The 69194-nt window shown below is 27.7% G+C and overlaps 12 protein-coding genes and 1 long non-coding RNA gene across 22 annotated transcripts in view; 5 read left to right on the top strand and 8 right to left on the bottom strand.

The window, feature by feature from the left end:
* LOC103573685 (putative uncharacterized protein DDB_G0271606) overlaps nucleotides 1–4239 on the top strand; it is a 12574-nt gene extending 8335 nt beyond the window's left edge. For 4 of the 6 annotated variants that reach the window (XM_053739729.1, XM_008552872.3, XM_008552879.2 and 1 more), the window contains 4 exons: nucleotides 1–171; nucleotides 1424–1868; nucleotides 2683–2784; nucleotides 3569–4238. The exon at nucleotides 1–171 is cut by the window's left edge and continues 1514 nt beyond it. In XM_053739729.1, the coding sequence (XP_053595704.1) occupies nucleotides 1–171; nucleotides 1424–1868; nucleotides 2683–2784; nucleotides 3569–3908 (1058 nt within the window). In that variant the 3' untranslated portion in view covers nucleotides 3909–4238. Of the gene's footprint in view, nucleotides 172–1423; nucleotides 1869–2682; nucleotides 2785–3568 lie in introns of all 6 variants that reach the window. The other 2 variants (XM_008552887.3, XM_008552900.3) reach the window with 2 other exon arrangements.
* Nucleotides 4240–8549: 4310 nt separating this feature from the next.
* On the top strand, nucleotides 8550–10529 carry LOC103573675 (dysbindin protein homolog). The gene is made up of 5 exons (XM_008552859.2): nucleotides 8550–8902; nucleotides 8988–9277; nucleotides 9809–9964; nucleotides 10049–10189; nucleotides 10262–10529. Exons 1-5 carry the CDS (start codon nucleotides 8847–8849, stop codon nucleotides 10348–10350), a joined length of 732 nt encoding a protein of 243 aa, XP_008551081.1. The 5' UTR covers nucleotides 8550–8846; the 3' UTR covers nucleotides 10351–10529.
* Nucleotides 10530–10948: 419 nt separating this feature from the next.
* LOC103573669 (structural maintenance of chromosomes protein 3) lies at nucleotides 10949–15278 on the bottom strand. The gene is made up of 4 exons (XM_053739801.1): nucleotides 15081–15278; nucleotides 14838–14913; nucleotides 11345–14741; nucleotides 10949–11261 (listed from the first exon to the last, which is right to left on the bottom strand). Exons 1-4 carry the CDS (start codon nucleotides 15093–15095, stop codon nucleotides 11135–11137), a joined length of 3615 nt encoding a protein of 1204 aa, XP_053595776.1. The 5' UTR covers nucleotides 15096–15278; the 3' UTR covers nucleotides 10949–11134.
* A 1316-nt stretch (nucleotides 15279–16594) lies between these two features.
* On the top strand, nucleotides 16595–19548 carry LOC103573660 (cystinosin homolog). Its single transcript, XM_008552835.2, has 9 exons — nucleotides 16595–16639; nucleotides 16958–17015; nucleotides 17077–17167; nucleotides 17236–17418; nucleotides 17986–18226; nucleotides 18286–18405; nucleotides 18485–18773; nucleotides 19047–19149; nucleotides 19333–19548. Exons 1-9 carry the CDS (start codon nucleotides 16604–16606, stop codon nucleotides 19382–19384), a joined length of 1173 nt encoding a protein of 390 aa, XP_008551057.1. The 5' UTR covers nucleotides 16595–16603; the 3' UTR covers nucleotides 19385–19548.
* Nucleotides 19549–20215: 667 nt separating this feature from the next.
* On the bottom strand, nucleotides 20216–22113 carry LOC103573652 (putative gustatory receptor 28b). Its single transcript, XM_008552822.2, has 4 exons — nucleotides 21019–22113; nucleotides 20888–20959; nucleotides 20722–20811; nucleotides 20216–20626 (listed from the first exon to the last, which is right to left on the bottom strand). The coding sequence occupies exons 1-4, from the start codon at nucleotides 22030–22032 to the stop codon at nucleotides 20570–20572; spliced, it is 1233 nt and encodes a 410-aa protein (XP_008551044.2). The 5' UTR covers nucleotides 22033–22113; the 3' UTR covers nucleotides 20216–20569.
* A 2572-nt stretch (nucleotides 22114–24685) lies between these two features.
* LOC103573631 (uncharacterized) lies at nucleotides 24686–26275 on the bottom strand. Of its 3 annotated transcripts, none has more exons than XM_008552805.1 (4): nucleotides 25604–26275; nucleotides 25462–25533; nucleotides 25298–25387; nucleotides 24686–24944 (listed from the first exon to the last, which is right to left on the bottom strand). In XM_008552805.1, exons 1-4 carry the CDS (start codon nucleotides 26060–26062, stop codon nucleotides 24888–24890), a joined length of 678 nt encoding a protein of 225 aa, XP_008551027.1. In that variant the 5' UTR covers nucleotides 26063–26275; the 3' UTR covers nucleotides 24686–24887. The 3 variants fall into 3 exon arrangements, with proteins under 3 accessions (XP_008551027.1, XP_008551035.1, XP_008551019.1); XM_008552813.1 differs by having other exon boundaries at nucleotides 25342–25387; XM_008552797.1 differs by lacking the exon at nucleotides 24686–24944 and having other exon boundaries at nucleotides 25160–25387.
* A 1372-nt stretch (nucleotides 26276–27647) lies between these two features.
* On the top strand, nucleotides 27648–29619 carry LOC106693552 (uncharacterized). Its single transcript, XR_001345170.1, has 3 exons — nucleotides 27648–27765; nucleotides 27830–27916; nucleotides 29358–29619. It is a non-coding gene; the product is annotated as an uncharacterized LOC106693552 (long non-coding RNA).
* A 2281-nt stretch (nucleotides 29620–31900) lies between these two features.
* On the bottom strand, nucleotides 31901–33197 carry LOC103574128 (uncharacterized). The gene is made up of 4 exons (XM_008553504.2): nucleotides 32761–33197; nucleotides 32624–32695; nucleotides 32470–32559; nucleotides 31901–32099 (listed from the first exon to the last, which is right to left on the bottom strand). The coding sequence occupies exons 1-4, from the start codon at nucleotides 33115–33117 to the stop codon at nucleotides 32049–32051; spliced, it is 570 nt and encodes a 189-aa protein (XP_008551726.1). The 5' UTR covers nucleotides 33118–33197; the 3' UTR covers nucleotides 31901–32048.
* Nucleotides 33198–35104: 1907 nt separating this feature from the next.
* LOC103573613 (gustatory and pheromone receptor 32a) lies at nucleotides 35105–38243 on the bottom strand. Its single transcript, XM_008552772.2, has 4 exons — nucleotides 37265–38243; nucleotides 36694–36765; nucleotides 36525–36614; nucleotides 35105–36172 (listed from the first exon to the last, which is right to left on the bottom strand). The coding sequence occupies exons 1-4, from the start codon at nucleotides 38201–38203 to the stop codon at nucleotides 36119–36121; spliced, it is 1155 nt and encodes a 384-aa protein (XP_008550994.2). The 5' UTR covers nucleotides 38204–38243; the 3' UTR covers nucleotides 35105–36118.
* Nucleotides 38244–38719: 476 nt separating this feature from the next.
* LOC103574112 (gustatory receptor 68a) lies at nucleotides 38720–44918 on the bottom strand. Its single transcript, XM_008553477.2, has 9 exons — nucleotides 44740–44918; nucleotides 44276–44390; nucleotides 41941–42012; nucleotides 41195–41284; nucleotides 40746–41095; nucleotides 39353–40248; nucleotides 39199–39270; nucleotides 38880–38969; nucleotides 38720–38779 (listed from the first exon to the last, which is right to left on the bottom strand). Exons 6-9 carry the CDS (start codon nucleotides 40127–40129, stop codon nucleotides 38720–38722), a joined length of 999 nt encoding a protein of 332 aa, XP_008551699.1. The 5' UTR covers nucleotides 40130–40248; nucleotides 40746–41095; nucleotides 41195–41284; nucleotides 41941–42012; nucleotides 44276–44390; nucleotides 44740–44918.
* A 2219-nt stretch (nucleotides 44919–47137) lies between these two features.
* Nucleotides 47138–51005, bottom strand: LOC103573587 (RING finger and SPRY domain-containing protein 1). Its single transcript, XM_008552735.3, has 8 exons — nucleotides 50537–51005; nucleotides 50072–50455; nucleotides 49838–50003; nucleotides 49591–49773; nucleotides 48878–49085; nucleotides 48543–48802; nucleotides 47994–48472; nucleotides 47138–47657 (listed from the first exon to the last, which is right to left on the bottom strand). Exons 2-8 carry the CDS (start codon nucleotides 50266–50268, stop codon nucleotides 47564–47566), a joined length of 1587 nt encoding a protein of 528 aa, XP_008550957.1. The 5' UTR covers nucleotides 50269–50455; nucleotides 50537–51005; the 3' UTR covers nucleotides 47138–47563.
* A 1898-nt stretch (nucleotides 51006–52903) lies between these two features.
* Nucleotides 52904–56875, top strand: LOC103573577 (uncharacterized). Of its 3 annotated transcripts, none has more exons than XM_053739823.1 (6): nucleotides 52904–53021; nucleotides 53771–53908; nucleotides 54080–54227; nucleotides 54482–54712; nucleotides 55931–56097; nucleotides 56170–56875. In XM_053739823.1, the coding sequence occupies exons 2-6, from the start codon at nucleotides 53771–53773 to the stop codon at nucleotides 56662–56664; spliced, it is 1179 nt and encodes a 392-aa protein (XP_053595798.1). In that variant the 5' UTR covers nucleotides 52904–53021; the 3' UTR covers nucleotides 56665–56875. The 3 variants fall into 3 exon arrangements, with proteins under 3 accessions (XP_053595798.1, XP_008550949.1, XP_053595797.1); XM_008552727.3 differs by having other exon boundaries at nucleotides 53693–53908; XM_053739822.1 differs by lacking the exon at nucleotides 52904–53021 and having other exon boundaries at nucleotides 53404–53908.
* A 173-nt stretch (nucleotides 56876–57048) lies between these two features.
* On the bottom strand, nucleotides 57049–65570 carry LOC103573566 (arf-GAP with Rho-GAP domain, ANK repeat and PH domain-containing protein 1). Its single transcript, XM_008552717.3, has 10 exons — nucleotides 62934–65570; nucleotides 62604–62793; nucleotides 62003–62126; nucleotides 61278–61514; nucleotides 60106–60318; nucleotides 59193–59614; nucleotides 58872–59111; nucleotides 57597–57799; nucleotides 57477–57518; nucleotides 57049–57388 (listed from the first exon to the last, which is right to left on the bottom strand). Exons 1-10 carry the CDS (start codon nucleotides 64763–64765, stop codon nucleotides 57250–57252), a joined length of 3642 nt encoding a protein of 1213 aa, XP_008550939.1. The 5' UTR covers nucleotides 64766–65570; the 3' UTR covers nucleotides 57049–57249.
* Nucleotides 65571–69194: the final 3624 nt, after the last annotated feature.

Below are 69194 nucleotides of genomic sequence, written 5' to 3'. Positions count from 1 at the left end.
TATTGATACCAGATAGGAATGAAGATGCTGATTGCCATGTTATTGCGCAGCAAAAGAGAAATGATGGAGTACCTATCATACAAAATGTCCAAGGAGCCACTCAATCGGGTAGTAGAAATGACTCTACTATTCATTTAACTGACTCCATTACTCTCAGTGTTCGTCAACCTGGTGAGTCTTTTTATTTCTTGTCTTATTTTTTATGTTGGTTTTTATTTTTTATTTTATTTTTCAAAAAATTTCGTTAAAGTTTTGCCGTAAAATGAAGTGATTTAAAGTTATTCCTTCAATTTTATTATTTTAAATAAACCTTTTCATGACACCAGCATCTAAACTTAAATTTTAGTATCTCTACAGCCGAAACAAGTTAATTTAAATCCAATGCAGCGAATGACTATTAAAAAATGCGCAGAAACAAATTTGCTTCGTCTCTTGGGAAGAAACAAATAATGTTCCTGCCCGCTGACTGAAGGCTTTCGGAATTTAAATTCTAATACTTGTTATTTGTTTAATAACAAATCAAATTATTAATTTTAGTTACGTTAATAATAGTTCTGACTCTAGAAGTTGATTAAGTTTCATAAAAATTAGTGTCTAATAAATTGTACTTATAGTTTCCCCTGATAGCAAGACTTTCTAGTCAGAAAGTTGGTGTTAATTAGTTGCGACCAAGTTGAAGCCAACTTTCAACTTTTGTAACTTGACTACAAGTTGTTACCAACTTTCCTAGAAAGTTGCCTACAATCTACTGTCGCAACCTGTCGCTAACTTTCTGAGAAAATTTAAGGCAACTTCGTCAACTAATAGAACACCAACTTTCTTATAAAGTTCGCGACCAATTGCAGACAACTTATCAAAATTAAAACTTTTCCCAGCTTATCAGAGTCTGCTTAGTTATAAATTGCAAATGACAATTTACACTCACGTTAATAGTTGATTACACCATTGGTCTTAAATTAACTTGTTTCTGACTGGCTGCTGACACTGAAACTTTAATTTACAATGCAGTTAATTATGAAAATTACAGAGTAACAGGATGAAATACGATTTCAGACTGCGGGCGATGTTTACTAATAATGAAGAATAATTTAAATTTATTGCACCTGTAAAATTTTTTTTTAATTAAGTATAAAAATAATTTTTTAACGTCTATTTTTTTTGCCTCGTAAAATAAAAAAAAATTGAAGTTTTTAATTACGAACCATCATATATTAGTATAATTAATTGAAGAGTAAAAGCCGAATGAAAATTTATAATTTACCAGATATGAAACACAGTAAGAATTTTCTATAATTATTGAAAAAAAACTTCACGTTATTTTACGGTAATTAAGTAGATTGAATTATTATTTGTTGTAAAAACTTTTTCTTTACATCTGAAAAAGGAAAAAGCCAACGGAAAATATGTGTTTGCTAATCTGAAGGTTCCACTCCAGCTCAAGTGCAGAGTCCAGGGACAGCACCACCGAAAAAACCTGATGCTAAAGCTGTAGCCAATGTTCTGGCAGCGCGAGGGATTACGGTAACACCAACGGCTAATAAAAACAAGTCTGGAGAGCAGCAGAAACAACAGCCATCGACACAACAACAACAACCGCCCCAACAACGTGCCACAGCTGCAACTTCCCCTTCGGTTACCGCTTTAAATTTAAATTCTGCTATTTCTATTATTCCTACGAGTTCTCAGAGGAAACAGCAACAACAACAACAGCAGCAACAACAACAGGACCAACAATTCGCTGTACCACAAAATAAACAAAGTAAACAAACGACCCAGGATATTGAGAGACCACCTAGACCACCTACGATTGATCTTACCCAGGAATCGAGTTCATTATTGCCGCCTGCACGAAGAGGAAGACCGACTAGGTACTTTTTTTTTTATTTTTAAGTAAATCATCATAAATATTTGTCAAAAAAAAAATATTGACCATCTAGAGTAAATAATTTTAAGAAAAAAAATTATCACTTTGAAATATTTAGATTTAAATATTCTAGTGATGAATTATTTATATGAGAAAAAAAAAATATTGAGAATGAAAACTTGGAAAGTAAAATTAAAAAAGTTAAAATCGGATAAAAGTTAAAATGAATACGAGTTTCGACATTTTTAATCAACGGTCCAACAAAATTTTGTTAAAGTTTTTATGAGTTTTAAAGCTCAAAGTTTTAAATAATATATTGATTTTTGTTTTTACTCTATTGTTTTAAAAATTTGCTCCAAATTTTTTATTTTTCTTAGCTTATAAAAGTTTAACATATTTATTATAATTTATAATAAATTCTGTTTTTTTCATTAACACCCACAACCCCGCCGTCCTCCACTCGCGATAATAGTGATAACTTTTCGTCTCATTGATTTTGAAAGGATTTCGTATGCGAGGGTGGCGAAAATGTGTAACGCTATGAAATTTCTACTAAAAATGTTGGTTTTTTTCTGAAAACTTTTAGAATTTATTAAAAATTCCACAATATTCTGGGCTACTACACATTCCGTAACCTCACACATTCTCACCACCCACTTCCGCCCGTTTTAAATCCAAGATAGTACGGCTGCTCAATTTACAAACTCAGTAACTGAAAAAATTTTTGACAATCTTTATTTTTGCCGAATATGTAACTTCGGGCATTGCAGCTAGTGATATTTAAATAAAAGTAATTAACAAAATATTTTTTTCTACAGAGCTGCATTGACCTGCCAAATATGCGATAAAAGTTTTCAAAGTCAAGAAGTTTTAATTCAACATATGGCATCTCATCGCACGACAAATAAATTAGATTATAAGTAAGTAATAAATTTAAATGTAAAATGATTTTGAATTTTAAAATGAGACATTTTAAAAAAGTCGGAAATTACGTTGATCATGAATTTTTACTTTATTTGTTGAGTACGATCATATCCGCAGGATTTAGTGTAAAATGCTACTGAATTATTAGAAATTAATTTTAATTTCTCGGTTGTTTGAAAGCATCATTAATCTAACGAGTAGAGCTTTGGGTTTTAAATATTTTTTTTACGGTTTTTTAAACTAGGCGCCTCACGTAATGCGCGATTATTAAATTAATAATTTAGTAGTTTCCACTATAAAAGATAAAATCTTTGCAATTAACAAAAAAAATTCGTTTTAAAAATATCAGTAAATTTTCAAATTTGAAAAAATTCTTAACTTTGAGGATAATTTTTAGAATTTCACTTGACAAAAAATTTAAGAGCCAAAAAAAATTTTCAACCTCCAATTCTCATTCTTGAAAAATTTTGACAAGAGTAAAAAAAAATTGACATTTTTTTTTTTTTAATTGTAGTTTAAAAAATTTCAAAAAAAGTGCTCAGCTGAAAATTTTTTTTAACTCTAGAATTTTTCGAAAATTCCAAATATAGTTAACTCAAAATGAGAATCATCCGGAAGTTGTTTTTTCCAACAATTTCATTTTACCCGAAAAACCCAAAAAAATGTAACCCATTCCAGACATTTTCAATTAATTAAAATTTAAATAATAAATTACTTGCAACTGTGTCGAAGCAATTAAATGGTATCTAAATTAATATAAAATTTTATTTTTTTTATCAGGTGTAATCTCTGTTCAGCAGCGTACCCAACCTCACAAGGTTTAGTTTTGCATAAACAGAGTTATCATAAGGAATTGGATAGTGCTTTACCAAATGGTGGTACAGAATTGGCTATTCCAGTGGTCGATTTAAAATCACCGCAAACTCTATCACGATTGAATAGTTTAGGTATACAAAGTTATATACCACTATCACAATTAAGTGCACAAACTGGTGGTTATTTTGCATTACCAATTGTTACTATCGACAGTCCACGTAATCCAAATTCATGTAATTTAGGTGCACTTGGTGCTACATCGATATTAAGCTTAGGGCCTTTAAAACACCTGTCTAACAGGTAACTATAATCATTTTAAATAGACAAAAAATATATTTATATATTTATCATAATTTTAAGTGACACCTTTATTGTTGACTAATTTTTTTTTCTCATTTAAAAAAAACCCATGACATTCTCTTCGATTTTTATTTATCTACAAGTTGAAAAATGATGATAAAAAGAAAAAAATTGATAATGATAATAATAAAAAATTAATAGATATCGATAACTGTTAAATAAATTATTTGAGGCTTAGTTATTTATCTCAAGAAGATTTAGTTAAGTTATGAAATTTTTATATTTAAATAAATATAAATTTTTAATTTATTTTCATCTTATAAATAAATTTTTTTTCTACTGTAAAAATTGAGAGTAAGAATAATAAAATAAATTTTATTTACGTATAAGTAATAAATTGAAAGATTTAAAATTTTTAATTTAAAAGTTATTAAATATTTAAGGTTTATGATTAAATATTTTAAATAAGAATGAAATAATTTTTGTTAAATTATTGCAATACAAAATATAATTAAATCTTCTCCAAAAATAATGATAATAATCTTCAAAAAATAAATAATCAAATATTTTATAACTGAAAGTATCAAAAAATGTTGGATATAAATTTACGTTGACGAAAACATTGTATATAAAAAAGCAAAGGTAAAAATGGATATTGTTTTGTCATTAAAGTTAATATCAAGTATTTATTTTTACAGAAATAAAAATTAAACTATAGCTCAAAGATTAATTTCTTACTGAAATTTAATGCATCAATTACTTATATTTTTTTTTACGTACTTTAGAAATTTAAATAGAGCAGAATATTTTAGTCAGTTGGTTGATGGGAAATTAACAAAAAACTGCAATAAAAATATAAGTAGAGTTGATAATTACACGCATTAATTTAAAATAATTTTATAAAAATTTATCGATTATTAGTATGTTACGTAAATTTTTAATTTCATATTCAAAAGGCCTAAGGTATTTTTTTTTTTTATTATTCCCGTGTCAAAAAAAGTTTTAAAAATTTGTTGGTTTAGTATTTTTTGTAAACTTTTTCAAAACAAATGTCTAATAACTGCTCTAAAAATACAACTTTTCTGTGCTCGCAAGTAAAAATTTTTTTTTTTTCATAATTTTTTTGAGTGCAATGAACTGTGTTTTCACAAAGAAGATAAAATTTTCTTTCAAATGAATACCAGCAACCATATATTTATATGCAGTCATTTATCAATGGACTGACAGCGAATTAACTGCGAGTTCATCGTTAACAATCACTTGATTCAAATATATTGTTGTGGGTACTTAAATAAGAGGAAATTTTATCACAAAGTCAACTGTACTACTTTTTTTTTTTATTATTTGTTAAAAAAAAAAAAAAAAAAAACTAGAAATTTTTTAATAATGGAAATGAAAAATTATCTAGTGTATGAGAATTTTCAATACTGCAAAGTAAAAATTGTTGAAGTAATTTGAAAAAAAAATTATTGAAGGTCAAAAAAGGTTTACAGAATTTACTAAACTGACTTTGGTTTCAGCTTTAGAATTTTAAAAAATTCAAAATTGTCATTTACTTTTAATTTTCTCATACGATAAATTTTCTTAACTTTTTTTTTGACGCGAGTTATAACGCATTTGTTACAATGCATAATAATTAATAAAGATTAAAATATCGAACAATAAAATACAATACGAGTATGAAAAACAAAGTTCCGATATTGAAGTGATAAAATAAAAATTTATTAATTACATGTGATGTAAACGTTTTTTTTTTTTTTGTAGTATTTATATTTTAAGCTTGTTCAAAGGAGATTTGTCTCATTTATTGATAATAAACAATAATAACCTCTGTAATAAGAGTGATTATAGCTTAATTATATTAATTATTAAAATATATCAAATATAAATTATTTATTGTCATTAATAATAATAATATATAAGCAAGTTATTTGTAAAAGTTTAAAAAGGAATTATTTCTAAAGATTAAATTTTTTTTACAAAATAATAATAATAAAAAAAAAAAAAAAGTAACAAATGGGAAAATAGAACTTGTGTAGGCCAGAACTGATCCATAATTATACTATTACTGTATATATTTTATAATGTACATAAGTATTTTCAAGAGTAAAAAAAAATTATCCATAATAGCCGTAACGAGTTTAAAATAAATAATATGATAATAAATCAAGAATAAATATATTGTTAATTTATCGTGATTATAATTTTCTTACTAAAATTGTTCATTATTATTTATATAGTCATATTATAATAAGTTTGGTTTATATATATACATATATATATATTTCACTTGCAATAATTAAATATAATATTTTAAATAACAATTTACTATTTAATTTTTGTATACGATTATTATTATAATTATTATTACTATTATTATAAAGTTTTAGTATTTAAAAAAAATACTTGAAGTATGTTAAAAAAAACGTGCTGAAATATATAAAATTTAATTTCATAAATAATTTTATATGTCTATTGCATACTCCCACAAATAGAAAGAAAAATTATACGGAAAAAAAATAAAATTTTTATGGAAGTATATTTTTGTTGGAAGGAAATTTATAAAATAGCCGACTTCAATTCTTTTTTTTTTAATTAATATTAAAATCCATATTTTCATACATAATCACCCGCGATATTTTAAATATCGAAAACTAAATGACTTTTTTTTTTGTTTAACACCTAAACTCACTTTGGGTTCGTTGTCAGCGATATCTAAAGCTAGAGCATTTCCAAATGTACCCAAAGTAATTAATTTATTAATTATTATTATTATTATCTGCGCGGTAAATTTAAATATTTGAAAAATAAATTATTAAAAATTTGAGACAAATTAAAATTCGTATGTTAAAATAAAATGGCGGCGGAATATGATAGAGACAAATTTTAAATATTAAAAAAAAAACACACAAGTGTTTGAACAAACCTTGGCGGGGAAATAATATGCAGAAGGGTGTCCAAATACACTTGGAGTTTTGAATTAAATTCCTCCAAGTGTATTCCAGCTAAAAAAACGTCACTTAACTGCTATTTCCCACCAAACGATGCCAGATGATTGGGCTCAGGAACTTGGAAGATCAGCATCAGCAATTCGCAACACTACACTCAAACTGAACGCTTAACACTTTGCACTAGCACTGAACACTGAACACTTAACTACACCACAGATACTTTACATACTTTAAATTAACAAAAGATTACTTTTATAATCACTGCACAATTTTACAATACTTAATTGCAACACTGCGTTTCAATTCAAACGTAAAGAAAAATTTGGGCTATAACTGCCATTGTCGAAGATACTGACTGCCGCTATCGAACCGTTAGCTGGTACACAGCAATCGATTTTGCGATTTGATTCTCCCACCCCCACTTTAACAAAAATTTGAACGTTGAGTACAGCAACGCGTAGTAGCGCCACCTTGGCGCGAAATTTAAAAGTTGAAATTTAATAATTTCATTAAAATTTATATGTATCAATAATTATATTAATTAGACTACAAAATATAGTCGAAAATTTTTATTTTTCATTAATAATTTGTTAATTATTAATGAGTGTGATTGTAGCAAACATCAGATAAATTTAAAATAATTAATTAATAGAGTAAATAATTAATAAAATAAAATTTGAAAAAAATGCGCATCTAAAAGATTTTGAAATTAATAAGTGCATTTTTTATGAATATTATTTTTTAAATTATTTATTCTATTTATTTATAATTTTGAATTTGTCTGATGTCTGCTACATTAACACTCGTATTATTATTATTATTCGAGTGGTAAATTTGAATTTTCGAAAAATAAATTATTAGAAATTGAAGAAAAATTAAGAATTGTAAATCAAAATAAAATGGTGGCACAATATGTTAGAAAAAGTATTTTAAATTTAAAGAAAAAACACACACACAAGTGTTTTAACAAACCTTGGTGGAGAAATAATGTGCAGAAGGGTGTCCTAATACACTTGGAGATTTGAATTAAATTGCTCCAAGTGTATTGCAGCTAAAAAACATCACTTGACTGCTATTTCCCACCAGACGATGCCAGATGATTGGGCTCAGGAACTTGGAAGCTATCAGCATCAGCCATCAGCAACACCTTACACAAGCACTGAACACTTATCACCTTTTACTCGCACTAAACACTCAACACTTTACAACACTACAGATACGTTGCACAATTAATACGAATAAAATATAAATTTTACAATCACTGAACAATTTTACATGATGCCACTGCAATACTGTGTTTCAATTCAATTCAAACGTAAAGAACAAAGAACGATCTGGACTACTACTGAAGTTGTCGTTGGTACTGACTGCCGTTACCGAACCGTCAGTTGATACAAAGCAATCGATTAGGCGATTCATCGACTGCCCCCACTCTAGTAAAAAGTTGAATGTCGACTACAGCGACGCGTAGTGGCGTCAAGTTGGCGCGAAATTTCAAAATTAAAAATTTTATAATTTTATTAAAATTTATTTGTGGGTAATTTTGAAAATGCTCTCGCTCTAGCTCTAGCTTTTCGTGCACTCTTTTTTCAACTTTCTAGGTGTTATGAAAGAATTAACACTAAAATTAGCGGGAAATTCAAAATGTAGTAAAATTAAAAATGGCCGAATAATTAGGCGCTAGTGTACTAAAAAAAAGTATAATTATTATTATTTTATTTTTTACTTGGATTATTGTTTATTTACAATTACAAAGAAAATAAATAACTAATTACTTTGATAATTAATAAATTGCAAAACTTGTTTGTCATCAATTAAAATGAATTAATATTTTATAACAATTATTTATCACAAAAAAATAATTTTATATAAATAAAACGCATACTTAACCTTATGCATATGTTATCACATATATTAAATATATTTATCAAATTAAATTGATAAGTAATAAAAATAAATGTAAATTTGATAATAATAATTATACCGCAATAATGTTTGGTTCTTTGAAAAGTAAATTTCAAACAGTTCAAGATGGCATATCTGCAAGGTAAAATAAATATTTATATTAATTGTTATAATAACAATAATAATTGTAGTGTTAATTATTTTTATTAAGTAATTTTTGTAATTAGTTTTAAAGGTTTGACACTTGGTGAGAGTCCAAAGCCAAAAAAACCGATTACAATTGACAGAGTTAATTACAATGCGGGTGCAGATGTTTTGCATCATTACCAATTGCAGTGGAATGAATTACATGAACTTGCTGAAGAAAATTCAATGAAAGCACAAGAAGTTGATATTCTTGTTGGTACAATATACGAAAAGCTTAATAGAGAATGGAATAATATGACGATATTGAACTGTACTTTAGCATCAATACCAAAAATAAATCATGATATTCAAAATTTAATGGATCAAATCGGTAATTAGTAAATACTTGCTAATTAGTACATTTAAAATATTTCAATAGTTATTTTTATATGAATGAGAATGTATCTGACAATTGGTAATTTTTAATATCATAATAAATGAATAAAATGTAAGTAGAGTAAAAATTTAAAAATGCGTATTTAGATCAATGCAAAATCCGTGCGCGTATTTTTTTAAATTTCATTATTTTTCATTAATTTAATTATTTATTTAAAATTAATAAACTGTCTCATGTCTGATACTTTCACACTTATTTTCATGCATGTAAATTAACGCGTCACTAATTCCGTAAGAAAATATTCTTATACGTTCGTTTGGCTTTAGTTGAAAGTGAAAGGGGTGTATAAAAATCTAAGTCTTTCTTGAATTTCTTTTATTTTTATTTTATTTACCAGGATACAAAAATATGTATAGTCAAACTATATACATATGCACCTATAGAGATAAAAAATAATTTGTCCTTAGGCGATATTTTATATTTTTAATAAGACCTGATAATAAATAAATATGATTTTTATTCAAGGAACACTGGAAGAAGCATTTGAAGAAGTTGAAGCAGCGTTATTTAAATTAGAAGATTTAAATGAAACCCTTGAGCTGCAAAGTAAGCAATTGGATCATAGATTTCAATTGGCTTTGTACAAAGAAAAAAAATTATCTGAACTAGATAATTACAGAGGTATCAATTAATCATAATTTCCTATTCTTAATAATTAATTTTTATAAATAAAATTTAATTAATTTTTTGTATTCTGTACAAAAGTTGCATTAGCTAGTGAGCATTCTGAGCGGGTGCTTCAAAAAGAATTGAAGCAACAAAAAATGTTGAAAGAAAGACAGGAGACATTTGATGAAGTTTTTAGAGGCGAAATTGAAAACTACAAAGCAACGGGTGTTGTACCACGTATGTGTATTATTTTTAATTACTTTTATTCTATTTTTCACTTTCAACAATCATTAATTGGTTGACTTCCAGGTGGAGCGACCTCGCAAAAAGGACCCGCACTTGAAGAAATCGTTTTAGAAAACGACTCGACGGATTTTGATGAATTTTTACAGAGCTAAATACCATTGCGTTATTATTTATTTTTATAATTATCTATATTATATATATTTTTTTTTTCATTTCAAATCCTTTGTGGTACTCATGAGTTTATTATTTATTATTCATGTTAACATTATTAATATTTATCACATTTATAAGTTATACCACAAAAAATATATTTAATATATATTACATTAAATGTAGGAAGTCATTCGTAATTATATATATATGTTTCATTATTAATATATATTTTAATCATGATAAATATTTATTTTTTAATAAAAATATACTTATATATAATAGATTAAAGCAGCCAGTCACAAATTCCTTATCAGTTTCTAATTAAATATTTATTTTACTTATATTTTTAGACGTTAAATTTTTTTTTATAACGTTTTTATTTTTTATATTCATTTTTTTTTTATTAAAAAAATGAATCTATCAATTTTATTAAGTATCAAATTAATTTTAATTGTTCAAAAATTCAAATTTTAAATCGATCCGATTTTCCTTTAGCTTCTAAATAATTAAATTATGATAAAAACTTGAAGATGAAAAATTTTTATTCAAAAATACAAAATATAAATAATTAATAAAAAAAAAAAAGTGAACATTTTTTTTAAATATAATAAAAAAAAACCAATAATTATTTTGATATAAAAATAAAAATGTACGTTAAAAATATAAAAGTAAAAAGTTCAAAAATACAAGACAAATAATTCATACAAAGAACTAAACATTTTTTAAAAATATTAAAATAAAAAAAACATACGATAAAAATATAAAAGTAAAAAATATTTTATGTTAATTTTCACTGGGATCATTTTCAATAAAATCAGCAGCATCTTCTCGAGAGATAGGCTGCAAATATGATATTTTATTGTGTAACTTTACACCATAAAATTTATCCGCATACTGAACCTGCTCTGGCCTAAAAAAATAAAAAATAAATACCATATTAAAAAAAAAAAAAAAAAAAAAATAAATAAATTTATAAAACAAACAAAAAATTACCTAAAAGTTGTGGTGATAAATTGTGATTCAGAACTTAATTCTCGAATGAGCTTGGCAACATTTTCTCTGTGCGTCGGGTCAAGCGCATGATCAATTTCATCAAGAATATAAAGTGTCGTCGGGCTGCATTTCTGTGCGGCAAATATGAACGCTAATGCAACAAGTGATTTTTGTCCCCCAGAAAGTTGTTTCATCGTCTTAAAATCATTAATTTCTCCACTAAATGATACTCTGATACCAACTCCAGTAAATTTATCAACATCAAATGCACGTAGTGGAATACTTTCAATATCTCTATCTTCATCATTTATTCTAATAACCAACTTCACGCTACCAGTTGTTACCAATTTTTTAAAAGTTTCCTTAAAATATTTATTCATCTGTCTGAAAGTAAACTGAATTCCATCAGATTTCCATTGATTAATAGCATCAATAAGTTTCCGCGCATCTTCATTACGACGTGCTAGTCTCGTTTTAAATTCAAGTAGTTCATCTCTACGTTCGCTGAGTAGCACATATTGATCCAACGCATTTATATTTATGTGACTAAATTCCTTGAGCTTATTATTAGTCTGCTGCAATTTATCATTCAATTCTTTGCTTGAAAATTCTTTAAATTCTTTATAAGCATCGTGCCGAGGCAACGGACCGATTTTATTCAATTTTTCATTGCACTCAATTATTTTTTCTTCATATCTGTTTATTTTAATCCTCAAATGATTCAAATCATTCAATATCTTCTGTAATTCTTTTGCAGCCGTATTTTCTCTGCTCTTCCACTTCTTAATTTCATCAACTATTTGACTTTTTATTTCCATCGCGCTAATAATTTCCTCATTTTTATTAATATCATCACTGATAGCTTCCAATTCCTCTGTAATTTTACCAACTTTATTTTTTGAAAAATTCAATTCATACAAATTATCTTCAATTGTTGCCGCCAATTTTTTGATGTCAACTTCCAATTTTTCTTTACACCGCAAACTTTTCTCCAGTAAAATATCAATTTGATTTTTTTCATGACTCAAACTCCCCAGTTTGGCAACTAATTCATTTTTTTCTTCAACCAAAGCTTTAATTTCATCATTTACTTGGTCAAGTTGTTCCTGATCTTCTTCAGAAAGTTGACTCAGTAAATTTTCATTCAATTCACTTTCGAATTTTTCTCTACTAGCGCGCCTGACTTCCAAACCAGTGTTAAACTCATTCAAAATTTTCTCTTTAACTTCACATTTATTTTCAATCTCCTTAAATTTACTCTTCAGTTTCTCGATCTCAGCATTTAATTTTTCAACCAAATTTTCAGCCTTCTCTAATTTTATTTTATCTTTACAAAGTTCATTTAAATTCTTATTAATATCATTGTCTACATTCGAAATATTTTCTCTAACAGTCATCAATTTGTTGTCTATTTCATTGATTTGTTCAATAATTTTGCCGCGTATTTTTTTGACTTCAAGATGCGACTTGCGGTTTCTTCTAGTGCCGCAAGCGAGATCTCCCTTCCAAGATACTTGCTCAGCATCGATAGTAATGCAGTTTAATTTGTGCTCATGTGCGATATCGATGGCATTTTTTAGAGATCTACACAAAAGTGTTTTACCAAATATATGATGAAAAACTTTTTTAACCATTGGTTTATCAACATGCAGCTGACTAAGCAAAGGCACTGACTCATTTCCCTTTGGATATTTAACCTCTTTAGCATCAGGCAAACGATTCAAAGGTAAAAACGTTACTCCACCAGGTAACTGGAGTCTGTTCATATGGTCAAGAATTTCTATACCGAATTCATCAGTCGCAACGATATGATTAAACAATCGATTACCGGCAGTAGCTTCTACGGCGTCATTAATATCTTCGTCGCAAGTAAAGTTATCAATTACCATATTGAAATAATTGCTGTCAATTTCCTGTCTTCTGCCAGGTTCTTGCCGCAAAATATCAAGGACTTTGGCCAAACTGTCCCGTCCATCAGCAATATCTTTGCTTATCATAGAGCTCTGATCTATTTTTATCAATTTGTCGCGTAATATCATTAATTCATTTTCGTAATCACCTTTATCTCGATAAAATTCTCTACGTGATTCTTGATACTGATCTTTTAATTTTTCCAGCTCATATATTCTATGTTTATGATCACATATTAATTTATGTTGCTCCTTAATATTTCTATTGTGATTTTTAATCTCACTATCCAAATTACGTCTATTTATTTTCTCTTCTTCAAGTTCTTTTTCAAATTTAACTCTCAGGTCATCTCTTTCTTGGATGTCTTTGTCCAGTAATTCTAACTGACGTTTAATCCAGTCGTCACGTTCATGTTTGCTTGCAAATTCACGCTTGCGCTGTTTTTTAACGCACAATTCTTTGCGATATTGTTCTTTAATTATTAAATCGTGTGTTACTTTTTCTTCCCGACGTTTCACTGATTCGTACTCAGCTTTTATTGGTGATAATTTTTTCATGTATTCACTAATTGAATTTTCTAATTCCCTTAATTTTATTTTGTTATTTTCTTGGATTTTCTGATCCTTCTCAACTGTTGTTTTTAAATAATATATTGTTCCAGTTAAATTTGTTTTTGTTTCCAGAAGCTTTTGCTGCTGGATCACCAAGTCATTTGCACCTTCCCTGGCACTCGCAACATTTTGCGTGGCTTTGTCTAGACGTTTGTTGGATTCAAAAATCATTTGCTGGGCATGTTTCAGTTCCTTATCAATTTTTAATTGTTCGGTGTCTTGTTCAAAGTACAAATCTTGAGCTTTTGTTAACAAACCTTCAGTTGCTTTCAATTCTTTTTCATTGATGACGTACTCCAATATACGTCTCTCCTTGTCCCACTGGAGATATACTTTGGCTTCATTGGTCTCCATGTTTTTAAGATCCACTCTTTCCGTTAAATTATCATACACTTCATTTAAATGAACTAAATTACGCTCGGTAAGTTTCAATTCTTTTGCTGAATCTTCGCAACGAGCTTCGTAAACTCTAGTACCAGCAATTTCCTTAAGCTGTTTCAATCTTACAGCATCAGATGACAATACCAGTTTAGTTATTGTACGTTGCTGAACAATGTAATAAGGATTTGATTTAGATAATCCGGCTGATGCGAGTAAATTTTTTACGTCATTTTTTGAAACTAGTTTTTTGTTTAAAAAATAATTGTCATTTTTCAGGCTGATGCTGCGACGAAGGTGAACTCTGTCTGTATTAATCGGTAATCTTCTGTCTGTGTTATTGAAAATTATTTCAACGAATGCTGATGGACAACGTGATGACACACCTTTGTGGAATAAATCTTGACACTGTTTGCTGTTCAATTTGTGAAATTCTTCGCACAGAACGAATTGGATGGCTTTCAAAAAATTGCTTTTTCCGGAGCCATTTTTACCAACTGTAATTTTTAACAAATATATTTTTACCAATGGACTAATTTTTATTTTAATTACTGTAGTTTTAAATTAATGAATAAAAAAATAAATATCCTTACCAACTACGTTGTATTTAGGATGAAAAGGCTCAAAAGCAGTCGGTCCTTGGTAGGATTTGAAACCTTCAATAATTATCTGTAAAAAACACAATAATAAAAATTATTTATGAAAGTAATAAAAATTGGAAAAAAAAAATGATCAACGAGTTAATGAGAAGCTAAAATTTTTTAATAATTGTGGGGATTAAAAATTTATTAACCATCAAAGTAAGAAAATTTAATAAATGTAAAAAAAATTATTACTTGATGAATATACATGCTGAATCACAGCATATGATTAAATATATAAATTTAATCAGTATTTATAATTAATTATTGATGCAAAGTATTAATAATTGTTAACCCAACTCGGAAGAAAAGAAGAAGGAGGAAAAGAGACGAGTGCTTAATTATTGGCAGACATTTTGTGGATTAATGGCGCTGGGAAGTTTTTTAGCGGTGATATTTTGCAAATGGCGAATTATGATTCTGAAGTTAACAGACAATTAAAAACTTTCAGATTATTTTTTTAACAAATCAATTACAAAAAAAAATTGCACATGTAGAAAATTGAAAAGTTTATTTAATTTTTAAAACTATTTTTTATTTTAATTTATCATTATTTAAAAAATTAAAAAATGATTAGACGTCGGCTAACTTCAGAATCATGGCGAACTAGTACTTGAAGTTATCACATATTCGCGATTGGCTTATTCTTATTTATTGGGATAAAGTGCGCGAAAATTTGAATTATTCTATGAGTGTGAAGTAGCAGATATTCTACAATTATTATGATTTTGAAATGAATGAACAAAATGTATATAGAATTAGAATAAAAAAATTCATATTTATTGAATTTGAAAATCGATATATGCTTTTTTTTTCATTTCATCTTTTAAATTGTTTAGTTCGTTTATTCATAATTTAAAATTTTTTTTATGTCTGCTACATTCATACTCATCTACATTCTGAAGTTAACAGACAATTAGTAATATTCGGATTTTTTTTCCACAAGTCAATAAAAAAAGTATATATAAATATGCATATGTAGAAAATTAAAAAAATTATAAGTGCAATTATTCAAATATTTTTTTTTTAAATATCGTTTTTAAAAAAATCAAAAAATTATTAGACGTCAGCTAAATTTAGTATCATAACATTGATATTGTTTTTAGTATTTTTCAAACTTTGAGTTCTTATCATTAATTTACACGACAATGAGAGCAGCAGACATCTAAAAATTTATTTATTTTCAAACAAAAAAAAATATTAATTATACTTAAAAATTAAAAAATGAAAACTGGTTTTTCAAAATTTTAATTCAAATGTTAAATGATTTATTTAAAAAATATGTAATTAATATATATGCCATCGGACAAATTAGATTTTTAATTTGAAATTAAATGATCATTTTTTTTCTGAAGAAACATTTAACATTTCACAGCATGACAATATAATTGGAAGTCAGGAATTAATGACTTTACTAAGCTAATAAAATAATTATGAGTATAAGAGTCATTATTAATTTGTTTTATTAATGACAAATAATGTCATAAATGTTTACATAAAATATACAAGTATGCCATTAATAGATACTAATTAGCTGTGAGATTTTCGTGTGGCTCAAATCTCAAATATTAGGAGTTTCGAAAAGCGTAATAATAATATTAATCGTATTATCATTTTCATCATGTTTATTGCCCTTATCATCTTTCTTATCACCATTGTCTCTATCAATTAGATGCCATGTAGTTCATTATGCTATCGCGTGAGATTTTTTTCTGGCGATGATTATGATATTTGTCATTACAATTAAGCTACGGGTAACTTTAATTTACTTTAATTATTTGTGGATTTGTATCATCAGTAGACTTTGTTCGTAGATTAAATTAGTTTGGACAATTTTATTGTAGTAATTGAATAAAATACGGAATATAAAAATTTGGGTAACTTTGAGCATGACAGTGTAAGGTTTAATAAATGTAATAAAATAAAAATATGAGTTGGTCAAATAACGTGGAGCACATGCGCATAAAATTTTATTATTGCTAGGGATTATAAATTTATTTTATTTTTCGTAATTTTTAAAAGATAATTTTATTTTTTTATTTTTTATAAAATATTTTATTCAAATTGAATAGCCCCAGTCATTGACTATTGGAACCATGAAGTTTTTTTCATGGATATTTTTTATTCAAGGTATTATAAATAATAAATTAATTAATAAAGTACCGTTGTTATTTAGCATTTAATTTTTCAGTTTTAGAATTAGCAAACGGTAGTTTTAAAGTTGACACACAAGATTTGAGAATTCTTGTTGGTGATAATAAGTCATTTCATTTATATTTGACGTGAGTGTTTTTATTTGTATTGAGTAAAAAGTTCAGCGAGACAGTAATACATTTTTGTTTTTATGTAGACATAAACTACCAGCTCAAGTAAAGGTAACTTTGAATGTTCAACATTCATATTTACTTGAGATAGAACCTGCAGCATTCAATGTCACGACGAATGAAGAAAATTTGCATTGGAATATCAGTGTAGCAGGATTTTCACCCGGTGCTTCTGTGATCAGTACTAACGTCACACCCAATATTACAGAGTGCGTAATATTTTATTTATCAAAAGTGTATTTGATAGTTATTTCAAGTTACTAACAAATTATCGTCGGTATAAAAAAGTAAAAAAAAAATAAACGATTAACGTACTCTCTTATAATGAATCAGTAAAAGAGATATTGACACTGCTAATAGCATTTACTTTATATATTTTTCAAATTTTAAAAAATTTAAATTTTAAATAATCAAAATGGAATTATTGAAAGAAAATATTGCCTATTCTATGGACAATGACTATAATCAAATAGTTCAAAATTTTCACTAAAAGTAATAGGCGTAGATAAAAAAATATCTATGATAAAATATTTATTTAGTTCATCAAAAACTATACCTTTGTTTACCTTTACAGTGAGTTAACGTAAACTTGACTGATATCACCGACAAAGTTGCGCGATTTGCTCATGTATCGATAGACATTTCGAAAATAGTTTGGTCTCCTCTACGACATTCAATATAAACTTATTTTTTTATGAATTGCCTATATGAAAACAAATTATTAATATGATCAGTTACTAATAATCAACAATAATAAATACATTTGAATGTTCCAGTTTTTCTACAGCTTTTGTGAGAGTAACAATAGAGAGATCAAGAACTTTGTATTACTTGAGCAAGGTCGTCGGGTGGGTTTATTTTGTAGCATGGAGCTTTTGTTTTTATCCCCAAATTTACGATAATTACAGACGAAAAAGTGTAGTAGGTTTGAGTGTTGATTTGTTTGCACTCAATATTGTGGGATATCTCACGTATGCTCTATTCAACTGTGGACTTTATTGGATACCAGAAGTTGAAGTACGTAAATTTATTTGAAAAAATAAAGAGGGAAAATATAAATTTATCTTAATTTTCAGTCGGAATATTATCGCCGGTATCCGAGAGGGTTGAACCCAGTACAGAGCAATGATATATTCTTTGCAGTTCATGGTTTTTTGGCATCAGCCGTCACTCTTGTGCAATGTAGAATTTATAAAGTAATTAACATGAGATAGACACTTTGAAGTTAACCGAAAATTGACAATAATAAGAATAAATAATATAGAAATTTTTCAGGCTGGCGCGCAAAAAGTATCGATGATCGCCGGAATACTTATTGGATTATTTACGATATCTACTGTGATTTCAATTATTTTAGGGATTTTTAAAATAATTGTATGGCTAGATTTTTTTTATTTCTGCAGCTACATTAAGTTATTTATTACATTAATAAAATATATGCCACAAGCATTTACTAATTATAAAAGAAAATCCACTGTTGGCTACAGCATTGGTACTGTGATCTTGGATCTTACTGGTGGAATACTTTCGATGCTCCAAATGATCTTGGATTCTTATAATTATGGTAAAAGCTTTTAACATTGAAAATTTTTTATAGTTATCTATTCAGTATTCATATTAAATGGATCAGTTTACTGATTTCCGCATCTTTATTATTATCTTGTCAATAAATCTCAGAAAATTGTATAAATTCGTCAAAGAAATGAAACATATATACACATATATGTGCGCAAAAAATTACTATCTGTTGCGTAAATATATTATAATTCCATGCAGACATTAATGCTGATGATTTTTAATCTGAATTTTATAACTAAAGACTACAATTATTTTTTAGATGATTGGGATAGTATTTTTGGAGACTTCACGAAATTCGGACTTGGTATTTTTTCAATTGCATTTGACGTACTTTTTATTTTGCAACATTATGTATTTTACAGGTTCGTTCAATTTATACCCATTTTTGCTTTATTATATTATTATACCCATGCTTGCTTTATAGAGATAAGTATTTGCCGTGTTGTTATAGTTCTCCTTAATACCAATTTTTTAGAGGGCTACTTTTGAATACTTTGCTATTGATAATTTCAAATGAATTATAACTTGAAAATTTGTAATTACAGGCATGAGCCCGATCTGTCGAAATCAAATTCATTTATAAATGTCTTGACATAAAGATTTTTCATGGACACACCGTTAAACTATTAAAGGAAAGACAGAGGGAGAGAAAGAGAAAATCAGTGCTAATACTCATACACGGAAAAATAGTTTAAGCCTTTGTGATCTTATTTGTTCCTGATATTAAAAATTTAATTAAATTTATTATTATAAATATTGAATTGATCTAAAATGGTGTCAATCTTTTTTGAAAAAATCGCTTTTTTTATTTGTCTATTTATTATTATTTCAGTGTGGTAAAATATATTAAGGCGTCTTCTGATATGTTTGATGTCAAATTTCAAGAAATGAATGGAAGTTAATTATATTTTAGTTCATTAATTTGTGATAAAAAACAACTGTAATGATATATTTTTAGATTATCAATAAGTAGATAATGACAATTTATTTAGCTGGGAGATTTTCGCGGGTCTCAAATCTCAAATATACGATTCAATTATATTATTTCCAAAATTACTTTTGATAAAATAAAAAAACAATTATCAAATGTATTGTTAAAAACGTATATATTTTAAATAATTTTATGGGCATACCATGCATATTTCCACTGATTATCGAGGACGAAATTGTATGAGAATAATTAGATACGTTGTAATAGTTCCACAAATCTACGAAAAATAATAATAAATAATTATAGCCGGCAACAAATTATTTGTCGACTCTGCAAATATAGCAATCACAGAAAATAAATTTTGGTTCTTCTAACTAGAAGATTTAAGTACAATTTATTTTGTGGTAACCCTGATAGCTAGAATTTTTGATCAGAAAGTTGGTGTAAATGAGTTGCGACCAACTTGACAACAAATTGTCAACAACTTTCAGTTGTGTTACTGTTGACTTCAAGTTGCTCAGAAAATTGGCGAGAGTCTACTGCTATAACCTGTCACTAATTTTTGAGCAAATAAATTAATTTTAAGTGACATAATTTATTGCTTTATTAGTTTTTATAAAAGTAAATCATTAATCAAATTTAAAAATGGTTTTTTTTTAACCGAACATAAACTGCTGATGGAAAGTTTTCTAACGGAGTGAAAAATCGTGGAATTATTATTCAAAGCCCATTTATTAGTTTATATAATTCTACAATACTTCTTTTTCTGTTGATAACATAGCGGAGATAATTTTTTTTGGAAATGATAATGTATTTGAAACTTATTTTTGAGTAATTAGACATAACTTAAACTACTTAAGACGAAATTGTATAAGAATGATGAGATAAGTGGTTATAGTACCGCAAATCTGAAAATAGTTAACTTGAATTATAAAAACATCCTCCACAATCATTTTTGAACGAAAGCAGTATTTCATGGGTAAAAAATTATTCTTATAATTACTGTTTGTAAAAGAAAATCATCTAGTACAATTACTCCATATGCACTCAACTCAACATTTCTATGTAAAAGATCTCGTGAAAATTCAAGTAACTAAAAAAAATTATCTTTCATTAATTGCTTGCAATATTCATTTTGAGGTAAGATAGTAGTAATTATAATTAATTACCCATTTCTTGACTTTCAAATTTGTTGCACAGTGATCCAAAAGTAAATGAATGTAAGAAGGTGTTTTTTTTACCTGAAAATAAAAAAGATTTTTAAAAAATCATTATTGTTTACTCATTATTTCAGTATTACTTCTCTTGTAACTCTGATGGCGTTCGAAATTAAGGCAACGAAATTGAAAAATGCCATTAATATTATTGAACTACATTCAATGCGAACGATATATGAAAAATCTCCATAATTATTTGTGACAAACGACATAAATATATGGTAAGAACTAAATATAACTGTTGTCATACCATAAATAATTGCTATTAATATCGGAAGTGCATAGAAATCCGCTACTTGATTACAAATTTCACATAACTTCCTATTGGCATAATTGATGTTCATAATATCAGTGACAGCTGATTCATGAATTTTTATTTTTGAAACGAATATTGTTTCAAATTCAGTATCTAGATTTAATTTACCAAGTTTGAGAATTGTTTTATTCAAACTTCTAAATCGTTGAATTATAAAGTTCAAAATTAGTGCATATTGTATTAAAATCCAACTGCTAATCAGGTGTGGTATTGTCCACAGTAAAGACGTCTCAGAGAAATATGTAAACGCACCAAGTGAAATTAAACTGGTCCAGATGATAAAATTTCCGACAAACATGAAGTAAACACCAAAATCTTTCTCTGATAAATAATATTTATATCTTTTTAAATAATTATCCAACATGTACAACTCATTGGAAATTTCTACAATCACTTTTTGATAATAAATATAAATAAACCATATAGCAATGACCCCAACCAATCCAAATATCAATATACTTTTCCCGACTATTTGGGTTATAGTTGAATCCAGTTGTTCCACAGCCGACAAATGATATATTTGAAGTACTACTATATAAACACATAATGCAACGATTAGAAAAACATTGTAGAAAGCTCCGGTTATCGAAGTTTCATTAGGATAACCAAGATTGTTTCTATAAAGACCATTTTCAAAAATTATCGACACATTAATTTTCGATGGCGCCAATCCCAGAATTTTGAAAATATATAAATTACAGCGAAATATTATACGTTGGCATAATAAATGTAAATTATATTTTTGAGAATTAACACGTCTGTAAAAGAGCTTTTGATCCATTTTATTTATTTTGCATTGCACTGTGTGTTATCAATTATTGAAAACAGTGTAACTGGATTATAATTTTATGAAGAGTAGATCAATAAATATCTATATCTATCCACATACTTAATTTAATTAATTTTTATTTAATTGATTTAGATGTCATTCAAATAAAGTATTCTGCTGTGACATTATTAAATTGATAAACTAATATTGAAAATGTAGTATTATAAATTATTGTTAAACAATTCGATGAAGAGCCGGTAATTGGTTATAGCCGTTAAATTTATCGCACGTGAAATTGTGTAAGAATAATGAGGTATGTTACTGTGGTACCAAAAATCTAAAAATTGAATTAAATCATCCGTTGTTAAGCTTAAGACAATATTATAAGAAAATTTTAAAATTGATAGAATACTTACTGAATGCAGAAGAGAACCATCTAGTACAATAATTCCATAAGTACTGAATTCAACATTTCTGTGTAAGAGATCACGTGAAAATTCAATCAGCTATAAAAAAAACCTTATTATCAATTCGTAATTAATAAAACTACACAAACATAATATGCACTCGAGAAAAAAGGTACAGATGTACATAATTACAGTTTTTCAATTTATAGATTCAAATACATATATTTTTATAAATGTCCATTTGTAAACCATAATATATTAGACATGTAGAACTTCTTAATTTGAGATGGATTAGCACTTCAAGTTGATCTTTTTTCCTACGTTTATAATTTTAATAGCAAAAAATATGGTTTAGAAATTTAAGTACACGAATTTTGACCCTAATGAAAATGGTTTTGAAACATGATTCTTAAAACGTATTTTTACTACATTTTTATCGAGTTAAGAAAAAGTTAAGAAACCTCTAATTTTAAATTTCGATATTAGAAGGAAAAAACATAGTAAATACGAGTTTTCAGAATTATGGTTTAGGTTGTTCTCATTTGGTATTTTTTGCTATGAAAATCCAAAAAATTTAATGTGAAGTTCTAATCAGTCTCAAATTTGGAAATTCTCCATGTCGAATTTTTTTGGAATCTTTTTCGAACTAATTTTTTCTTTACACGAATTTAATAATGAACATACAGAGATGTGTTGATCTTTAAAATGAAAAATTGATCCACGTAAATCTATACTTATCTAAATTATTTTTTCTCAAGATGAATAAAAAAAATTACAGTTTGTTCAGTTTTCAAATCTGTCTTGCAATGATTCAACAGCAAATGAACGTGAAGTGGTGTTTTTTTAAACTAAAAAAAAAAAAATGTAATGAAAAATAAATTTTTTTCTTTCAAATAAATAAATCATTACTTCTTTTGTTGTTTTCGTTACATTGACAGTCAAAAATACTAAATTGGATAGCGCTATCAAAGACCACGAGCCACTGTCTGCATAAATTAATGTTGGAGGAAATCCATAACTAGTTGTCGTTAATGATATAATCATAAAACGTAGTTGGAAAATAGTCGTTGTAGTAAAATAAATAATACCCAATAAAACTGGAAACGCATAAAAATTTTCAATATCTTGAGATATGTCACATAGTTTTTTATGAACATAGTTCATGTTTATTATATCTTTGATAATTGGTTCACCAAGCGGAGTTTTAGTGTCAAACAAGGTTTTACAGTTGACATCTGTATCAATATTTCCTAGTTTAAGAATTTTTTCATTTACCCATTTAATATGTTTGTTAACAATAGTTAGTATTACTGCATATTGAATCAAAATCCAACTGTTAATAACACATGGTACACTCCAACAAGGCATTGACAGTAAAGGAGCAGTCCACCCTCCAACAACCATTACAACACAACATAATATCAAATTAATGAAGAATATAATATACAGACTGTATATATTTTCAAATTTATGTTCACTGCGTTTAAAAATATTATGGACACTGTATAGTTCATTCAAACTTTTAATAATCATATTTTGACGTAAAACGAAAAAGAACCATCTAATAATAGTAACCAAATTACTAAATATTACTAAACTTTTTCCAATTATGCGCATAAAAGATGTATGTGTGTACATTTGTGACCACAATGAAGATCTGTATAGTGATATGATGTATGCTGACATGGTTATTAATAAAAATGCACTGTACAAAAATCCGTAATTTGAAATTTCAAATGGATAAATTTGTTCATTATTTATGTAATCATCACTATCAAAAATTAATGAAATATCCACTTTCCAAGGTGCAAGCCCTGTTATTTTGAAAATAATTAAATAACAGTAAAATAAAATATATTTATGAAAAAAATGTACATGCATTATATGCTGTTGCAAATAATCTCGTATTTCAAAAAATTTTGGCGCCATAATTACAATTAAAGTTAACCCGATGTATATGAGAAACACATGGTTCAAATATGATCTATAACTGAATTATGTTTATGACCAGACAATTAGTGAAGTCGATTAAAATCTATATATGCTGACTTTATTACATTATTTTAATAGCATATTTAATATTGTTACCACTTAAGTAAATTAGTGCATTATAATATAGACATCAGAAAATGTCATAATTTTCGATCGATATATAAATAGTATAGTTCATAAATATGTAGTTATTTTAGTACTGAAAAAGTACAATATTACTAAAAAAAAAAACGCACTATAGAGTTTTTTTTGGATAGCCCATTTAGAACCCTTTTCTCTGCATCAGCTTTTTGGATTCGTGTAGGCCAATTCATATCTATTTAGATTTAAGATCCAAACTATTTTTTTTTAAATAGGCTCGATATTCCCTGACTTAAACATGATAATTAAAAGGACTAAAAAAAATTCATTGTCGATAACTTTGAATACATAAGAACTAAACTTGTAAACAATTGTGAATACTACTATTTATTTTGGACGAAATTGAATCAAGATAATGAGGTTGGTGACAATAGGACCAAAAATCTGAAAACAATAAATTTAAATTATGAAAATAATTTGAGTAACTTTTATTCATATTGTAGCATTGAGTACACGGAAAAAATTTTAGATGCTTTAGCGCAGCTGTAGTTATTATTGAGGAGGTTATTACAAGTTGGAGTAAAGAAACTCCATCTTGGACTAACCTCAACTACACATGTAGTAACATTTACTGCGGTCATCAATGTTTAGTACAATTTAGTTGTCTATATTGTTCAAGTAGTAGCATTTACTATATATATTGGAGTACCCTTTATACTACAAAAATGTTTTACTACAATATTTTGATTAAGAAAACTACAATTTTTTTTCCGTGCAATATCAACATGTGAATTTACCGATTGTAGTAGAGAACCATCGAATTCAATTATTTTGTACGTACTAAATCTAACATTTCGATGTAAGAGATCCCATGAAAATCCACTTAACTGCAAAAATTTATATTTGGAAGTTTTATTTCTCATATTATTATATAATTACTACAGTAGTTGTAATTAATTACCACTCGTTTCACTTCTAAATTTAATATGCATCGATCCATAAGTAAATGAATGTTTGTAGCGGTATTTTCAAACTGAAAATTAAAAGAAAATATAACTTAAAATATTAAAAATATTTAGTTGTCAAAACATCAAAAGTATTACTTCTCGTTTGATTCTGATGACATTTGTATTTAATGCGACGAAATTATTAAACGTCATTAAAAATGTTGCAGTACTTTCAATGGCGTCCAAAACGGTATACTCTTCAAAATTGTTTGTAACGATTGCCATGAATAAATAGTATAGATTAAACATAGCTATTGCCATAAAATAAATTATGGCTATCAACGCCGGAAGTGAATAGAAATCAGATGTTTCACTACAAATATTACATAATTTCATATCGGAATAATTGATTATTTGAATGTCGTTAACAATCAATTCACTAAGAGTGATTTTTTTACTCAATACTGTGTCAGGTTCACTCTCTGTATCCATTTTTCCAATTTTAAGAATTGTTTTATTTATACTTTTGAACCTTTGGGTTATAAAATTTAAAACCATAGCATATTGTGTAAATACCCAACTACTTATTGTGCACGGTAACATCCACAGAGGCATTTTAAGAGTGAAATACAAAGTAAGGTTAAGTAAAAATACCCCACCATAAATTAAAATATTTCCAATAAATATGTAGTAGGTATGATAATCTCTTTCTAATGAATAATATTTACAAATTTTTAAATAATTATCTACGTCGTAAAGCTCGTTAGCAATATTAACAATAGTTTTTTGATGATAAATATAAACGAACCATGTAACAATGGCACCAATAATTCCAAACAATCTTACACTTGTCAAAACTATTTTTATTAAGTTTGAATTCGAAGCCGGAACTAATACATTGAAAATATATGTTATTATTATATAAGCACAGAGTAGGAAAATTAAAAAAATATTATATAGAAATCCATATTTTGAAAATGTATATGGATAGGCTTGATTATTTTTATGATTATCATTTTTAAAAATTTTTGAGATATTTATTCCGAATGGCGCCAATCCGAGAATTTTAAAAATGAATAAATTACAGAAAAATATTAAATGTTTCAATAATAAATTGAAATTATAATTTCTAGAATTACTTTGTTGGTGACAAGGATTTAGATCCATAACAATTTTGAATATTATACTTCGTTTCGAATTTTTAAAACAATGGACAATAATTTTATTCAAAAATCGTCAATAAAATGTTAGTTTATGCGCTTAAATGCTTATACTTATTTATTTTTGATACATTAAATAATTGTTATTTGAATAAGTTATAATAATATGACGTTAAATGATCAATCATATTTATAAATTATTGATATACTAATTTATAAAATGTAGCATTATAAATTACTTTTGAACAGTACGGAAAAAGCAAAGAGTTAGAGAGTGCACTAGATAACAGATCAGCAATAAATTTCCGATTAATCAAATAAAACAAAAGTTACTTTTGAAGAATTTGATAAGAAGCATCTAATTGACTATAACTGACAAATTTATCGTACACGAAATTGGATAAGAATAATCAGGTATGTTACAATTGTACCAAAAACCTAAAAATAGAAGATGCTGTTAAATTAGTGATTTATATAATTGAAATTTAAAAAAAATCTTACTGTGTGTAAAAGAGAACCGTCTAGTACAATAATTCCATATGCACTAAATTCAACATTTCTGTGTAAGAGATCCCTCGAAAATTCAATTAGCTGCAAAAAATAATATATTTTTAGCAATAATAAATGAAACTATATACAAGTAATGAATTAAATACTGTTTGTTCTGTTGTTAAATTTGTTGTACACCGATCCAAAAGTAAATGAACGTAATGCGCTGTCTTTTTAAACTGAAAAATATAAAAATTATAAAATAGTATATTACATACCTTGGGAGAAAAGTAGAACATTTTAACTCACGTGCGTAAATGCTCACTTGAGTCGTATGCAAGGAAGTTAACCACGTGGATTGAGACGTTCTACTTTGCCACGGGAAGTTCAAATTTCGATTATATATGACTTTTTTTTCATAAGAGAAAAATTCAACTTTTTGTCTATGATCTTTTAGGTTTAAAGAAATCTACACCAGATTAATTGATCCACTCACGCATGCGCTAACAGCAGCTTCTATCTCGCTTTATTTGGGGTATGTGCGAGAGGAAACCAGGTAAAGACTGCTTGCATATACATGAGTGAATCAATTAACCTGTTGTAGATTTTTTCGAACCTAAAAGAACATGACTTTTCTCGCGAAATAGTACAAAAATTTGAACTTTCCATGTAAGTATCAAATAAAACATTTCTGTTTAGTTAAATAATTAATAGATAATAACTTCTCTTGTAGTTCTGGTGACGCTGGTAGTCAATGCAACCAAATCAAAAAGTACTATTATAATCCACGAGACACTGTCAATATACATCAAAACCCGAGGTATCGTCCCATAATTTTTGGTGGTCACTGACAAAATTAAGTAGCGTAGTTCATAAATAGTAGTTGTTGCAAAATAAATTATAGCTGATAATATAGGAATCGCATAAAAATTTGCAACATCATTAGTAATTTTACACAGTTTTTTATTAACATAATTAATATTAATTATATCCATTATAATTTCTTCACGAAGTCGAGTTTTTGTGACGAATAATTTTTCAAATTTAATATTTGTATCTATATTTCCCAGTTTAAGAATCATGTCATTCAGACATGTTATGTATTGATGAATGATTACTAGTATTAGTGTATACTGCATCAAACACCAGCTGATTAAAATGCACGGTATACTCCAAAATGTTATTGAAACAAACACATGGGTAACTATTCCTATCAGCAATATCAAACAGCACAGAATAAAGTTTCCAATAAATATAAAGTATATGAAGTACCTATTCTTCAGCTCGTAATATTTCCATCCTTTTAAATTATTATTTATTCTGTAGAGCTCATTAATGATATCAACAATAACTTGTTGACGTAAAATATAAACGAACCACACAATTATACTAACAAGCGCACCCAATATTATCAAAGCTTTTCCAATTATACCCATTGTAGAAGCATGGATGTAAATCAGTTCCCAAACAGAAGATGTGTATAGTATTATTAAGTATGCTGACATAGATATTATTAATAACACGTTGTATAAAAATTCATAATTTGATACTTGACATAGATAAATTTGTTTATTATTTTGATCATTATAACTGTCAAAAACACGTGAAACATTTACTCTCCATGGCGCCAATCCTGTTATTTTGAAAATAATCAAGTAACAGTAAAACAAAATTTTTTTACGTAATAAATGAAAATTACTTGATTTACTAAATAACTTTTGTCGCATTATTATTGTGTCGAGATAGAATGAAACGAACAAATGTTAAATGTGTTTCAACTGATGGAAAATTTGTGACTGTAATAATATCTATGAACAATCGATAAATTTGTATTTACTTGCTTATGCTTCATCTACTACATCATTTTAATAGCCCACTTAATTCTATTATCACTCAGGTAAATTGGTTTATTTTACTGTTTTTTTTTTTCAACTTATTGAAAGTGAAATTGAATAAGATACGTTGGATCGTTTGATCAACTTATAAGTTGTATAATTCATTAAAAAAAAATATAATGATTTTATAAATAATAATTAAATATAATTATATCTGAACTGTCAAGTAAAATTACGCCGTAAGAACTAAATTCAGTATTTCTATGCAAAATTACTCAGAAATAAAGAATGTAAATCTAACGATATGCAATCGAATCAATGTAGATCGAGCTTTTTTAAAATTTAAGATCTAAGTTGATCTTTATAGATATATTTAGATTCCCGTAATCGTTTGAGTTTTAAAAAATATTTTTTTTTTCCAATCAGAAGAATATTACTACCGACGTGAGTGACTGAGTGGACAGTCTAGGGTTCGAATCCTGGCTTGGGTTTCCCTCTTGATAGCAATACAATCACCGACTATACTGGCTGGGATTTTTGAAGTTTTCTCTGTCACACTACGATTGCAGCGTTGAAGGCAAATGCGGTAAAGTTTTGGAAAAAGGGTGGCAAGTCGGTCCGCACATAAGGAGACAGAAGCGAAAAGTAGGAATAAAGGTAAAAACTGAGAACCTGCAAAGATGTACTGTGTAAGCCCAATTTATTTTTTTATATTAAATTACAAGAATATTATAAGCTATATAAAATAAAAATTAAATGTTTAGTGATTAGCATAAGACTAATTTTGTTGCTCATTCACTGCTATTAGTAACAATGTAGCAAGCTAGTTTATTTAAATTGAATGAGAATAATCAGGTATGTCACTATTGTGCCAGAAACCTGAAAAAAATATAATCAATAAATAATAAATTTTTAATATACATGAATTTGTGAAGTTGATTGATTTAATTAATAGTAATTACATTTTGTAGAAAAGAACCATCGAGATTGATTATTCCATAGGTGGTGAATTCCAGATTTCTGCTCATCAGATTACGTAAAAATTCATCTAGCTACAAAAAATTTTTTAAATTCATTTTAAATAATAGTTTTGTATACGAGTATGTATATAATATATAAACAATAACTACTGCTTTTTTAGTATTAATATCATTCTTGCATTGATCCGAGAGTAAGCAAACGGACTGTGAAGTTTCTTTGAACTGAAAATTGCGAAACATATTATTTTCAAAATACTGATAAGTATGATACATATGAGTAGTTCAAAATAATTGGAAGGGAATTGTAAACTCTAAGTTGAATTAACGAATGAATTTACTTGAGAATATTAGTCTAATGACTTTTCACTGTTTGAAGAAGTTTTCCATTTCCGTGTGAAAATTGATGAGGATATGGTAACCCTATCCGAAAGATTTAATAGAATCTACTCAAATGGTCAAAACCCACATAGAAACCAAAAGACGCAATGGTTTCTATGCGGTTTTTGGATCATTTTTGATTCGATAGGCTTTTGGCTAGGAAAGAACCCAATAATTTCTAATATAAATGCACAGAAAAATTCTATTAAAATTTTTTGAGTAGTGATAAAAAAATACATTACTTCTCGTGTAAGCCTGGTGACGTTTGTAGTTAAAGCTATGAAACCGAAGAATACGGTAATAGACCATACAATACTGTCTGTGAAAGCAACGATTAAATAATTTGGGTCGTTCGAAATCGATTCATTAATCATAAAATAGATACTAGCTGTTGTTAACATAACGAAATAAACAGTGATCAATAAAGTTGGAATCGCATAACAATCGGATATGTGGTTACAAATTTTATATAATTGCATATGGGCATTGCTGATATTAGTAACATCTTTGATGATAGATTTTTCATATGGAGGTAAAGTGACAACTGATATTTCGAATTCATTTTCCGGCTTTATATTGCCAAGTTTGAGTAGTGTTTTATTCATACTCTTTAACAGTTGAATGACAATATTCAATAATAGTGTATATTGTGTTAAGATCCAGCTGCTTGTAATAAATTGTGTGTTCCATAACATTGATATGTATGTTGAACTGACAAATATCTCTAGCACAAAAGCAGCAAAACACATTATTAAATTTCCAATGCAAATAATATATAAATAAATGTCATCTTCAAATTTATATTTTTTACAATCTTTCAAATTATTATTAACTCTGTATAAGCCGTTTATGATGTTAACAATTTTTCTTTGTTGTAAAATATAAATTAACCACATTATAATAAGAGCAAGAGTTCCATATGATAGAACACATCTGTTTTTTTTGTATTCCAAAAATAAATCTTGGTGATATTGCTTCCATAAGTTCAATACGAATGTAATTATACTGTATGAAGATAAGACTATTATGAGAAAAATATTGTATAAATATCCGTACTTTGTAACTTCAACTAGATGCACTTTTTTACTGTGAAGATTGTTGCTCTCAAAAAATTTGTAGATATTCACTTTCCATGGTGACAATCCAAGTATTTTGAAAATAATTAAATTGCAGTAAAGTATGATACGCTTGCAAAATAAATAAAAAATATTTTTTTCACAAAAGCGACGTTTATAAAAAAGTTTCTGCTCCATTTACAATATTGTATTCGTTGACTCATACATACGTTCAGAAAAGAGAGCTCTGACTCACTGATATTCTCGATGTCCACACATTAGAAGATAATCGTTGATCATAATATTTATGCAACCACTTATCATAATTAAATTTCAGGTTGAAAAAAAATTAATTTAAAAATTACTTTAGCAAATTTCATCGTAATATTGTTGATTTATTATTACTTATATTACTGTCAGGATAATCGATTAAGGAACAACTGAAGTTATTAAAGAAATTCCATAATTAAGTATATCTTTACATAATTAAAATTTTCCTTCCAAAGAACCATTTAATAATGTGCCAATACATCAAATTTTAAATTAAATTTTCGTATGTAAAATTTTCATATATTTTATTTCGATAAATAATATTTTATGTGATTGAAATATATATATAAAGCTGATTCACTATTTTTATTGATGTCTACAAACACCAAATTTAATCTTAATCATAATAATTATATTTCTATAATGTGACATAGTCAATAAGTTTTTATTAAGAGAACGAGATACGTTATGATAGTTCCAAGGATCTAGAAGTAAAACATCCAATAAGTAACATAAATTAATTGATCATTAGGGTAACAACGAAGTATTAATAGTATATTACACACCACGGAAGAAAAGTTAGACATTTTAACCCAGACCCGTATGTGAAAGTTTAAAATTTTGCCTCCGTTTGAGGGAAGAATGGCGCATGCGTGTATTTTTGTCATTCGCATAATTTATCAAAGGAGAAAAGTACGACTTTCTTCCCTTTAAACTGGGCTAGAAATTAAACTTTCGGTGCACGTATGGTGAAAATAACTTTTATAATATTTTTTTGAAAAATCAAAGAAGTGGGAAGAAAAATGGGACACAGTCAAGGAGTACGAAAAGTGATTATGTCTATAAATTAATTACCAATTGCAAAAGAGATCCATCAATTGAAATAATTCCATAAGTACTGAATTCTAAATCGCAATGCAAAAGGTCACGTGAAAATTCTATAAGCTACAACAAATAAAATTTGATAAATGATAAATAAAATATAAATAAATTTATTTTCAAAAATTACCGTTTCTTCAGTTTCTTTATCAACTGCATTCTGGTCCAGTATTAAATGAACAAAATATGCCGTTTTCTTAAGCTAAACAAATAAAAATAGTGAAAAAATATAAATTTCTATTCAACACATTTTAACATACTATTTACTTCTCTTTTTATTCTTGCAGTACAAGTTATCAGAACAATAAAATTGCTAGTTATCTTGAAAAATGACATGGCAAAAAGTATATGCACTAAAATACAAGGAAATTTTTGGGCATCATTAGTCAATGATATATACAGAACATACAAATAGAATGTGCACGATGCAATAAAATAAATAATAGCTAATAATGTTGGGATTGCATAAAAGTCGGAAAGTTTGTTACAAATGTCACATAATTTCATGTTAACATGAGTGATGTTAAAAAAATCTGCAGTAATTGAATGACTAAGGTGACTTTTCGTTACAAATAATGTTTTCAATTCAATTTCGGTGTTTATATTGCCAAGTTCGATAATCATCACATTGATATTTTTGAATCGTTGATAGATGGTGTTTAATAATAATGCGTACTGTGTTAAAACCCAGGTGCATAGAGCACTCGCAGAAATCCAAATTGGAGATGTAATAGATAAATTAATAAATAACGAAAGACAGATAGAAAAATTCGAAAACAAAAAATTCACTAAAAACATAGCATTCATACTAAAATTATTTTCAAAATTATAATGTTTACATATTTTTAAAATATTATCTATTATTTTAATTTCATTTATGATTTTTGCAATTAGTTTTTCCCGTAAAATATTTATTATCCAAACTGTAATGACATTTATACATCCAAATATTATTAAACTTTTTTCGACAATTTTTGAAAATTGTAATTCTATCTCTAGAGTCCATAAATTCAATTCCAGTATAATTGTTATATACAATAATATAACAATAATATATAAGATATTAATAAGGTATCCGTAATTAGAAGCAATATTTAAAATTACTAATTTATTTTTGTAATTGTCTTGCTCAAAAATTTTGGCAATGTTCACTTTCCATGGAGCGAGCCCCATTATTTTGAAAATAAGTAAATGATAGTTAAATAAATAACGTCTCCACATAATTAATGTAATTAGTAATTTTGATTACGTCTGTAAATAATATTTTTCAAATGCACAAATATTTTTATAATAAATTTATTAACTGTACAGACGATGATTAAGTCTATATTTCGATGGAAAAAAAGTTTCTGACTGAATCATACTTTTATTAAGTGCAACGATCAATATTATTAATGAATGTTATTTTTCATGATTATATATTCCATAACGGCATAAAAACATCTGATATAATGCTACTTTTTAAAATTAATTTTCAATGTTTACAATGATAGTCGTTTAGTTTAATGATGGTAATTTCTTTAGGTTTGATAAAATCTTGATCAACTATTACTTTGTTCATTTGCTGAATGAAAACATCTATTATAATGAAAATAAATGAAAGTGATAAAGCTTATATATATATTTTTAAAAATTTATAAAAGACAGTGACAAAATTAGGAGCGTATTAATTTTTGAGATAAGGTACAACAAAATAAAAAAAATTTCTAGGTTATAACTATTAATTTTTATATTTTATTATCGTGTTCTAATCTACAGAACATATAGTATGATAAGAATAAAGGTAAAAACTGAGAACCTGCAAATGTGTACAGGCTAGTTTATTTAAATTGAATGAGAATAATGAGATACGTCACTATTGTGCCGAAAACCTGAAAAAAAATATAATCAATAAATAAATGATTTTTAATATACTCAAATTCGTAAAATTGATTGATTTAATTATTAGTCATTACATTTTGCAGAAGAGAACCATCGAGATTGATTATTCCATATGTGGTAAATTCCAGATTTCTGCTCATTAGATTACGTAAAAAATCATCTAGCTATAAAAAATTTTTCAAAATTATTTTAAATAATCGTTTTGTATATGAGTATGTATATAATATATAAACAATAGCTACTGCTGTTTTAGTATTAATATCATTCTTGCATCGATCCGAGAGTAAGCAAACGTACTGTGAAGTTTCTTTGAACTGAAAATTGCGAAACATATTATTTTTAAAATACTGATAATTATGATACATATGAGTAGTTCAAAATAATTAATTTTTATAAATATTGTTTTATAACAAATATTGTTTTTATTTTATTCTCTGTATCTATATTACCAAGTTTGAGAATTGTTTTATTAATACTTTTGAAAATTTGAATAATAATATTTATTAATAATGCGTATTGTATTAGAACAGAACTTCCAACAATAAACGGTGCAGCCCATAATAAAAATGTCAGTAATGAATCTATTAAATACTCAAGCAATAATATACTAAAGCACATAATGATGTGACCAAAACTTATAATATATATACAATAGTTTTTGTCAAATTTGTATTTTTTGCAACTCTTCAAACTATTATTTATCTGATATAATTTATTAAGAATATCCACGATTGTTTTTTGTTGTAAAATATAAATGAACCACACGATAAGCATCAAAATGGTTCCGTATAACTTGAGAGTTTTATCAATCGTTTTCACTATAATTGAGTCTATATAATCTTGGTCCAATTGTCCTGATATTATTCCAATTGACATGTATATAAACATAATAATTATCAAAAAAACATTGTACATAGCTCCGAATTTTGAGACTTCAAATGGATATATTTGATAATTATGAATTTTGTTATTAAAAATTTTAAAAACATCTGTTTTCCACGGCACCAATCCAATAACTTTGAAAAACACTAAATTACAGTAAAATATAATATTTTTTAGTGATAGATATAATAAGTCGTATTTTTGCACATTTTTACGTTCAAAAAATAGCTTTTGCTGCATGATGATATTACATGTACAGAAACCAGAACGGACATTACATTACGTGTTTACAAGTGAAAAACTGATCCTGACTGGCTTGCATGAGTAAAGAGATTCAATCAGATTATATGCATGTCATTGCTAATGTTGATTATTCAATTATTATAATTAATCACGATATTGGTTGCATTTTTAATTTTATTGATTCATTCACAAAGATATTTCTAGCTGATAATTTTCTATGTCATTATTAATAGGTTGTTATCGAAGTAAAATGTATTATTACTCTCTAATAATAGAAAACTTTAAAAAAAAAAAATGTTCAATTTTCTTAGCGGGAAGTTAAAAAACAAAAGTAACTATCAACTTATATTTTCGAAAAACTGTCAAGCTTCTTCATTTGTCAGTTTTTGAATAAACGGAAGCAATTGCTTTCCAGAACAGGCTGAGTTGAAAAAACCAAATTTGACCTTTTTTTTCTTCTTCTTTTTTCATCATATAATTAATTCTCAGATAATGAGTTATTTTGAATTATATATGCAGGGAAATATAGCGACAAGGTTTCCCAAAATTTCTTATTGATACACTACATGGGCGTTAAAGGTGAGCACTTTTGAATTTTCCAAATTTTTGTAATTTACTATTACGAACGAAATTGACTAAGGATAATGAGATAAGTTACTATTGTGCCAACAATCTGAAAAAGAAAAAAAAACAGTAATTCATCAAAATGAAACTTGAAGAAATTAATTTACTCTATATTCATTACACAATTTATGATTAATTTCAAAATACACTTATCAAAAAATTAAAGGAACGAAAAATTTTTCTAAATTTTTTAGTTTTGTTTTTTGGAACTACGGGGCCGGGGAAATTTTTTTCGAAAATTATTTGGCTGAAAGATTTTTAAACTAGATATTTCGAGCTTCAATTTGCTTTTTTTATTTTTTCGATACGATCATTTTTCACGAAAATACAGCCTTCCAAAAATCACTAAAAAATTTATAAAAATTTTTCGTTCCTTTAATTTTCTGGATAAGTGTAATTACAGTTTGTAAAAGGAAACCATTGAGGTCGATCACTCCATAAGTAGTAAATTCCAGATTAAGGTGCAATAGGCTGTTTAAAAATTCATCTAGCTACGAGAGAAAAAAATTATTAAGATTTTAATATACGAAAATAGTTTTATATTAATTAAATATGACATGTATATATTACCGCATTTTTAGTAATTGACTCCATTTTGCATTGATTAGAAAATAGAATAATGCAATGCGAAGTTTGATTAAACTGAAATTAAATTTATATGTATTTAATTTAAATAATTTTTTCAAAACACATTTACTCGAAATGTATGCCATTAAGCGCCTATAAATTTAGTTGGCAACTAAAAATATTATACACAACACAGTGAATACTAAACATACCTAATCATTCAATTTGTGACGTTAACCGTGTAAAAAATATTATTTTTTAGTTGCATGCACTATAGCTAACGTGCAAAAAATATCTAAGTAACTCATCACGCCATCTTGTGACGATAGTTTTCATCATATTTCAAGCTCCTTTTTTTACCTGCCGTTTATAGTCACTCATTGGCATACTTTTCGGGTATTTCTTACAAAAACTGATGTATATATCTAGTACAATTCCATATAAGACGCTCGTTGTGTTGACAATTTCACTTTCAGCTAGTAGTCAATCGTCACAACGCGCACGCGTCTCACACACAAGCGCACTTGATATATAATCAACTATTTATCTAGAATCGAATGATCAAATATATTACTTCACGTGTGATTCTGGTTACACTTGTAGTCAGAACTGCAAAGTCGACAAATACTGCCAAAAACCATACGCTGCAGACTGAATAAAGCGCCAACAAAACTTGATCACTGTTCGTAATTAATGATTCTATCATGAAATGTAAATTATAGGTTGCCGTTGTAATGAAATAAATTATAGTCAATAACGTTGGAAATGCATAAAAATCTGAAACGTCACTGCAAATTTCACTTAATTTTATGTGTGAATAATGAAGAATATTAATATCTCTGACAATATATTCTCCAATTAAAACCTTTGTGAAAAATAATGTTCTTATTTCATTCTCTGTTCTCACATTACCAAGTTTGAGAATTGTTTTATTAATACTTTTGAAAATTTGAAGAATAATATTTATTAATAATGTGTATTGTATTAGAACAGAACTTCCGACAATAAAAGGTGTAGCCCATAATAAAAATGTGATTATTGAATCGATAAAAAACTCAAGTAATATTACACTGAAGCACATAATGATGTTACCAAAACTTATAAAATATATATAATAATTAGTATCAAATTTGTATTTTTTGCAATTCTTCAAACCATTATTTATCTGATACAATTTATTAAGAATATCCACGATTGTTTTTTGTTGTAAAATATAAATGAACCACACGGTCAGGATCAAAATTATCCCACATAACTTAAGTATTTTGTCAATCGTCTTCACTATAACTGAGTCTATGAAATGTTGCTCCCATAGTTCTAACATTAATCCAACTGCCGTGTATGTAAACATAGTAATCATTAATAAAACATTGTAAATAAGTCCGCATTTTGAAACTTCAAATGGATAAATTTGATAATTATGAATTTTGTTACTGAAAATTTGATAAATATCTGTATTCCAAGGCACTAATCCAATAATTTTGAAGAAAAATAAATTAAAGTAAAATAGCATATTTTTCAATGTTAAATATAAATTGTATTTTTGAAAATTTTTACGTTTATAGAAAAGCTCTAGCTGCGTGATATCACACAATTACCAGAACACAATTTACAATTCGTGTTTACTAGAGACATATGTATTCTGACTGACATTGTTGAAATGATATAATCAACATATGCATGATGTTATAAATGTTGGCTTATCAATTATTGTAATTATTCACGACTCACTTAATTAATTTTTAATTTCATAAATTTCTTTATATCGCGATTTCATTGAGTGATACCTCTCTCATGTTGTTTAATGATAGTGTAAAATTGAAATAAAATACTTGCTAACTTCCCGCGAAAATAATTTAAAATTTTAAATCAAAGTCTGAAACATTTCGAAAACTTTTCAAAAATAATTGATGGATTTCTGATAAAAAAATAACAACTTGTGACAGACTAATACATCTTAACATATTACAGAACCAATTTGTAACATCCAAATGACGGCAAACTTTAAATATAATAATACTTTTATAATTTATTGGTAAGGACGAAATTGTATCAAAATAATGAGATAAGTTACTATTGTCCCAAAAATCTGAAAGTAATAATTTATCAAAATGAAAATAATAAAAATTACTTAACAATACCTTCATTAAGTTATTTATGATTAATTGATTGAATTAAATAATTATTACATTTTGTAATAGAAAACCGTCTAGATTAATCACTCCGTAAGTAGTAAATTCCAGATGATGGTGCAATAGGCTGTTTAAAAATTCACTGAGCTACGAGAACAAAAAAAAATTATCAATATATAGAAATAGTATTATATTAGTTAAATATCACATGGACACTGTAGAAAATTTGCGGAGTGAATGCGAACCAGATGATTTTTCATTGACCGGAAGCGAGTAAATTTTAACATGAAAACTCTGGATCGGAGTGAATTCGGATTTAAATAAAATCCATATTCACTGCGAATTAACTTCCGAATTTTTACAGTGTATATATTACCGTATTTTTAGTATTTGAATCCATTTTGCATCGATTAAAAAGTAAAAAAATGCAGTGTGAAGTATCATTAAACTAAAAAAACAAACATATATTTAATAAAAACAATAATTTTATTTAGAAACGAATGACTATAGTCATTCCTATAAGAAATTACTTCACGTGTGATTCTGGTGATACTTGTAGTCAGAACAGCAAATTCGGTAAGTATTGCCAAACACCATGTGCCACAGTCTATACAAAGTATTAACAAAAATTCATCACCGTTCGTAATTAATGCCAGTATCATATAATAAAAATTATATGTTGTCGTTGTAACAAAATAAATTATAGTCAATAATGTTGGAATTGCATAAAAGTTTGAAATTTCGCTGCAAATTTTACTCAATTTCATGTGTGAATAATTGAGGATATTAATATCTTCGATAATCGATTCTTCAATTAAAACTTTCGAGAAAAATAATGTTTCACTTTTATCTTCTGTATCAATATTTCCAAGCTTGAAAATTGCTTTATTGATACTCTTTAAAATTTGAATAATAACATTCAATGATAGTGCGTATTGCATTAAAACAGAGCTTCCCATAATAAACGGAATAGCCCATAATATTGCTGTATAATTTAAAGCGGTAAGTATCTCAAGTATTAATATAGTAAAGCATATTATAATGTTGCTGAAAGTTATAATATATAACCAAAAATCGATTTCTAATTTATATCTTGTACATTTCTTCAAACGATTATGTAGATTGTACAAATTATTGAGTATATTTACGATTTTGCGTTGTTGTGAAGTATATATTAACCACATGATAAGAAGAACTATGAGTCCAAATGATAAGAGACTTGTATCAATCATCGTTACAATAACTGAGCTTACATAATCTTGATCGAATAGACCTAATGCAATTCCAAATGCTATATATGTAACCATGGTAATTATCAAAAAAACATTGTATATAATCCCAAGCTTTGAAACTTCATGTGGATTTATTCGGATATAATTATAAGTTTTAGGATGAAAAATTTCATTAAAATCCACTTTCCAAGGCGCTAATCCAATAATTTTAAAAAAATAAAAATAAAATTCAAATAAAATCCTTTTCGAGGATGAATATGGACTGAGTTTTTGTAAATTTTCACGCTTATAGAATATTTTTTGCTGCATATTAATATTAAAATATCCAGAACACAGATCTAATGGCGTCTTTATACGCAAAAACTAGAATTTAACTGACCTACATCGTTCAAAAGATGTAATCAATGCATGCATATTGTTATTAATATTAATTATGCCATTAGTATAATTATTGATAACTATGCATTTAATTTTTTATTTTATAAATTTATTAACAAAGTAATTTCCATGAGTGGTATTTTATCATGTGGTTTAGCGATCTAATAAAATGTTAGTTTCGTACTTGTTTATTTTATTTAATTATTATCAATTTTATTAATTAAAGATTTTTATTACTAACGATTGTTTAGAAAACTTTTAAAATATATGTTACTAAATTTCTGTATGAAAAACTTTTATTTTCTGAACTTACTTCATGAAACTTCTAAGCAATTTTTTTTTTTCATCATAGATATCAAAAATTTTCAGATATTAAGTCCAAATAAACTTCTAGAAATTTCTAAGGAAAATAATGTTTTCTTTTATCATCTCAAAAACTTCTTCTATTTAAAAAGGCAAATCGATATGTTAAGTCTTCGAGATAGTAAACGATTTTCCGTTTCCCACATAAATAACACAGGAATAAAAAATTTATTATTGCATTTATCAATCATCGAATTGATAATGTGTTTTTGTAGAATGCTGTGCTGTTTTTAAATTCACCACTCAGTCAGAGTGAAGTTGTATAAGAATGATGAGATAAGTTACTATTGAGCCGAAAACCTGAAAATAATAATGTATTAAGATGTAATTATAGATATTAATTTACATTTTATCCATTGTACTACTTTTGATTAATTAATTAAGATAAATAATTATTACATTTTGTAAAAGAGATCCATCAAGTTTTATCACTCCGTAAGTAGTAAATTCCGGAAGTTGGTGCCTTAAGCTATGAGAAAATTCAGCAAGCTATAATAGAAGAAAAATTTCAATTTTTAATCGGACAAATGTGTTTTGCATATACACGGAGAAAAAAAAGTTGTAAATTTTTTGTATGCCAGTGTAAAAATACTCTCTATGCTGATTGAGGAGTTTTTAAAATTATCGCTGTCTGATATAGGAAATATGCTTCTAAACCACATAAAAAATTTATAATAATAGTATTTAATAAGAAAAATGACAATACAATATGTGTAAATTTCCTACATCGACACAGAGAATATTTATATGGAAATCCGGCGGCAAATATTTAATTACGGTTGGTAGAAAGGAATAGAGCAAGTTGACCAGTCTAGACAGTGTGGCCAATTTACTTTTCTTTTTTCAGGTCTTCGTTATCTAAACTATTTCACTGAAAACTGGAAAAATTAAATTTGAGGTAAAATGAGTCTGAATTAAAAACAAAAACAGTTTTCTCGAATTTTTGAAACTTTATCTATGACAACTAAAGTTCATTTCGATAACTCAATTACGCAATAAATCAACACGGCTTCAATAATGGCCCATTTTACCTCTCGTACACGAACTGTCCAGTGGTCTCATTTTGCTGCGGTTCCCTTACCAGCATGGAAACTATAAACAAAATTTTTTCTCAGTGTAAAATACAATATGCAAGTATATATTACAATTTCTTTAGAATTTGCATCTAATTGACATCGATTAAAAAATAAATCAATGTGGTACACAGTATTTTTAAACTGAAATAGAAAAATTATGAATTAAAACACACATATTTTTATGGTATAAATATTTAGATACATTACTTCGCGTGTGATTCTGGTTACATTAGTCGTTAAAGCCACACATGTAAAAATTATGAACAAAACCCATAAGACACCGTCCAAAACAATCACAAAAGAATCATTTTTTATAATTAAGTATAAAATTGTAAAGTATAAATGATAAGTAGTTGATGTAACATAGTAAATTATAATACATAATGTAGGAATTGCATAAAAATCGACAATTTTACGACAAATTTCACATAATTTCACATTAGCACAGCTAATAGTTATAATATCACTTATTACCGATTCTTGAAGTAAAACTTTTGAAAGAACCGGTGTCTCAATTGTTTTTATATTTATATTACCAAGTGTGAGGATCGTTTTATTAGCGCTTTTGAGTAATTGGATAATAATATTTAATAATAGTGTGTAGTGTATCAAAACGCAACTACTTATAGAAAGTGGTACAAACCACAATGGAACTGCAAATTTTGGAATTACAAACCACTCAACGGTAAATATAACAAAGCACATAGTAAAATTCCCAATACATATAATATAGAACCAAAAATCAGTTTCTAAATGATACACTTTACAATTTTGTAAGCTCTTATTTATATTATATAACCCATTAAAAACATCCACGGCCGTCTTTTGTTGTAAAAAGTAATTTGTCCACACAATGATAAGAACAATTATTCCAAAAGTTATTAGACAACTGTCTACAATATTCGTTACAACTAAATCAAAGTAATTTTGATTCCATTGCTGGAATATACATGTAACTGTCCCGTATATTAATGTAATAATTATTAATAAAACTCCGTATACAATTCCACACGTTGACACTTCAAACGGATATACTTTATTATTATTGTTAGAGTTAGTTTCGAAAATTAATAAATTATTTATTTTCCACGGCGCTAGTCCGAATGTTTTGAAAATAATTAAGTTTAATGTAAATAAACAACGTTTTAACAGTAAATTTATATTATGTTCCTTCTCATCTATACGTTTGCAAAAAAGCTCAGACTTCATGATGCAATTTATTGACTAGAACCCTCAATAAAGTGTTTATGTATGTTGTGACAAGTGTGGAAATAATTTTTTTATCCATGAAAGATGCTATCAATGTGAATGCGAGATAGTATACTTATATTAATTACGATATATTTTTATAAAGGATATTATCTTTTCAATTAATTATTGTGCAGGGACACTTAAGTGATAATCTTGCATAAATTAAATTCAAATTCATATGATAATTAGTTGAGTAAAATTTAAAATTCAGTATGTATATATATATATATATAAACTACATTATAAATACATTCATATATATTTATCACATATATATGACTTGTATATATTTATACATATAATATAACTTGATTACTACATAAGTACCATTTCCTGATACATGCGTAATAGCTACTTTAGCTTGAAACTGACAGTAATTTAACATTAAAACTGCCTGAAATTCGCTGTCCGAATCTGCAAACAATTTAATAGCAAAAGTTGTAAAGAAAAATTTTCGGTTAATTTTAGATCAATTTAGATGTAACTTTTTACTTGAAAAAAAAAGTCAGTAATGTTCATTCTTATCATTTCAGAAAGCAAGCTAATTTATACATAGAAATGTCTACAATTTGATGGTAAAAAATACTTAACAATTTTTCAAGTCAAATTAACAATAAATTGATGTCAAAATTTGCCTGAAAATTGATGAACAATTTTTTTTAGTCAACTTTTAAAGTAAATTTGCTTTCTAATTCGGGTAGTAAATTTACGTCAAATTGTATAGCAAGTTGTATATAAATTCAATAAAAAATTCAAGGAAACTTTTGTAAAGTAAACTTTTGCTAAAGCAAACTGTGCTATCAGAACAAATGTATCTATTGTATTATAAAAAATGTATGTAAAACATTATATATTATATAATTTAATATACGTAAATGAAATATATATATTCCCTGGTAGATCTGAAGTGTGGTAATTCACGAAAAATTACAGTATTTCACCGTAAGTTTTGGAATTTAACCGCAAATTACGAAATTTGATTGTAAAATGCGACATTTTACGGTTAGTTACTGTACTATACGGTGGGTAGTATAAATTACCTGTAACCTATAAATTTTAGTTTGATTTTAGTGTTATATAATATAAAAACATTAAAAGGCCACTATTTTTGTTGCTTATTAAATTTATCTTTAATTTTGATGGTAATGCTTACCTTTAGCTGATGTCATTTGAAAATTTCGAATATATAAGGAGGAATATTTTGATTTTCATTATTGAGGGTGAGTTTGTATTAGAATAACAAGATAAGTGATAATAGTCCCTAGGATCTGAAATAAGTACACTTCCAATTATTTCAACTGCTCATTGAGAAGAGCGAGTCGCAGCAGAATAGCCAAAAGAGTAATTCAATTCTTGTTGCATTTGGACAGTGAATACAACATTTTTATATTTTTTGATGATTGACACAACGCAATGTAAAAAGAAGAAAAAAGGACAGTGTCGCTTAAGATTCAACTGTAAATATGATAAAATTCACTCTAAAATTTGAAGTGAACATAAAATTATTTTTTAAAAATTTTTTAGGAGTACTCTGTCATGTCTCGCTTTTCCTTATATATTTAGTTACTGTGTTGAATTTAAATAATTATGAAAATTAAATAATTTAAAATTAAATACCACTTGTAGAAAAGATCCGTCCAGTGAAATCATTCCATAAATGCTAAATTCAATTTTTCTGTGCAAAAGGTCATGTGAAAGTTCAATCAGCTAAAATAAACGGATATCAAAAATTTCAAAATTACATCATGAATTAAAAATAAAAAAATAAATAATTAAAAATCATTAACACAACTAACCGCTGCTTCAGTTTTCAAGTCTACTTCTTTTTGATTTAGAAGTAAATGAATGTAGAACCCCAGTTTTTTGAACTGAATATATAAAAATTATCACAAATCGAATTATATTAAATAGTTAAAGTCACAGTACTTACTTCTCTTGTAGTTTTTACAGTATTACTAACAAGAGTAATAAAATTTATAATGACCATTGAAAACCACGAGCTACAGGATATTTGAATCAAAATGGCGCACAGGTCGATATGACTTGTGTTTATCAATGAAATCTCCAAGTACAGACTTATTATAGTTGAAAAAATGAAATAAATACTAGTTAATAGAGTTGGGATCGCATAAAAATTTTCGACATCTTCACATACTTGACAAAGCTTCATAGAGACATAATTAATGTTTGTAATATCTCTTATAATCGGTTTACTAAGTGGAGTTTTTGATTTGAATACAGTTTTTAGTTCGAATTCTGTACTTAGATTACCAAGTTTTATAATCATTGCATTAATACTTTTGAACCGATGATAAATATTATTTAGCAATAATGCATACTGTGTTAAAACCCAACTGCTTATAATACTCGGAATCACCCACAATGGAGTCGCTATTGATACATTAATAAAGATTCCAAACAACCAAAAAAGAGTACAAATTAAAGAATTTAATAAAAACGAAATGTTCATACAATAATTATTTTCGAATTTATAACAGTCACAATTTTTCAATATGTTATCAATCTTCTTCAAAGTGTTGACAATATTGACAATAATTTTTTCGTATAAAATATAAATTACCCATACGATAATAACTGTTATAACTCCCAGAAACTGATAACTTAATTCGAATATTTTTACAATTTTCGAATTTGCTGCCGAAAATAATCCCAATATTAATAGAATTGTGAAATATGTAAACAATGACACGATCAGTAAGATATTTATTAAATACCCGTAATTTGAATTTGTTTCTACGAGCACTGGATTATTATTTCTATTATTTTCGCATTCAAAAATTTTAATTATATTCACTTTCCATGAAGCTAATCCTAGTAATTTGAAAATAATTAGATGACAGCACAACAATTTACGTTTAATCAATAACGATAACTCGTATTTTTGTGAATTGTTATTGATGTAAAAAACATTTGGCTGCATAACTTTTGAAATTTGCGGACTAGATTTTAAGCGGATACTTATTAGAGTTAAGTGTACTTGTTTCGGTTACTAAAGGAACTCTAATTGTACTGTATCAACATTGAAAACAGCAACTAATGTTATTAATGAATGTTATTTTTCATGTCTGTGTATTCTGCAATGTTGACTGCCGATTGTAATAACAACTTTTTATACGGAGAGATAATTCATGTAAATGGCGATTGCCAATTTACTTAATGAAAATTTTCCCTATGATAAGATCAAACTCAAATTTTTTTTGTTGAAGACAAGTCTATTGATTAATTTAATATTGTGTGCGAAAAAAGTGTCAAAGTACCCTGGGTGGCGAGTCCGAACACACCAATAGAAATAAAACAACAAAAAATATATAATTAATGAATTATTATAAATATATATATATATATACATATGTATTTTAAATATATTTATATATGTGTGTATACGGGACGTAGTCCCGTGTCTGCAACCTGTCTCCAATTTGTCTCGAATCTGTTTCTTATCTGTCTCGTGGTAACTCCAATCTCTCTCGTAGCATGACTACAATCTGTCTCGTAGATTATCTTTCAATCACGGGCCGTCCCGTGACTTTTTTCTACTAATTAAATTTAATTATGAATTTAAATTTTCCCGGGTATATTGCAAGCGCCCCAGTACGCCGAGCGGAGAATTCGAACAGACCATTTGACGCGGTTATAATTCGTCATTTTGAATTATGAACCTTTTGGCCCTTTTGTCGGTTTGCCTGCAAGCCCTTTGAGTATAGATTTTATATTTTGAAAATCTTAAAAAAAATTATTGAGTAGAAATAAAAAAATATTTTAAGCAAGACATTAAATTGTTTATAAACTAAAAAAAAAATAGGAAAGAAAAACCCAATTATAAAACGTTATGCTTTTTTATTAATATCCAGCCAAGAAAATAGTGTATTAGATTTCTTTATCACTTAAAGTTATTATCAATTAGTTATTTAACAATAAAATCGATAGTACTTTACAGAAATTTGAAAGACTTAATAGATAAAATTTTATTAATATATATTTTGATTAATTTATAACCAACAATTTAAATCAGACGGAATTAATAGTTATTTAAAATATATATCTCTTTTATTAATTATTTAAATTTATATATATGTATATGTATATATATAATTCATAATATTAAATGCAGAGAAGTATTGTATCAGAGCTGAGTAATCGCGGCAGTCAACAAAATAATTTATTTATTTTTTTTTAAATCGACGTAATTGTTTTTTAAAAATACTGATGTGTATTTTATTAAGTTAAAACAGGAATGCACTGACGGCTCGCCCAAAAAAGTATTATTAATTTATTTCGTTGATCAGCTTATTAAAATAATCTCTTGTAAGTTTAATTATAAGTAGAGAAAAAAATCAATTAAAAGTAATGATTAATTATGGAATTAATGATTGTACAGTATTTATAATTATTTTTAATGCGAGAATATGTTTTATTGATGTCACACACTGTCCAGTTCGACGGCAACTTCTTCAATTGTTGCTCTGCACATTGGACACTCGACAAGTTGCATTGGACATGTTTGACAAAATCCTCTGAAAAATTAATTAATCAATTAATTAAGCCATTTTCAGACAGTGTCTCCTACTTTTTAAAAATTTTCAATGACTCACCCTTCTGTCATAATCGAATTAATATTTTATTTTTTAAAAAATTACTTACAGATTTTCAAAAATTTTTTTTTAACTGATTAGTATAAATGTTTTTTAAATTTTATATTTTCGAAAAATTCTATTTTTTTCAATTAAAGTTTTAATTAATTAATAAAATTTAAATACACTTGTGACAGAATGGGAAGTCATTGAAAATTTTTTAAAGGTTTTTAAACAAAAAAATTGATTGATAAATTAATAAGTAATGAAATAAATTACCGGTGTTCACAAGGCAGTAACCTGACTGATGCTTTTTGATCATAACACAAGGTACACGAGTCTTCACGAACGCTCAATTTTCTCAACTGATTAAGAAAAATATGCCGTGGGAGTACGACTTTATCTTCAGGTCTCAATGTCGCGTAATCATTGAATTTTTTAAACTCCCTGTCGGTCGGTGGATACTTGAAAGGCACATTGCCGAAGTTAAATAGACACTGTTGGAAAGACATGAAACTGGCGGCGGCAAAAAATCCTGTTCTTGCGGTTTTGAATACTTGGACGCATGGTTTCAAAGGAACACCATTGGTATAAAATATTATTTCTAGTTTATTTAAATCGAGAAGACAACCGAGGACGTCTCCAGCTTTCCAAGGCGCGCGGTCGTGGTATTTTTCACTGCGCGCGTTGTGCCAAATTAGTCGGCGGCAACCGTCACATGACAATGAGTAGGCATCGTCACCGATACCGTATCCTTCCTGTAATTTTATTTTAATTAATCGTAAATTTTAAGGGAATCAGTAAAGGAAGAGAGTAAGTAATACATACGTGATTTAAAAAACTACTATTTTTAGTAGCCCATCCTATTTGCATAACACCAGTGGTCATAATAAGAGTTTCGTAATACCAAACTCCAGAATCAACTTGAAATGTACAACGGACACTTTCAAATGAATAGACATCACAGCGCGCTTCTAAACCATTTGGTGATATCTTCAGGTACTCACTTACATCCTTTGTATTTAACATCACATTAATACCAGTCAAGTCAACAGTATCATGAGAATATTTTCTACCTTCTATCAAAACTATAAATAAATTTTATTATAAAATAATATCAATAAAAAGAAAAAAAAAAACAAATTACTAATAAAAATAATTACATAAATTATCCAAACACCACTGAGCAGAAAAACCAACTTGACGTCGTACATAATGAGTTTCATTAGCCCATTTTTCTAAAGCTAATAAGGGGTGTTCTTTTTCCTCCATAAGTCTCCTTTGAATAGTTACTTTATTTTCACTGGTCTGAGCGAATTTTTCCAGTGCTATTAATGAGTATAGTACCACATATGGTTCAACATCTTCTCTCTACAATCAAAGAATCACCTAATTATTATTATCATTATTATTTAACAATAATTTAAATTGACAGGAAATAAGGACTAATTGGTCGTATATTTTTTAATTTATTGCAAACTTTTCGTCAAACGCCTGAGTAATTTTTCAATGACATCCAGGTGTCTTATAGTGAAGCAAAAAAATTATTTAATATTGATGGACATCAACAACATGAATCGTTATTATTATTTGTTTAAATACTCAGGTCATCCCCAGTAGTCAAACTCTACCGAGTCTATTACTGCTGAAATTCTCTATCAACAAGATCATTAGCAAGCGCATCAGGTCGTTACGTTGCCTGAACAAACGAAAAGATCTGAGGATGACAGTCTTCTGCATCTACGATGTCAGAAACTCAACTTGCGATGAACCAGTTGGTATTCTAGCTGATGCAGATACAAAAGACTGTTTACCTCTCCCAAGACACCAACATTAATGACTTACTACTGATTAAATTTAAAAATAGCATACGTACAAGATTTAATACGAGGTAGTCTAAAGTTGCTTTTGATAATAAGGCTATACTACTAGGTCCTGCTAATTTTTCGGCAATACAACCGAGTACGACACAAATATTTCTCTGCTGCGTTATACTCGTTTGTACTTTTCCAGTCTTTTGTGACACTTGAAACATGTGAGACAACTTCAATACAGTTTCCTACAATAAAACATCAATTAAAAAACATATACATAAAAAATAGATGTAAATTTGTAAAAAATACCTTAGACGGCAATGGACAATCATCAAGAAGTAAAGTTATGACAGATGGACCTAACGGACTGTGCATCGGGATGACATTTACCATCGAACTGGCAACTTGAAGCCATCCTTCCTCTTTATCAGCGATCGCATGCAGCTTAAGCATAGAAGGAGGCGGCTCTTGTTCACTAAACCCAGAAAAATAATTCTTTTAGTAAATAATCAACAGGAAAATTAAAAATAATAATACGCTTACTTATCAACAAGACTACCAATGACACCCAGAGTCTCTAGGACCAGTTTGTCTATATTAGCAGAGGTCGGAAACTTAAAACCAGGCGATGAGTCACCACCAGCATGACTGTCATTGCTCGGCACCGTGGTCTCATCGTTATTTTCATTGCTCCCATTGTCTTGATCATCCGGACAGTCTTTGCACAAGCAAGCTCCCATTCCCACGGATTTACGATGGTGACACTTAGCTTACCACCTTAAATTATTTTTTTACGTCACATCTAGGTACCGCGGTGGCCAGTTCTGCTGATTAATTGTCACTGTTCTCATCTATTTATCATCAGCAACATAACAATCCACGTTAAATAAAATTTTTCCAGGTCTTAGTCCAGAAAATCCACCAATGCTGTAACAAATTTTGAATTTCATTATTTAAATAAAAAAAAAATACAAGCTTGCAGTTCCTAGAGAAATTATTTTAGGTTACCTGTAGTTTTGCAATTAAGTTCCAGTAATTTGCAATAAAAATAATTATTTAATGAGTTAATAATAAACTCATACTTATGTTTACATTAAAGACTTGGTAAAAAATTAATTCTATCTGATAAATTTAAAGAAAATATTTTTTTTTTAGTTCTTCGTAATTCTAGTTCTTATGATTCGTACTTTTGCCATTCTCATTGATTCTCATTGCATTACACATGTATGCATATATATGTATATGAATATATGAATACAGAATATTTATTTGTATTACTTTTGAGTTAAAGTAATCAATGTACACTTTAATTAAATAAATAATATATAAATAGGTGAAAAAAAAAATTGTTTACAGTAAACACAAACAATTATCCTATCATACTGATACTCTTATATTTTTTAATACTTTTTTTGAGAATATATTGGCCTTGTGTCATATTGCATATTTAGTATACATGTTTTTGTACTACAGTATGTGCTAAAACTATTTTTTATGTACAAGATAATAATGATAATAATGACAACTATTATTATGTTTATTTTTTGAATTAACTTGTGATGCTTTCACTAGGTGGCGAAGAATAAGAAAATTTTCATTTGTGGAAATAATTTAATTTTTTGATTTAGAAAATAGAGGAAATTTCGGCGGAGGCAAAATAAATTAAAAATAGTTTAATTTTTAATTTTTCTGTCCCCGGGAAATTTTGAATTCAGTTCTCGTTTTATGTAAATAAGTATTTGATATATTTGTCATAAATTGGTAAGTTTTCGAGTTGAAACAAAGAACAGATTTCGGGAAAAACAAATTTAGATCTAATATCAGATCTGATTAGGGTGTAATTTTTTGAATTTTAGATCTATATTGATGTTAGTAAATTTAGTTAGATCTATAATATACTACTATAGATCTTAGATCTACAACTTTGATGAATTGAATTTTTTATAAAGGCCGCGAAATTTGAAATTCTTGAAGTTTGATAAATAATCTAATTTAAGCTGAAGATCTATAGATTTTTATAGATTTGCTTAGATCCCTATAGATCGCAGATCTAAAATTTTGAAATAATTAATTTTTTATAAGCCCGCGAAATTTTGAATTCTTAAAGTTTGATAGTTAATTTTATTTATTCTGAAGATCTATCTACAGCCCAACAGATCTACATGTTTTTTAAGTGTTTCATTATGGACATATAAAAAAAAATAAAAATATTAAATGTCTTGAAATTTTATATTGAAATTGAGGCCAAAAATCATGAGACCGTTAAAGGACGATTATAAATTTTTCAATTAAAAAACCTTTAGCAAATTTTTTTATTGAATTTTTTGTAAAAATCATTTATTTTCTTTCTATTCAATCACAACAATAATATTTTTGTTATACAAAACTGGATCTATAATGAATAATCAACTCTGGACTTTAGATTTTCATTTAAAAAAATTTGAACAAACAAAGTAATGAATTTATTGTCTAAATAAAAAAATTTATTTATCATCTGCTATTTATAACAAATGAAATTAATTATTATGAATATAATTACAAAATAACTGTATGATAATTAATTTCTTATCAATTATTTTTCATGAAAAAAAAGCCTGTAAAAGTATACTATTTATAAATAATAAAAATTTGATTTTTTTCGCGCGTTAAAATTTATAGTTCAAATTTCGCGCTCCAAATTTAAAAAGATATCTTACCCCATTGCCACGATAGTAAAAAATAGATTATTAATAATAAATAAATTAATGATCAGTAATAGCAAAAAAGTAAAATAATTGAATGAAAGTAGCTCAAGGCATCAATAGTAAAGACGGGAATTCCATTGAAAACTTAAATATCCAATCCCCTCTAAAATGTTTTAAGTGAAAGTCAGCGGTTCTCACTCTCAAAATAAATATCTTACTTCATTGATAAATAAATTATTATTTTTCCACAAACATTTTTAAATAATTACCTATCTATATTTACTTAAGATTGCCTTATCTTAATACGCCGTTCATTAAAACATGACAGATAATTAAATAGACTTCGCACACTTATTTTTAAACCCATAAAAAACTATAACTAAAACTAAAACTGTTTAATCTCAAATTTGTTTAAAATTACCTTGAAATTTCATAAATTGCTTTCTATACTTAACCGGAATTAAAATAATAATTTCTCAAATATTTACTCAACATCCGACATTTAAGTTTTGATTATTCCCAGATATAAGTATTTATTATTACAATTATTTATTGCACATAATTTACAAACCAAGGAAGAGTTAATCATATATATTTCCGTCTGAGAATATTTAAATATTCTGGTGGGGTTTTTATAGACATTAGACTAGTCTAACGTTTTCATTCAGTTGTCATCGCGATGCCGCTTAAATGACATCGTAAATTCAAATATTATTTTTATTTACAAAAAAAAATTAATTAATTAAATGAAATTCTTATAAATTAAAACCCGACTAATAATAATAATTAACTATTTAAATAAAAAAAAGGTATTTATATTTTTTCCACAATTTAAAAATATGTAGACCCAAATTAACTCGCCGTCTATTTAAAAATATTCTGGCACATTTTTTAATGTACAAGACATTAAAAAAATAGTCAATAATTAAAATATAAATAATTAAAAAATAATTTTTTAACGCCTGTAAAAATGTGTCATTTAGAATTGCGTGTTAATGATAATTACCATTGAGTTAACGTCATTAGCGATCTATAGGAAAAATCACCTTGTAATTTTTTTTTTTTCTACAAAAATTTTATTTATATTAAATAATTAATTTTTTTTTTAATAAACAAAAAAAAAAATTATTTAAAAAAAAGTTTTACTTTCACGCTTTGGCATTTGTCGTGTTCTTGATTGTACAACAAAACTATATAGTTGTACATGTGTGTACTAACACGATTGAATTGCGTAATTTGAGTGTATGAAATGAAAATACTGACAAAGAGATAAAGAGTAAGAGAATGAGACAGTAAAAACATATTCGCACAATGCGTGACCTACCTAGACACATTAGATACCTAGAGTGGAAATAAGTAATTTATTAATTTATTTATATTTATCAAACTGTAAAATGACTCACTTTTAAATTATTTTACTGGCGGGAAATATTCAAATTTAAAAAATAAAAATTATTATTAAGGAATTTAAAATTTCTAGAACCAAGACTAGGACTTGGACTTGAATACCTTTTAATTAAAAAATAATAACAAGAAGACCGACGCCGGAATGTTTAAGATGCGCGCGCATTTGACTCGCGGTTCACCACCACCGTGCGATCATCAGGCTCAGGTGCAAAAGCAGGATGAGGAGGAGGATGACTCGGAACAGTGCAACGATAGAACTCAAACAGATTGTTCGTACGTTAATTTAGAGGTCAGTTTGTGGTCATGTGCGTCTGTTATGGTTTCGAATTACAAAACTTTTTTTACCTGAATTTGTAAAAAAAAATTTTTTAATTTTTATTTGAATTATTTGAACAGTTTTGAATTGTTTATTCAAATATTAAATAAGAATCAACAGTTGGTTTTTATATTTTTTATGCAGGACACGTCGACTATGCCACCGTGTGTTACGTCCGCGATGAGTGTCGGTAACTTTAATAAAATAACAATTCCCGCAACAGCAACTGAATCTGAATCACAGGAAAATAATGATCTGCTAAATAACACGACCGCAGCTCCTAAAATTCAAGGTAAAATTATATAAATAATATTCATATTTTAAAAATTAATAAAATGAAATCAAGTGACCGTGAATTTTAAATCCGTAACAAATTACAATTTTAAATTTAAATTTATGCCGATTTTTTTATTTCTTAAGGAAAAATTTTTAAATAAATAATTTTTTATTAGTAATCATTAGATTAAATAAATAGAATGTATGTGATATGTGGAATATATTAATGAGTAATTAAAATAAAAGATAAAAAAATATTTGTTGATTTAGGTGCGGCAACTGTTGGATGGAGCGTACCTGTCAAAGATAAAACCATGAAAAATAATAATAATAATGATGTTAATAATAAAAATAATTGTGATAGAGCACCATCGATGGCTAATTGTTTATCCACGACGGTTCCCGTTAATTTAAAAGCATCACAAATTGCCGGAAGACATACGCCTACGCGTAGTTCTTTAAGGCATAGTAGAATGATTGTTATGCATCGCACTGGCAACAGTAAGTTAATTTATTTAATATCTATTGTATTGATAAAATAGTTTTGAAAATTAGGACAGATATCCAATAATTAGTCATTACTTTTAATTACTTTTAAAATAATTACTACTTGGAATTCTGTTTGGTTGTAAATATTTTCTCTGGTATGGTAATAGAATTTGAATTAAAATTTTTTATAAGGAATTAAATGAAAAGTGTGAGGAAAATATATAAGTAGGTATATATGTATATAAGGACGGGTGTTATTATTATTCATAAAAGTTTTTCTCAGTTGTCATTTTAGTCGCGACACAATACACCTCATGGTCGAGCGAACCGGAAACGAGTTACACACTCAACTCGGAACCAGTTTCGACTACTTTATTTTTTTTTTTTTTTATTTTTATAATGAAAAGAGAGAGCGCAAATACCTGTGGGCTGATTAAATTTAAGAATGATATGAATAGTGGGAATTAAATATTTGGTAGATGGATAATTTAAGGACCTGTTCAGTAATTTGCATTTTGAACGCTTAGTGGGAAATAATTATATGAGTAACACACGTGTCAGTGATCGCTGAGGATTGCGGATAGTGGAAGTAACGCTTTATGTCTAATTTAATTATTCATAAGGATATGAAAGCTAAAATGTGACTAACTAACGTTTTTTTTTTTCACGGACAATTGAACTGAAAATAGAGTCCTTAACACTCTTTAACCCTTTAGCATCTTATTAGTCATATTTTTATTTATTTTAAATCATTGGAGGAAAATATTATTTGTAGAGATAAAATTTGTTATTGAAAAAAATCCATTTTTTTTATATTTTTGTAGAATTTTTTTTTTGAACAAGAATATCCATTGATGTCATATATTTATTATATTTTTCACGTGTGGAAATTTTATTTTTTAACGCATCGGCATCAAATTTAAAAAATTTTATCTAACCTGCAGAAAATTTAAATTTCAAAATTTTGAACTCAAACAAAAAATCCATAATTATTAAAATGAAAAAAATGTATGATCATTAATTACAAAGTCGATAAATTCAAATATTTAAATAAATTTATAATCTTTAAATCTAAATAAATTCTTACGAAATTTGAATATTTAAAATACTTATTATTAGAAATTTATCATCAGCATATATTTTAAATTCATTAATTTTACTAATTAAATACCCGATTTTTTATCACCGTAAATTAATTTTATAAAAAATATAAAATAAAAATTTTTTAAGTTCCAAGAAAATCACGACCTCCACTTCTACGTCGCCGTAAACTATCAAGTACATTAGCAGCATTACAGACAATTATCGGCATTGCTGTGACCTCTTTGTCACTCTGGTTACTTTTATGGGCACCAAATTTACCATTTTTGGATAATCCATACTGGAGCGGAATGCCGGTAATTAACATAAAATAAAATAAAACCACGTCAATGATCAATAAAAAATAACAACCATAATTATTATTGCAGTTACTCTTCTCCGGAAGTTTCGGAATATGTCTGCTCTGCTGCTTCAAAAAAGAGTACCCAGGCCTGAGTCCGGGATTCTGCTTAACGGCGACCAAAGTAATGAGCTTCTTCCTCGCAGTACTCGCAGCAATAACGTGTCTGTTAGCCTGCATCACATCCGCAATCCACCTGATAAGACTGAGCGGATTAGAATGCACACCAGCGCGTGTAATAAATGCGACATGTGCATGCAGATCACGTAGCGAGCTTGCAAGTGCCTCCGAGCCGGTTCTCAAGTACGTTGATCTCAACTGTCCTGAAGTCGAAGGTGTTCTCACTATTTTGTTAATCTTCTCCTCGATATGTAACGCCCTAGGCGCGTTTATTGCGTCATGGTATTGTTATCTCCACTGGAGCACACGCGACAAACGCGCTCAGTATTTGAAAGTCAGATCAAGCTCGCGAGCTCCTCTTGATTCGCGGCCTATTTACAATCCAAACTTGAACAGACGATGACATTCTTTATTTTAATTTAAATATCATCTACAATTACAATCACAATTATTATTAATTAATTAATTAATTAAATACCAACGCACTCACAGTTTTAAAAATCTCCGTTTTAGTCATACGTCAATTTTCAGTATTTTATTATCTTAATAATTATTATGATATATTGATATTTTATGTCATAGATTAATGATATTATTAATGACGGAGTGAAAAAATGCTCATTAGAATTTAAAATAATTTTTTTTTTAATTTATTAAAAATTTTAATCATTAAAATATTTTTATAAAATAAGTCAACGTTATAATTAATTTTTGTTTTTAATTATATTATAATAAGAATATAGATCTACGTATATATATATATATTTGTATGTATAATACTTTACGAAAATATTTTGCCAATCACAGACAATTTAATTAAAAATTTACTTAATTTATAAAATTACGTTGAGGTATAAAGTTTACGTCACGATTTTGGGTAAAAAAGAAAATGGTGAATATGAAAAATTGTTAATTAATGTACTTAATTGTCAGTGGATCGGATTTAATTAATATTTAATTAGTTTTGTAGAAATTTAGAGTTGTTGTATTAAGGATCCATTAAGTTTATTGCTGAGGGCAGGAGATTTAGCTGGTGTTCGCCAAAGAGCATCGCTGCGAGCCAGCGGTACTGATCGACCACTGATGCGCCTGCTAAAATATTACCGAAGAATGGACTGTCTTTGCATCTAGAATAATTATATATATTTAGAGCTGTAGGTTGTTTATTTATTTGGTCTATTAATTAATATATGTATAGTAGAGAGTAAAAAATACCTTGTAGGTTTTTTATTTTTAAGCAGGAAGGTAATAGACCACCTGAAATAAATGTTTATATATACTTTTAGTTGTAATAAAAAACTATTTAATTTGAATTTTAACTGCGAGTTTTCTTACCCGGACTGAGGATTCCTTTTGGATTCGTGACCTAGATACCATATCATGTCTTCTATTTTCCACTCGTTTATTTTAATTGCGCATGCTTTGTCTTTGTAGCAGCACAATTTTGCTTGGCTGAATTCGAATAAATATGTTTTGAAGCTTTTTGATTTAGTATCCGCGAATTTCAGCTCTCCTGATATCGTCATTGGAGGTTTTATCTGTGGAAATAATTATGAGGTAAATTTAAATATTTATTCTATTTGACAGAATGTAACTTTATTTTGCTTAGAAATAGCTAGCTCTATCTATAGAAAATCAAAACTTTTTACCGCCTAAAAAGATAGAAATTCAGAGCCTGTTAGATTTGTCTTTTTATCAACAGAGCACGCGTGCAATAGATCAAGGAGGATCGGTGAGAAAGTAAACGAATTTTCATAAAGAATGACGCGTAACTTTTCATTTTTTGGAAATAACTTCACATAACATAAATGTTTTTTGTTCATTACGATGTTCTTTAGTAGGAAGAACCCCGTCAAGAAAAAAATGTTCCATTTGACGACATCGTCAGCGGGAAAAATAAGGGAGGATCATGAGGTTGTCTATGAATTTTCATGAAAAGGCCCGCATTTTTTTTTCTATTGAGAATAACTCTACATAATACAAACATTTTCCGTTCTTTACTTGTGTTTCTTTATGAAAATTTTTTTTGTAATTTATCAATTTATTTTTCCTACAATTATATGTCGGTTATTGAATTCCCCGCAAGATTTTCTCAATTTTATTTAAAATTAATTTTCTCCAATTTATCTGATTAAAAAACTTTGAAGTTCCAATGACTTCGGATACAAAGAGTAAATATTTATAAATTCACAAAAACTAAAATGTAAATAAAAACAAAATAATTGAGTGTAATAAATTAATGGCGTACTCCCTCGTACATTGAGCGTCAGCGAGTTACACGGTCAAGTCCAATTAAGCTACATCCTGTTTACATCGCTCAACACTCCTTTCACTGTAACCCTTACAATCTGATCTATACTGGTTCCCAGTTGCCCGTTTTATTTTATTCATGACTCGTAACAGAATTTAAAACTCATTTACACTTCCCCGCGACCCTGAACCCACTCAGCATTCACACGGTTTACTCCATTACTCATTAAATTACCCCGTACCCATTACAAATTAAACAGGCTATATATTTACATACGTATTATTTTTTACCACCAACTACATCCTCAAAACAAATACCTAAATAAATTAATACGCAATAAAAGTGAGCTGGTTTATTACCCGAGGTACGATATCTCTATAGAGACGGTCTTTCTTCAAGATAAGAATGTTGTCCTTGCGATCTTCTGGATCCCAGTACCCCCATCTTGCAACAGCCTCCAACACTTTCTCTGCATGATGCAACGGACGTTCAAGGACACCTCCCAGTGTACACTCTTGCAGACACAATTCATGAGCTGGTACTTTAGCTTTTTCCGACAGTTCTCTGCATACGTCAGCGGCGCTCTTTTGCGGCCCAATCTATTATGCGATCCATTTAAAAATAAAAAAAAATTAACATCCCACTAAATATTTACTCCTACAAAAACCCAATAAAATTACCGTGACATTAACACACTCTCCATCTTTGGTAAACAAGTAAATCCAAATTTTCAAGTCGCCTGACGGAGCGCCTCGCAGCCCATTATTAGCAACATGTCTCTCCAAAACCTCAAGAATTTTGGCTTCCTTGGCCAAGTCATCAGCCGACAACTGGTACAATTTTGGGTACAGTCGTATCAAGTCTCCAACGACAGTAGTCTCAGCTCTGTTCCAGTCGTCGGCACTTTTGCTTCCCGCGTGCATCAACGTCGGCCCCCATACCGCGGAAATATTCTCGACTGTCATCAAATTCCGCGAGCTCTGCTGACTTAAACAGTGCAAATGTGCCAATATACGTCTCAGTGTTTTTGTTGACACTTCATTTAGCACAGGCATCAAAATTTCCCGGTATTTTTTAGCGCGTTCTTCATCATCTTCAACGCCTGCATTAAAAAGTAAAAATTATTAATTTTAATTATCATCACCATTATTTTAATTATTCTTATTAGTATTATAAAATGAATAATTGAGTACAAAGTACAAAAATAATTATTCAAATGATTTTTTTTACAGAAGGTAAAAAATATATGCGTAAGTTTCTTCTTAGAGATACAAGATGAATCATATCCAGTCGACCTCCAGCTTAACAATACGAAAAAAAATCTATAAGCTTTTACTTGTCAATATGTATACACATATACATATGTATACATATTATTTTTATTATATAAATTATAAAGAATAGACTTGGAAGCAGCTGAATGGGTTTGCATGCTTGAGTTCAACGTTCGCTCATTAAATTATTGAATTCATCAGTTAAGTAGCCAGTACAAGTAATAATAAAAAAAAAATAGGTCAGTAATATATGAAATATATGTATAGATGTATGTTTTATAAACAGTTTAATGGGTGATAAAAATTCAAATTATCCTACCAGATGCGCGGCAAAGATCATTGTGTACAGAAGGTGGAATAAGTGGCTCGGGTAAGTCGCGAAGAAATCTTCTCAATACTGTTGCGACGTCATGCTCAGAATAAGAACCCCGGGTGATTTGGGTCGCCCACGCATCTCTTCTGAACGCCTCCAATAATCTTACGACAGCGCTGCTTGATCCTCCTTTTCTGTATATTCCTTCGGACATTATTCCTACAAGTATATTTTATTACTTTATCAGTTTTCATTTTTATTTGAAAACCGACGACAAATATTACTAAATAATTTATCATGTTTTTTTATCTTATCTACAAATAAAACGGTAGATAGTCACTTTAATTTCACGTTTTACTTTTATTTAAGCGTTTAGTAAAAAATATATTTATGTTATTTATTCTATTGACTGACACGTGTAGCTGCGTGGGTATTTGATTTATCGTGCGTGCAAAATAATATCCGGGAAATGGTTTTGTCATTCGCCTTTTGTTGAAAAATATTTTATGTTAAATTGATCAACCGTAAATATGTAATTTTTGATATATAACTAGGGACTGTCTAGTATATTAAATACAATTATATATTTTATATGAATTTCATGGACGCAGTTGTATGCCGTCTTTGTGTCATAAAAATTTATATTTTTTTTAGTTATTTATACTTTAGGTCATCTGTCTAATTTGACGGAATGCCAAAGTGGTCAAGTGAGACCTAAGCCATCACTTGAAATTTTTTCGAACCTCTTCTTAAACTAAAAAAATTAAAATTTTAAACTAAAACAAAAGTTTTAAGACCTTGGTAAAAATTATTGTCAAAATTTCTCTTATTCTTTTAAATGAGAACGTCAATTATCTTCCTTTTCCTGCTAAAAATAATTTTAATAAATTTATCATAAAAATATTCCCGTAAAAGTTTCCCTCAAAAATTCTCTTGAGTAAAAATTTAAATTATTCTCTCCTATTAATAAAAGTTAATAAGATTTTTTTTTTGCTCTACAAAAAATACTTTTTCATAGTTACTCAAAATAAAAAAACTTATTTATATACTCAATATTACTCCGATCAATTAAAAAATTAAATTTAAAAATTTATACTATGACTGCACCAGAAGACAACCGAAAATTTATCAAAGAACAAAATTTTAATTCCAACAAAAATTTCATATCAATAAATTACCATGTGCATAAATAAAATTGATGCATTTATCAAGTATAACTGGAACGTCATCTTGAGTAAGTTGTTGTTCATCCAATCCAGCACCACAACTAGTAGCAGCTTGATGGAGCGCATGCCTCCAAGCTGATGCTTCACGAGTACCCGGAGCTGCTAAATGTAACGCTCCATGTCCCGCATCAATGACAACAATCTGAATATTTTCAGCCCCTTCAATCGGTCCTTCTTGTTCTCTTATCACTGCAATAATAAACTAAATAAAGCAAACAAATTTCCAACGCTTCTGTTAACTAAAAATAATAATTTTGCTTAGCTAGTAAAAAAATTCATAAAGAAAACGTGACTTGAACAATGGTAGTAAAAATAGTTGTGTCTGAGGCTGACTGTTTTGTTTGATATTCAGTATCGTAACATAAGCGCACACATAAATATATACATATATGCATATATATAAATGTTTAATATTATATATTGTAAGTTATAAGTTGAGAATATAACGACATCCGGCACCGACAAAACTGCTACGATAGTTTATGTTATTCTTATGCTGTTGCGAAAGAGTTATCATTAACTGCAGCACATCGTCCAATGATTCATTAAAACTATTACGTATTATCTACTTCTTTATCATTTTAATCAGCAGATGTTTCAGTTGATTAAAAAATAACATCCTAAATTTATTATTATTTTTCTTCACAAACTATTTGTTACAAATATGAAAAACTTACAAATGCATCGCGCTTTGCGCAGGTCCAGTTGTTCAAATTCAACAATATCCAGAGATTTTGTATAAATTAAAGTTCTCTGCTGCAATAGAACCCATGCCGAAAACCAAGAGCCAGTAACTCCTTCCTAAAAATATATTTATTTTATTAGATAACAAATTATCTTCATTTTATCTTTACACTGACAGAAAAATAACTTTTAGAAACAGTGGATTTTCTTACAAAAATTATGCGATGGGAAATTTTCAATCTGATAAATTTTTAGTCCTAAAATTTCAAAATTTCATTGAAAATAATTTTTAAGACAAGAAATCTGCTGATATTTTTTTTTTGGAGTAAATAAATTTCGATTTTCTTTAAAAAAAATTATTCTTCAACTTGAATCGAAAAGTTAATTTTTTTTCAGTGTAGTTTAAGTTTAATCTGGTCTAATCTTTATAAATTAAATTTGTAACTGGAGGCCTGTTAATCTACGGTTTGAAAAGTGTATCAAGTTACAGAGTTAATATTTTATTAACTCCGGATATAAAGATTTGAATTGGTATCATATGAATCAAGAAGAAAAAAAAATATTTATAATATAAAGATTAAAAATAAAAATAACTTTTAGATAAGCCCAGCCAGCGCGAGTTAATTCCGCAGAGTATTTAGCCGGAAAAACAGGAGTAAGTGCTTCAAGAATTCTCTGCGCCCATATTCTCCGTTCAGTTATTCCTTTTGCGTAAAAAACATGAACACTTGGTCTGCCTTTGCAGCTGACGGCGATACAGTGGACCGTTTCTCCGTCTACAGTTCTGGGTAAAAAAGAATTAAACAAATAAATGATAATGGACTATGGCCGATTGCTGAAGCTATTTGTCATGATATTTATTTGCGTTATTTACTGCCGTCAATAAAGACAATAATTAGTAATTAAGTGGGCAATTGTACGTACTTGACATCTTGGAGAAGATGAACGCTCAGCACGGCATCAAGATTGATAACTTCTTTCAGTGTGCTCATGCTTTTGTCGACATAGAAGCTTATTTTTTGGTCAGACAGCACTGCCGCACGTTGGACTAGATCTTTTGCCCGCTCAATTCCTACACCCGAGCGATAAACTATTCCCCGATGGCAAACGGGAATTATTTGAGCCTCTGAACTAGGCCGCTCCATTGTGGTGACACTGGAAACTTTTTTCACCTGGTCCCGCGTTCGAAGTAATTTCGTGTTTTTCATAAAGTTCATGACGTTGGGTCTCACGTGGGCTGTGGAATCATGTCTCAGTTGCTTCAATTTCTGCATCATTGTTTTCTTTCTCTCCTCAGCGGGCTTGGATACCTGATTATTTTCAAATTTATTTTGAGCTCCGGGTTCTTCAGCTACAGATTCATCTAAAACTTTCACGGAAGACTTTCTCGGTGGCACAGCCGGTTGTTTTCTCCTGGCAAGATGAACTAGCTTTGGCAGCAACGCTGGATTTTTACCCACCACTTTCTCCGGGGCTTCGACGAGCTCGACTTCGTCGTACTCATTTTTCGGAAGGGAGTCGTACCGTCTTGGAGGGGCTGGTGGTGAAGAAATGGGAGCTGGACTAGTGGATTCTTCAACGTCTTCTTCTCCAGTATCTTCATCTCGTTCCCGTAGATCTGTAATACTGCCAGCGCTTGTTGGAGACTCACTAGTTGCCAATAAAGCTTCCAAAAGCATCATGTCATTGTTCTCGTAATTACCGTAAGTATTTTCCTCTGGTTTAGCAAAGGGATCAAATTCAAACAACAGAGATTTATTGTGCCTCGGACAGCCTGGTTCACTTTTACTTTCATTATCAGTATCAGACTTCCACAAGCTCCAATTTTCATACAGAGAATTTCTAACAGACATGGCACTGTTTGAAGAATCAGTGACTCGTTCACGAATAGGTTCTTCTTCCTCAGCACTTGAAGCTATCGTTTCTAAACCATCAGTTTCATGCTTATCACTTTTATCCGCAGAGTCATAAAAAGTCCAAGAGTCTGAGCGTGACAGTCTCTTGGAAATATCTTGGCTCTGACTGCTAGAGTTAACGTCAGAAAAATTCAAACTTTGATTCGATTCCGAGTCACTTTTGTTTTGCGCAAACGTCAGCAAACTAATGGCATCAGGAAAGTCTCCAAGTCGATCAGAAACACTGGAGGACATTGTTCCATATCTACTACCGGAAGTGACGGATTGAAGCTCGTCATAGATGGATTCATCAGGAAGCGGAGGCGGTGGATATACTGGCGGTGGTGGACTATATCGAGTTTCAGTCAAGTCTTGTTCATTTTTCATGCTCTTCAAATTTGATCCCAGCGGACTGTAAAATGATATCGACTTGAAAATGTCATCACAAGCCGGCATTGACACACATCTATCAACATCATCTTCATTTTTTTTGCTCTCCTCGACTTCTTGGCTGGTCAATCTTCTGGTCAGCAAATTTTTAACCGACTTTTCAAGCCTTATACTCGCATTCCGTGTACTCGAGATCATCGCCTTGCCTTTTACTGTCATTTTTTCCGAAATTTCATCTTTGAGCTGCCGAGACGAGGATCCCAAATTTTTGAACAAATTTTTTTCCGTCAAACTACTCCGCGATTCGGTGCTTCTGCGGTCGTCGCTCATCTCCGACTGGCTGGATGATTCACTAGGACTCAAAGATCTCGTCGACTGATTCACCGATTTATTAAGACCGATATTTCTCGGAGCTGGTACAGGACGTTCTGGTATAATCGAACGCGGCTTAGGAACTGGTTTAACCTCCATTATTATTTTTGCTTACTCAGCCTTTCTATTACTCCAATAATAAATAATAACAATAATAACAAGTAATTAAAATAATAAACGTCATCAACAATGACAATTATTTAGCAAATTAAAACTTTATACCCAAGTTGCTTTTTTTTTTTTTTTAAATGTCCAACGTTCGTCACGTGCGTTTTCATACCATGACCTCGTGCATTTATAACATACAAAAGAACCCATAAATATCTTACATTAGTATGACTCACAGTAGTATCGTATGTCAAATATCACTATTGTACATCGCCGCACATATTTATTTACAAAATACTCCATTTTACGTAATTACTAAACATTAGTTTCGTTTTTTTCTTCGGAGTAATGGAAAATTATCTAAAGGGTTGATAAAAAAAATTCTATTATCAATTTTAATCAAAAGTTATTTAAAAATAACTTGTAATCATTTGTTGCTCCAATTACCCGAGTTTAAATGTGAGATAATGTCATTTAAAAACACACAGCTTTTATATATATTTCTTATTTAAAAATCACTAGGTATGATAACAAAATAACTTTCATGCTTTCACGTCAACTGACATTTTAAAAAAAAACTTCAAATATTCCACGCAACAGATGGTTTAGATTTTTTAAATATTTTAAAAATGGCGGCGTCATATTTAGGAAAATTAATTTTTTAAATTGGAGTTATATGATAGTGAAATTAATTTTTTAAAAATATTTATAACGGAGTGTAAAATATAACTGATGTTTTAAAGTTATGATTGAGCAGCTTCGCCCACACATATGCGACTAACTTTTCCTCTTTCTCTTTCAAATCCCCTCCTAACATTTAAACTCATCCCCACTCAGATTCTCCCGCTTCTGCAATACAACTATAGGTATATAAATATATATTTATATATATTTGTGTATAAAGATGTTTTATACTTGTAGTGAGAAAGTTGTAAGTAAATTTCAAAACAAATAAATAAATTAATTAAAAAAAAAAAAATGGCGCGTAAATAAATTTGAATTTTAAAAATAAACAAAGCTGTGGTTCTTCATAGATTTTTTATGATTCATTTATTTATGATTGTGTTAATATTTTATGATGAATGGTACGAAAGTTATGAAGTAGATTGAATGACTTTTTCATTTAGATAAAACGTATAATTTATAAAATAAAAAATAATAAATGAGTTTGAAGAAGAGTTATGAGTCATGTATGAAATGTATCTGTATGTATATGTGCGGGTAGGAATATATTTATTATATGAAATTAAATTATCGAGACAATTAAAGTCGAAGCGACGAATAAGTTATCAAATTTCCCACGATAGACAGTGGAAAAATAAAAGTTTACTTCCGGTAATGATCATTAATTATAAAGGCAAATTTATTTTTTTTTTATTTTGTTAGGTAATTTAAATTTATTAATTAATACAATTAAAATTGAATATGATTTATATTACAGACTAAGTACCCGAGATTTTTTTTGTAATTCGAATTTGAAAAGTTCTGATCAGTGACGTCTTGAAATGAAAATTCGGGGCACGGAATCGCAGGAGTACTAAAAAAAAAATTTCAGATTCAAGTAATTGCATTTATTTGATAAAAATTTTATTGAATTAAGTATAAATTTATTTAAGCTAATTGTAAATATATATCTATTTAATTATATGAATTTTTTAAAAATAATATTTACTTGCAATTGCAAATTATTTTTCTTGGTATAGAAACTGGGGGTAAAATGATAAAAAATTTCCAGTTATATATTTTTTTTTCCATTCTACGGATATTTATCGCATTTAAAAATAATCTGCATTGAAGTGAAACTAAAGCGAACTATTTTTTAAAATAATTTTTGTATTAATGGTAAGCTCAAAAACCGCGTAACCGAAAGAAAATTTGAACTCAAGAAAAAAATTAAAAAAAATATAAGCAACTGAAAATTTATTTCGTCTGACTATGCTTTAATAATTCAGGTACCAGATAATTATTTCTCTTACCTTATATAATTGACTTAGCAGGTAAATAACCTAGCTGTCTTTAAAACTCTAATTACTTCCCAGAAAATCTTCTTTACCTCAATTACATTCAATTTTCGTAGCATGTTAAACAATCGAAAAATAACGGATCAATCACGAGAGATTTAACCCTTAGAAAGTTTACCATCTGTCGCGGCTCGCGGCTAAAAAAAGTTTCTGTCAAGTAATTTAGCATTTAATTAGTAATCTAATTACTGACACTCTGTGAAAATTTTTTAATTGGGAAAAAATTAATAAGAAACTTGTATATATTTTTGAATGGAATTTTTTATTATGCCCTTAAGTCAAATAGTGACTTTGGCTATACAAATCATCAATTACACTATCATCAATTACTCAACTTGATAAATATCATAATTAATTAAATATCAATATCATAATAAATTAATAAAAAAAAAATTTAACAATTAGAGTAATTGATATAAATCACAATTAGACAATATAATAATTATTATTATTACTTTTTTTTAAGACGGTTTTGTTCTTTTTCGTATACATATATGGAAGCATACATGCAGTCGCATATTCTGCGATAACGATTCACTGAATAATTTATAGATATATATATATCAATATATATATACTATTTAAATATAAATTTTTTATTAATAATTACAATAAATGTAATAAATAAAAATTTTATGCGCATAAACTTGTTTAATTAAATGTGCAATAAAATTTTTCAAAATTAATTATGACAATTAATTGAAGGAAGACAATTATCGTTATAATATTTGTAATAATATAGAGGAAACCAGGACATGGCGGAGCCTCAAAGCAAATTTTTATAAAATGATAGTGTAGGGGAAGGCCGTTACAAAAATTTTTTTTTATCATTTTTCGGAGGGTGTCAGTGTGCCACTAAAAAAATTTTTCTTTTCTTAAATTATGGAAAAATTATGACGAATTTGTTCGAGATAAATAACAATAACTTGTACCCGGTATTCAAAAACTTTAAAAATAATTAGTGGCTCAGGACCAGCTGCCCTGGTCTCTCTTAATACACAAAAAAAATAATTTCTTGACACAAAAAATTTTTTGTATTATGAATTGAAAAGAACAAATTTTTCGAACCAAGAAATCTTTTTTTTTCTGTATATAAATTCATATCTGATCCACATACATTTACAATTACTTCAATTTATAAGTACATATTCTTAATTAATATTCATTTAGTGAAATAAATATTTTTTATTATATATATATATATAATATATGTGAGTAGATTAGATTTAGTTTAACTATAAACTGTACGGACGAAGAATGAACAGAGCTAATTAAATAATTTATTAAATAATAAACAATAATAAAAGTAATTTTATAAATTTGTACGTCTTGTATTTTGAAAATAATTTTAAGTAAATTTATTTATTTTAAATAATAGAGGCTCTGTTCATTTATCTTATATCGTTAATTAACTGTATACTTAAATTTCTTTTAACGACTTTCAATATCTGTAATAAATGCGTTCATTAATATATATAATAATATAAGATTTTAATAGCAAATATATTATCACATTTAGATTGTATTTAATTTATAAGAAGTTTATTCGCGACTTATCGATACTTCATTTATTAAAATTTTTTCTTCTTGAGACCTCAATCGTCTGCTTTCAAAAAGTATCGAGAAGTCATTAGTCGCTCGAGTGCAGTTTTATTCAAGTATTCAAAAAAAAAAAAAAATTGGCACTGTATTTAATTTGTTTAAACACTCGAGCTTTTTTTTTTGTTTCAATTATTATCATATCTTAGTTTAAGAAACATTAATATAGAATATATCATGTATAGTGTGTTTGGTATACATCAGGACACTTATTATCTATAGCAAAAATTCAACAGTTAAAAGACATTTTTTTTTCAATAACAATTAATTTAATTAAAACTTTTGTGAAGTAATTTAGTTTTTTTTTTTTTTTTTAATACTAAAAACATTTTGAAATTTTATTTTTAAATAATTGCGCGTAAAATTGACGATATTTTTTTAGTTTATTTTATTTCATCGTAAAATTAAATTAAATTAAATATAGAATGCTATTAAGTAAATAAATACCTCCAGTAATTAAATACTAATTAAAAATTTTTAATTAGTCGGCTATTGAATAATTTTTTTATCGATTTCAGTAGAGTTTTATTTTTAAAAAGGGGGTAAGATGGACCATGAAATTTTTGTAAAACAAAATTAAAAAGGGGTAACAGAGGCAACTCAATATTTGTTAACATTTTTCCGTATCCTAATTAGAATTTTGAATTTAATTTTAATTTTACCTCAGAAATTTTTTTTTAAATCGGAATTTTTTAATGAAAAATAATTAAATGGCAGCTAATAATAATAAGTGTAACTTTATAGAATAAAATAACTTGCTTTTTAAATTTCGAATATCGACAAATGCGCAGTCGAAATTT

This window comes from Microplitis demolitor, chromosome 6, assembly GCF_026212275.2.
Source record: "Microplitis demolitor isolate Queensland-Clemson2020A chromosome 6, iyMicDemo2.1a, whole genome shotgun sequence".
NCBI classification, from domain to species: Eukaryota; Metazoa; Arthropoda; class Insecta; order Hymenoptera; family Braconidae; genus Microplitis; species Microplitis demolitor.
This window is presented reverse-complemented; position numbering and strand designations above follow the sequence as displayed.

Coding starts and splice junctions, on each gene's coding strand:
- LOC103573675 (XM_008552859.2), top strand. CDS start 8,847: ATGTTTGGTTCTTTGAAAAGTAAATTTCAAACAGTTCAAGATGGCATA. Junction 8,903..8,987: donor CAAGATGGCATATCTGCAAG/GTAAAATAAATA, acceptor TTTTGTAATTAG/TTTTAAAGGTTTGACACTTG. Junction 9,965..10,048: donor TGAACTAGATAATTACAGAG/GTATCAATTAAT, acceptor TCTGTACAAAAG/TTGCATTAGCTAGTGAGCAT.
- LOC103573669 (XM_053739801.1), bottom strand. Junction 14,742..14,837: donor TCCTAAATACAACGTAGTTG/GTAAGGATATTT, acceptor TAAAAATTACAG/TTGGTAAAAATGGCTCCGGA. Junction 11,262..11,344: donor TTTATCACCACAACTTTTAG/GTAATTTTTTGT, acceptor TTATTTTTTTAG/GCCAGAGCAGGTTCAGTATG.
- LOC103573660 (XM_008552835.2), top strand. CDS start 16,604: ATGATTATGATATTTGTCATTACAATTAAGCTACGG. Junction 18,774..19,046: donor CTTGGATTCTTATAATTATG/GTAAAAGCTTTT, acceptor ATTATTTTTTAG/ATGATTGGGATAGTATTTTT. Junction 19,150..19,332: donor CAACATTATGTATTTTACAG/GTTCGTTCAATT, acceptor TTGTAATTACAG/GCATGAGCCCGATCTGTCGA.
- LOC103573652 (XM_008552822.2), bottom strand. CDS start 22,032: ATGGATCAAAAGCTCTTTTACAGACGTGTTAATTCTCAAAAATATAAT. Junction 20,960..21,018: donor CCATCAGAGTTACAAGAGAA/GTAATACTGAAA, acceptor TTTTATTTTCAG/GTAAAAAAAACACCTTCTTA. Junction 20,812..20,887: donor ATTTGAAAGTCAAGAAATGG/GTAATTAATTAT, acceptor AATTTTTTTTAG/TTACTTGAATTTTCACGAGA.
- LOC103573631 (XM_008552797.1), bottom strand. CDS start 26,062: ATGCCTCTGTGGATGTTACCGTGCACAATAAGTAGTTGGGTATTTACA. Junction 25,534..25,603: donor TCATCAGAATCAAACGAGAA/GTAATACTTTTG, acceptor TTTAATTTTCAG/TTTGAAAATACCGCTACAAA. Junction 25,388..25,461: donor ATTTAGAAGTGAAACGAGTG/GTAATTAATTAC, acceptor AAATTTTTGCAG/TTAAGTGGATTTTCATGGGA.
- LOC103574128 (XM_008553504.2), bottom strand. CDS start 33,117: ATGATTATCGAACTTGGCAATATAAACACCGAAATTGAATTGAAAACA. Junction 32,696..32,760: donor CTGCAAGAATAAAAAGAGAA/GTAAATAGTATG, acceptor TTATTTGTTTAG/CTTAAGAAAACGGCATATTT. Junction 32,100..32,469: donor ATGGATCTCTTTTGCAATTG/GTAATTAATTTA, acceptor TTTTACTTCTAG/ATCCTTGGAACTATCATAAC.
- LOC103573613 (XM_008552772.2), bottom strand. CDS start 38,203: ATGCTATTTTACTTTAATTTATTTTTCTTCAAAATTATTGGATTAGTG. Junction 36,766..37,264: donor TAACCAGAATCACACGTGAA/GTAATATATTTG, acceptor ATTTAATTTCAG/TTTAATCAAACTTCGCATTG. Junction 36,615..36,693: donor AGTCAATTACTAAAAATGCG/GTAATATATACA, acceptor TTTCTCTCGTAG/CTAGATGAATTTTTAAACAG.
- LOC103574112 (XM_008553477.2), bottom strand. CDS start 40,129: ATGGTTACATATATAGCATTTGGAATTGCATTAGGTCTATTCGATCAA. Junction 39,271..39,352: donor TCACCAGAATCACACGTGAA/GTAATTTCTTAT, acceptor TTGTTTTTTTAG/TTTAATGATACTTCACACTG. Junction 38,970..39,198: donor ATTCAAATACTAAAAATACG/GTAATATATACA, acceptor TTGTTCTCGTAG/CTCAGTGAATTTTTAAACAG.
- LOC103573587 (XM_008552735.3), bottom strand. CDS start 50,268: ATGGGAGCTTGCTTGTGCAAAGACTGTCCGGATGATCAAGACAATGGG. Junction 50,004..50,071: donor ATTGGTAGTCTTGTTGATAA/GTAAGCGTATTA, acceptor TTCTGGGTTTAG/TGAACAAGAGCCGCCTCCTT. Junction 48,803..48,877: donor GTGGTGTTTGGATAATTTAT/GTAATTATTTTT, acceptor ATTTATTTATAG/TTTTGATAGAAGGTAGAAAA.
- LOC103573577 (XM_008552727.3), top strand. CDS start 53,762: ATGTTTAAGATGCGCGCGCATTTGACTCGCGGTTCACCACCACCGTGC. Junction 54,713..55,930: donor TATGCATCGCACTGGCAACA/GTAAGTTAATTT, acceptor AAATTTTTTAAG/TTCCAAGAAAATCACGACCT. Junction 56,098..56,169: donor CATACTGGAGCGGAATGCCG/GTAATTAACATA, acceptor TTATTATTGCAG/TTACTCTTCTCCGGAAGTTT.
- LOC103573566 (XM_008552717.3), bottom strand. CDS start 64,765: ATGGAGGTTAAACCAGTTCCTAAGCCGCGTTCGATTATACCAGAACGT. Junction 57,519..57,596: donor AAAAGGAATCCTCAGTCCGG/GTAAGAAAACTC, acceptor CATTTATTTCAG/GTGGTCTATTACCTTCCTGC. Junction 57,389..57,476: donor AAAAATAAAAAACCTACAAG/GTATTTTTTACT, acceptor TAATTATTCTAG/ATGCAAAGACAGTCCATTCT.